Below are 72,089 nucleotides of genomic sequence, written 5' to 3'. Positions count from 1 at the left end.
GAGAAACAGTAAATACATAGCATGCAAGTGCATAACAGGTCAACAAGCAGAGCTAGACGTGTTCTAACGCGGTATGAGGTGATACCGGTGAAGGGGGGAAACATCCGGGAAAGTACCCCCAGCGTTTTGTGTTTTCGGACAGATGAACCGGAGGTGAAATGTTGCAGGTTCTCTATGCTAGGGACGCGTGGCGGACGAACGGGCTGCGTATCCGGATTCGTCTCGTTGTTCTGAGCAACTTTCATGTTGAAAATATTTTAATTCGAGTTACGGATTAAAAGATATGATTTTCTAAAGATTTTATGAATTTTCTGAAATTTATTTAATTATTTAATTAATTCGGAAAACAGATTAATGACATCGGCATGATGTCATGCTGACATCAGCAGTCAACAGAGTTGACTTGGTCAACCTGACATGTGGGTCCAGTGGGACCCACCTGTCATTCTCTGTTTAGTTTAATTACAGATTAGTTAATTTAATTAGTGGTACTCGGCCGGCAGGCAGCGGTGGTGGCCGGCCACGGGCGTCGACGGGCAAGGCCACGCGCAGGCCGGCCTGGCGGAGCGAGGCCAAGCACGGCAGGCGAGTCAGGGGGCGGTGGAGTGCGGGGGAAGAGCAGAGCGGGCAGCGGTAGGGCGCGAACGGGCGTCGGGAGCGCACGGGGGCATGGCCAGGGCGCGGTCCGGCCATGGTGAGTGCGGGGGCCGGAGCGCAAGATGCGGGCGCGGTCAGATCCAGCGACGGAAGCAGAGGGGGAGAGGAGAGGGGGATGCTCACGGTGGCCGTAGGGGGAATGGCAGCGGGCTCGACGGAGGTCGGGGAGGTCCGACGAGGAGGGGGTCGAGGTGGCGATCCGGCGATGATGGGTGAAGGCGCAGGTGGGCACCGGCGTCGGGGCGCGCTGGGGCGGCGCGGGACCTGGCCCCTCCCCGATCCAGTCGAGGGGGCGCCTGGGAGGAGGCAGGGGGCGGCGTTCGACGGGGTGGAGTCCGGCGGCGGCGGGCGTCGAGCGAGGGAGATGGGGATGGAGCGAGGCTCACGGCGGGGGCCGGCGTGCGCGGCCACGGCGGGGCTCGCGCGGTCGCGGGCGAGGGGGGTTCGAGCGTCGGGGGGGTGGGGGTTCGTCCCGATCCCGATCTGGATCGGGGAAGGGACGAGGGGTCGTGGGAAGGGGGAGAGAGGAGTGGGGGTCGGCTAGGGTTCGGTCGGGGAGTGGGGGGTTAAGGGAGTGAGGGGGCCGGATGGGCCGGTGGGCTGGCCGGATGGGCCGCTTGGCCCAGTTGGCCAGGGGGTTTTCCCCCCTCCCTTTATTTATTCGGTTTGTTTGTTTTTTTTTCTTTTTTTATTTTTCCTTTTCTGTTTTATTTCATTTTAAAATATTCAGACACTTTATAAAAATGTGTGCACTCCATCATAATTACCGATGTAATATTTGACAACCACCGAACTTTTTAGTTTTAATTTTTGAAAACTTTTATTGTTATCATTAATTTGAATTTTGAATTTTGGACCGGTTTTGAACTAACTCAAGATTAGCAACTATAATTGAGGTGACGTGGCATCACTAGCAGAGGATCACTGTAGCTTAATTTCCCGGGCGTCACATTAGTCCTTCTTGCGTTTAAAAGAAATGAAGAAGAAAACTGGATCACGGTCACGGATCCTAGTCAAGTTAGAAAGCTGATCATAGTAGACCACACATGATCACTGCTGTCTCGCACATCGATACCACCTTCAGCAACGGATCGAGCACCGGCAGTTGCTCTAGCACTGACAGCGGCAGCAGCTCAGTCTAATCTAGCTGAGGATTGGGCACCGACCGTGTCAGTGGATCAGTCTGATCTACCGGAGGATCGGGCATCGACATCGGGACCTGCTCCGACACCGGCACCTGCTCCGACACCGACACTATCTCTACAAGGAGCACCATCTCCGGCAGCAGCAGGGGCTTCGGCACCTGCACCAACACTTGCACTTGCATCTGCTCCGGCCCGTGCAGTTGCACCGGCAACAGACTGGGCTGCAGTTCGCACTTCATATACCAAAGTCCTTACAGAAACCAACATGTCCACCTTCTTGGTAAGCATTGGCTGCCCAAGTGCTTCGTTCTTTTTTCTTTCCATGTTGTTTCACATGATTCACTGTGTTGATCTAACTGTTTGGGTATGTCTTCTTGTTTGCAAACAGAGAATTCCTAGAGCAACAAGGGAGTCGTTCAACAATCCGGGCGACCACGGCTAGGTTTCTCTTACCATGCGCAACCTTGGTGTGAATGAACCTGCTCAATATACTGTAAGTACAAAGGATGGTCGCATGATGATTGATGCTAAAGGATGGTCAAGGTTCAAATATAAATCATATCTTGCGGTAGGGGATGAGTCAAAATTGAACTTTCTTGGCAAGGAGAGCTGGTCCAAATCAACTTTGAAATTCTTCAGTAGCAGCACGAAACTGCCGAACTGATCTATCCTCTGAGAGATTTTGATGTAATAATCTGGCATGGTGAAACAAGTGTCCTATGTGTATAAGTAGTACGACAGTATTATTTATCACATGGTATATCGTTGATAGAATTGCAACTCTGATTGCTGGTTAGGAACTGTCGTTCGATTTCATTCCAACAGCTGTCGTGCTTTATTCAATTTTGTGTATTCGCCTTGCGATGGCATCTAAAACCAGCGTTGTACCGATCGCTTGCAATATGAAAAGCACTAAGGTAGAACACATGGGCCCCCAAACATGCAGGGTTGGCCTGCGGCCCAAAGTCCAGAACCGTGAGCCTATCTGAGTATTATATTCTCAGCTGAACCCCCATAATGCCCGTGCGTTGCAGAGGGAGTATATTTCTTGCCAAGATGAGCCTGTCTGTGATATAAAAGATTTGTATATTTCTTTACAGAGGGAGTATCTCTCTGTCAAAAATATATTTATGTGTAACTAGTTACTCATGTCTTTCTACTTCCTTTCGCTGATATGTGGTTGAACCGGCAACGGGGTCCATGTGCCATATGCATAAATTAGAGTGCACAACTTCACGGTAGACACACCCCAGTCGTAGCGCCACAGTAATGCCCAATGAGCCGTCAAATCACAAACCCCCCTTTCCAGCTTTAGCAGTAAGCTGGACGGACGAAGCAGCAATATTTCACTGGGCCTGAATCTCCTTCTCCCTCGTCTGCTTGTTCAGAGAAAAACCCCTCTCGTCGATTGCATAGGGTTTGCTCATGGAGAACCAGTACGAATTCTTCATTCATCCCAGATAAATCCAAGTCCCTTGGTCGCAGGTAATCCTAGGATGGCAGTCGCCGTCGTTGATGCATTTTTCTTCCTACTGAATCTAGTGTGTTTCATTTGCAGTGCCCAAAGTGCGAGTACCCTATAGGTTTCTGCGCCCTCGGCGAGACGCCAGACTTGTTCCTTCTCATCATAACACAGTATTTTGAAACACGCACAGTATGTTCCTAGAATCCTCTTTTCTATCCGGGAGGGTGGGTTTTTTTTAAACATGATGTGTTCTCATATTATTTTTCCTGCAGTGTATTATTTGCTCTGCCAGAACACATGTACTCAAGATGCTCGGCCTTGCCATAACTGAATACACTAGTTTAATGGTCACAGTGAAGACAAGCCATGGATATAAGTTCCGGGTTGGGTTCATGAACCAAGAAGATCGCTGCTTTTTTTATGGCCGAACTTGGATAAACTTTCACAAGTGTTACGACTGAAAGTTGGCACACGAATGTTGATGGAAATATCAGAACTTGGTCTCATCTTCACTGCTATCTTCCACCCCGACGTTGTTCCAATTGTTCATCCATGTTAGTTTTGTATCTGGTTCTTGCTTGTTGCCTCGATTACTTCTTAATCCACCTATTCTATCTAACTAATCACAATTTAACTTTAGAAGTAGCAATGAATCTCTCACGAAGATGCTACTTCTAACTAATATTTTCTTATAATTGGTGTCACGTGTAGGTTTTTTTAGAGTTAAGCGGTCTGCTTGTTTGTTACTCTATAATAACTCGGCTATTACTGATGGCACTGATGTTGACTGGATCGACATCCACAAGTTCCTACACTTTATTGATCATCTTGAGGTCCTTGTGGGGCGTTTCAATGGTGGAAGGCCAAGTGGGATATGTGTGCCACTGCTGCACTCGTTGAACAGGTCTAACTGTGTCAAGAAACTTATGGTACGAGCTGTTTTCTGTTATATATGTTGTTCATAAACTATTGCTTACACACAGTTTTACAGCTGTGATCTTCTTGAAACAGGAACTGCCCAGTTCTATTGTTCCTATACAGATGCCTGACCATGGTCGGGTCATACTTGCGCTTGGTCACAACATGATGTTTATGTTGACCTACTCAATTCCCCTTGGAGGTGAAAAGATACTTATTCATGGGTGGTCTCAAGTAATGAAGGCCCGTCCATCTTGGAGAATAGGACAGAAGATTATGTTCATGCTTTTCCATACCTAGTTGCGAGATGAAGCCGCTTTCAGAAGGTTGTGGATGCGCGGGGTGGCGCCTGGGCCTTGTCCTGGGGCTTGGCCGCCTCACCCTTGGTTAACTGTAGGCAAAGTAGCACTGTTCGAGGCATGCTTTGTACGGTTGAACCTGTATAAGTACTCATACTGCTTTCAGCTTTGGTTGTTAAGTGCCCCTGTTGGTTTCAGTTAAGGTTGTTAAGTACTCCTGCTGCTTTTACAGTCTGTCATGTTTCTTCAGTCATGTCTTCCTACAGCCGCCAAAACCAAACCAGCACCGGCGGGGCCGCCTGCTTCCGCCTCCCACAGCTTGCTGCGCCTCAGCGCACGCATCGCCGCCCCACCGTCTCCTAAATCGTTAACGCCGACGTCCTCCGCGCGCTTTGGTGCGCTCGTCGCGGCGCCGCCCTCTCGTGTTGTCAACATGGTCAACAAACAACAGGAATCGGCAGAAGTACATGGAGAGGATGACAGTAGGGGCTCACCACGTCAGTGTATGGAAAAATAAAATGCTTCCTCCTAGTGTTTTCCTGACATCTGGGACCCACGACATTGTGAGCGTATATAGTCAATAGACAAGAGAACAACACAAGATCGGCTGACACCTGGGACGTAGCTACTCGAGCAGTATTTTTTGTTATTGTTGAGACGGAGCAGGGTTTGAACTGGGTTGTGGCCCGTCTAGCCCAGGCTTATATTTTATGTTCACCATGTGACCAGCCCAGCTATTTTTTCTTTGTGAAAATGAGCCCAGTTTATTTTTTTGAAGAATACCCAATCCAGGCCTACTTATTTTTCTACGCCCTGATGGGCTGCAACTCTTTCAAGACGCCTGCAAATCTTGAAAGTAATATGTAATGGGTTGTAAATATAAAAACAGATGACAAATTGGCAATTACTTCACTGGGCATTAACCTAATTTAGATTCCTATTTCACTGGGCATTAACCTAATTTAAATATATCTTCAAAGTACTTTAAATCTGGCTCAACATTTTGGTATTAAAAATAGTTTGGAACCCACAGAAATATGCGAAATTGGCCCTGGCCAACCAAAAAAAATGACTGCAATAAATTGCATAAGAAGTTGCCATGAGCTATATATGAATTATTAAAAGAAAGAGGGAGTGGTCTGACTTGTGGGCCTGTTTAGTTGACGCATATGCAAGATTTTTTAAGTTATTATATACATCAACAAACGATTCTAGCAGACGTAACCATTGGATGTCAATCCAACGGCAGTCTTGTTTCTTCAATCTCTGATCTTCTTACTCCAGCCGCCAAAGCAGCGCCGGTGGGACCGCCTGCTCCCGCCTCCCGTGGCCGGTTGTCCTGCTGTGCAGGCCTCAGCGCCCCCTACTACTCCCACCACTGGCCAGGGCATCCCTCTACTCACCCACACCCCCTGTTATTCTGCGGCGACGGCAGCCTCACACCGCAGCCGAACCGGTGAACCCTCGTACTCCTCTCCGCGCAGGCTTCCACTGCCGCGTCTTCCCCGGCTCCACGTCGTCCCCTTCCTAGGCCTCGCCGTCATCCACCGCCGTGGTGTTCTCGGCATGGCGTGGTCAATGTGGTCAACGACCGACTTCCATCGGAAGAGTGGTGTACGTGGAGTGGCTGACAGCTGGGTCCACGGCAGCTACAAGGAAGTGCCTCCTTTTTACGAGGAAAATAATTATTCCTCCACCTGACAGCAGGGACCCACCGGACCGGCCACCAGTATTTCGTGAAAAAAACGTTTCCCCCTGACTGCTGGGACCCACCGGACGGGCCACCGTATTTCGCGAAAAAAACGTTCCCCCCGCTGTCAGCTCGGACCCACCGGAAGTGCCTCCTTATTACGCACAAAAAATGAATACCCCCTTGCTAGCTGGGACCCACCTTGGTGGGAGGCTGAATTGTGGGCCTACTAAGTTCACTGGGACGGAGGCCTTTGTCAACTTTAGTCAATATATGAACGATTCTAGCTCCAGTGACCGTACGATGTCCATCCAACGGCCGTAGTGCTTCTTCAACCTCTGGTCTTCTTGCTCCAGCCGCCCAAAGCAGCACCGGTCGTGCCGCCTGCTCCTGCCGCCCATGGCCGGCTGTGATGCCGCGGAGGCCTCACCACCCCGTACTACTCCCACCACAGGCCAGGCCATCCCTCTATGCAACCACATCCCTGTTATTCTGCGGTGATGGCAGCCTCACACCGCAGCCAAACGAGTGAACCCTCATACTCCTCTACGCGTGGGCATCCACTGCCGCGTCTTCCCCGGCTCCGCGTCGTCCCCTTCCTAGGCCTCACCGTCGTCCATCGCCCTGGTGCTCTTGGCGCGGCGTGGTCAACGTGGTCAAGGAACAGCTTCCATCGGACGTGGACTGTACATGGAGAGGCTGACAGCTGGGTCCACGGCCGCAGCAAGGAAGTGCCTCCTTATTACGCGCAAAACAATTATTCCTCCACCTGACAGCGGGGACCCACCGGACGGGCCACCTTATTTCGCGAAAAAAATGTTTCTCCCTGACTGCTGGGACCCACCAGCTACATCTTCGCACGCAAGGAAGTGCGTCCGAGCAAAAAAAACGATTCGCCCCCCTGACTGCTGGGACCCACCAGCTACATCTTCGCATGCAAGGAAGTGCGTCCGAAAAAAAGATTCGCCCCCTGACTGCTGGGACCCACCAGCTACAACTTCGCACGCAAGGAAGTGTCTGACAGTCGGGACCCACCTGGTCGAAGCGTACGTAGCGTTGTCATTCTGGTCGCGAACGTGTACATACATACTGGTGGATGTAGAGGCGCGCACGTGTCGTAGTAGAGGCGCGCACGTGTCGTAGTAGAGGCGCGTACGTGTCGTAGCAGAGGCGCGCACGTAGCATGTACACGTACGTACAGCGGCCAGTGTGCAAGAAAGAAAATACGGCCACGTATCTGTACATACGGGCGGGGTCTCGAACGCCTACTCGCACATACGTACGGCCAGGGCTCGTGTACATGGCTGGGTCGGAACGGAAAAACAGCGTCGTCGTCGTGTTCGTGGGGAGCCAACTAGCTGGGTCGGAATGGAATGTGTGGTCATGTTCATCGGGAGGGCTTGGACGGAACAGGCGATGAAAACGAGGCCTGGCGTACCGCAAAACGGAGGAAACGACCTTGTGTTCGACCGGCCACGTTCGAAACTGGATCTTGTTCATTGGGAGGGGTGTGGTGTACCGCAAAACAGAGGAAACGGACCTCCTACGGTCGAAACGGGGGTCCTGTTGATCGGGAGGGGTGTGGCGTACCGCAAAACGGACGAAACGGACCTCCTACGGTCGAAACGGGGGTCCTGTTGATCGGCAGGGGTGTGGCGTACCGCAAAACGGACGAAATGGACTTGTGTTGGAGTGCTTTGGTCGAAACGGGGGTCCTGTTCATCGGGAGGGGTGTGGCGTACCGCAAAACAGGACTCCACGGGATACTGTTCATCTCCACCGTCGACCTCCTCCAGCCTCCACGGGCTACCGTCGACCTCCTCCAGCCTCCACGGGCTCCTGTTCATCCAGCCTCCACCGCGCGCTACTCCACCGGCTACTGTTCAACCACCCCTCCACGGACACCCCTCCATCGTCTACTGTTCATCCAGCCCTCCACACCACGGGGTCCTGTTCATCCAGAGGCAACGCCACGGGGTCCTGCATCCACCCCCACCGCTCACTGTTCATCCCCCCCCCCCGCAACGCTCATTGTTCATCCAATCGATTGGCTTCAGTTAGCAGCAGTAGCAAAGGAATCGCTCGATCGGGTTCAGTTAACAGCCATCGATTGATCGCTCGGATTCAGTAATGCGTAGCCTACAGTGCAATCGCTCAGGTTCAGTTAGAGCCCAACGCCTCGCTCGGGTTCAGTTAGAGCCAACGCCTCGCGCACACACGCGTATGTGTACGAGAGAAACGCGCATCGCTCGCCCCCGACCGCCCATCGTAACCAGGAACTCCCCAAAATTTTCCTCTCCCTCACTTCTACCGTGGTTTTTTTTGTCATGGACGGCCCAAAGAATGTCATGCAGCTGCGTCTCCGGCCCGCCCAGGACGAAAAGTCCATTTTCTGTCATGATTTTTTGTCATAGAAGTAGGAGCCCACCACATCTATGATGATACCGGGTTTTGTCACAATTATCGTCATAGAAGTGTCATATGTATGACAGAAAAAAAAAATTGTTCGGCCCAAAATGTCACGGATGTGTCTTTTTTTTGTAGTGCGTGGAGGGGAATATTTGAGTTGCGAGTTTGGCCTTCATTTCAAACAATGTGGAATAGTTTCACAGCTCACGCCACCTGGAACACCACAGTGTAATGGCGTGTCCGAACGTCGTAACTGCACTTTATTAGATATGGTGTGATCTATGATGTCTCTTATCTATTTACCACTATCATTTTGGGGTTATGCATTAGAGACAGCTGCATTCACTTTAAACAGGGCACCATCAAAATCCGTTGAGACGACACCGTATGAACTGTGGTTTGGCAACAATGCTAAGTTGTCGTTTCTTAAAGTTTGGGGATGCGATGTTTATGTCAAAAGGCTTCAGCCTGATAAGCTCGAACCCAAATCAGAGAAGTGTGTCTTCATAGGATACCCTAAGGAAACAATTGGGTACACCTTCTACCACAAGTCTGAAGGCAAAATCTTTGTTGCTAAGAGCGGAACCTTTCTAGAGAAGGAGTTTCTCTCGAAGGAAAGTGAGTGGGAGGAAAGTAGAACTTGATGAGGTAGTTGTGCCTGCTCTCAATTTGGAAAGTAGCTCATCCGAGAAATCTGTTCCCGTGATGCATACACCAACTGGAGAAGAAGCTAATGATAAAGATCATGAAACTACAGATCAAGTTGCTACAGAACCTTGTAGGTCAAACAGAGCACGATCCGCACTAGAGTGGTATGGTAATCCTGTTCTGGAGGTCATGTTACTTGACCATGATGAACCTACAAACTATGAAAAAGCGATGATGAGCCCAGATTCCGATAAATGGCTTGAGGCCATGAAATCTGAGATAGTATCCATGTATGAGAACAAAGTGTGGAGTTTAGCGGATCTGCCTGATGATCCGCGACCCAGAGAGAATAAATGGATCTTCAAGAAGAAGACTGACGCTGATGGTAATGTTACTGTCTATAAAGCTTTACTTGTCGCAAAAAAAATTCGACTAGTTCAAGGAGTTGACTACGATGAGACTATCTCACCCGTAGCAATGCTTCAGTCTATCCGAATAATGTTAGCAATTGCCACATTTTATGATTATGAAATCTGACAAATGGATGTCAAATTGCATTCCTTAATGGGTTTCTTAAAGAAGAGTTGTATATGATGCAACCAGAAGGTTTTGTTGATCCTAAAGGTGCTAACAAAGTATCCAAGCTCTAGCGATCCATTTATGGACTGGTGCAAGCATCTCAAAGTTGGAATATATGCTTTGATGAGGTGATCAAAGCATATGGTTTTATACAGACTTTTGGAGAAGCATGTATTTACAAGAAAGTGAGTGGGAGATCTATAGCATTTCTAGTATTATATGTGGATGACATATTGTTGATTGAAATGATGTAGAATTTCTGAATAGCATAAGAGGATACTTGAATAAGAGTTTTTCAATGAAAGACCTCGGTGAAACTGCTTATATATTGGGCATCAAGATCTATAGAGATAGATCAAGACACTTGATAGGAATTTCACAAAGCACATACCTTGATAAAGTTTTGAAGAAGTTCAAAATGGATCAATCAAAGAAAGGGTTCTTGCCTGTGTTACAAGGTGTGAAGTTGAGTCCGACTCAATGCCCGGCCACTGCAGAAGATAGAGAGAAAATGAAAGTAACCCCCTCTGCCTCAGCCATAGGTTCTATCATGTATGCTATGCTGTGTACCAGACCTGATGTGTGCCTTGCTATTAGTTTAGCAGGGAGGTACCAATGTAATCTAGGAGTGGATAACTCGACAGCGGTCAAGAACATCCTGAAGTACCTAAAAAGGACTAGGGATATGTTTCTCGTTTATGAGGTGACAAAGAGCTTGTCATAAGTGGTTATGTCGATGCTAGCTTTTACACTGATCCGGATGACTCTAAGTCGCAAACAAGATATGTATTTTTATTGAATGGTGGAGCTATCAGTTGGTGCAGTTCCAAGCAGAGCGTCGTGGTGGGATCTACGCATGAAGCGGAGTACATAGCTGCTTCGGAAGCAACAAATGAAGGAATCTGGATGAAGGAGTTCATATCCGATCTAGGTGTGATACCTAGTGCATCGGGTCCAATGAAAATCTTTTGTGACAATACTAGAGCAATTGCATTGGCGAAGGAATCTAGATTTCACAAAAAGACCAAATACATCACGAGACGCTTCAACTCCATCCGAGATTTGGTCAAGGAGGGACACATGGAGATTTGCAAAATACATACGGATCTGAATGTTGCAGACCCGTTGACTAAGCCTCTTCCATGAACAAAACATGATCAGCACCAAGACTCCATGGGTGTTAGATTCATTACTATGTAATCTAGATTATTGATTCTAATGAAAGTGGGACACTGAAGGAAATATGCCCTAGAGGCAATAATAAAGTTGTTATTTTATATTTCCTTATTCATGTTTATTATTCATGCTAGAATTGTATCAACCGGAAACTTGATACATGTGTGAATACATAGACAAAACAACGTGTCCCTAGTATGCCTCTACTAGACTAGCTCATTGATCAAAGATGGTTAAGTTTCCTAGCCATGGACATGAGTTGTCATTTGATGAATGGGATCACATCATTAGTGGAATGATGTGATGGACAAGACCCATCCGTTAGCTTAGCATAATGATCGTTCAGTTTTATTGCTATTGCTTTCTTCATGTCAAATATATATTCCTCCGACTATGAGATTATGCAACTCCCGGACACCGGAGGAATGCCTTTTGTGCTATCAAACGTCACAACGTAACTGGGTGATTATAAAGATGCTCTACAGGTATCTCCGAAGGTATTTTTTGGGTTGGCATAGATCGAGATTAGGATTTGTCACTCTGAGTATCGGAGAGGTATCTCTGGGCCATCTTGGTAATGCACATCATATGAAGCCTTGCAAGCAATGTGACTAATGAGTTAGTTGCGGGATGATGCACTACAGAACGAGTAAAGAGACTTGCCGGTAATGAGATTGAACTAGGTATGAAGATACCGACGATCGAATCTCGGGCAAGTAACACACCGATGACAAAGGGAATAACGTATGTTGACATTGCGGTTCGAACGATAAAGATCTTCGTAGAATATGTAGGAACCAATATAAGCATCCAGGTTCCGCTATTGGTTTTTGACCGGAGAAGTGTCTCGGTCATGTCTACATAGTTCTCGAATCCGTAGGGTCCGCACGCTTAACGTTCGACGACGATATGTATTATATGAGTTATGTGTTTTGGTGAACGAAGGTTGTTCGGAGTCCCGGATGAGATCACGGACATGACGAGGAGTCTCGAAATGGTCGAGAGGTACAAATTGATATACTAAAGGTTATATTCGAACACCGGAATGGTTCTGGAGTGTTTCGAGTATTTTTCGGAGTACCGAGGGGTTACTGGACCCCCCCCCCCGGGGGGGGGGGGTTAATGGGCCATAGGGGAGAGGAGAGGTAGGCCACGAGGAGGTGGCCCCCCATGGGGAGTCCGAATTGGACTAGGCGAGGGGGTGCGACCCCCCTTTACCTCTCCCTCTCCCTCTCTTTCCCTTTTCCCCCTCCGTTGGAAAGGAAGGGGCCGTCTAGGACTTGGAGTCCTAGTAGGACCCCCCCCCACTTAGGCGCGCCCTAGGGTTAACCTCCTCCCCTCTCCTCCTTTATATATGGGGGCAGGGGGCACCTCTAGACACATAAATTGTCTTAGCCGTGTGCAGTGCCCCCCTACACCATTTACTCCTCCAGTCATATCGTCGTAGTGCTTAGGCGAAGCCCTGCGCGGATCACATCACCATCACCGTCACCATGCTGTCGTGCTGACGAAACTCATCTACTCCTTCGTACCTCTATTGTATCAAGAGTTCGAGGGACGTCATCGAGCTGAACGTGTGCAGAACTCGGAGGTGTCGTACGTTCGGTGCTTGATTAGTTGAATCGAGAAGACGTTCGACTACATCAACCGTGTTAAGCTAACGCTTCCGCTTTTGGTCTACGAGGGTACGTGGACACACTCTTCCCCTCTCGTTGCTATGCATTGATGACCCACAAGTATAGGGGATCTATCTAGTCCTTTCGATAAGTACGAGTGTCAAACCCAACCAGGAGCAGAAGGAAATGATAAGCGGTTTTCAGTAAGGTTTTCTCTGCAAACACTAAAATTGTAGGTAATAGATAGTTTTGTGATAAGATAAATTGTAACGAGTAACAAGCAATGAAAGTAAATAAAGTGCAGCAAGGTGGTCCAATCCTTTTTGTAGCAAAGGACAAGCCTGGACAATTTCTTATAATGAGAAAAGAGCTCTCGAGGACACATGGGAATTATCGTCAAGCTAGTTTTCATCACACTCTATGATTCACGTTTGGTACTTTGATAATTTGATATGTGGGTGGACCGGTGCTTGGGTACTGCCCTTTCTTGAACAAGCATCCCACTTATGATTAACCCCTATTGCAAGCATTCGCAACTACAAAAGAAGTATTAAGGTAAACCTAACCACAGCATTAGACATATGGATCCAAATCAGCCCATTACGAAGCAACGCATAAACTAGGGTTTAAGCTTCTGTCACTCTAGCAACCCATCATCTACTTATTACTTCCCAATGCCTTCCTCTAGGCCCAAATAATGGTGAAGTGTCATGTAGTCGACGTTCACATGACACCACTAGAGGAAATACAACATACACCTCATCAAAATATCGAACGAATACCAAATTCACATGACTACTAATAGCAAGACTTCACCCATGTCCTCAGGAACAAACGTAACTACTCACAAAGCATATTCATGTTCATAATCAGAGGAGTAATAATATGCATTAAGGATTTGAACATATGATCTTCCACCAAGTAAACCAATTAGCATCAACTACAAGGAGTAATCAACACTACTAGAAACCCACAGGTACCAATTTGTGGTTTTGATACAAGATTGGATACAAGAGATGAACTAGGGTTTTGAGAGGAGATGGTGCTGGTGAAGATGTTGATGGAGATTGACCCCCTCCCGATGAGAGGATCGTTGGTGATGACGATGGTGATGATTTCACCCTCCCGAGTGAAGTTTCCCCGGCAGAACAGCTCCGCCAGAGCTCTAGATTGGTTCCGCCAAGGTTCCGCCTCGTGGCGGCGGAGTTTCATCTCGTAAGCTTGCCCATGATTTTTTTCCAGGGTAAAAGCCTTCATATAGCAGAAGATGGGCACCGGAGGGCCACCAGGGGGCCCAGGAGACAGGGGGCGCGCCCAGTAGGGGTGGGCGCGCCCCCCACCCTCCTGGCCAGGGTGTGGGCCCCCTCTGGTAGTTTCTGTGCTCAATAATTCTTATTAATTCCCAAAATAAGTTCCATGGAGTTTCAGGATTTTTGGAGCTGTGCAGAATAGGTTTCCAATGTTTGCTCCTTTTCCAGCCAAAATTCCAACTGCCGGCATTCCCCCTCTTCATGGTAAACCTTGTAAAATAAGAGAGAATAGCCATAAATATTGAGATATAATGTGTAATAACAGCCCATAATGCAATAAATATTGATATAAAAGCATGATGCAAAATGGACGTATCAACTCCCCCAAGCTTAGACCTCGCTTGTCCTCAAGCGGAAGCCGATATCAAAAAATATGTCCACATGTTTAGAGATAGAGGTGTCGATAAAAAAATAAAATACGGACATGAGGGCATCATGATCATTCTTATAACAGCAACATGTAAAGATTTTGTCATATGAATTCTTATGCTTAAGTGACAATCAATTCACAATGTCAAGTATGGTTCAGAAACTTCATTGTGAGCTAACAAACTATAATCTAAGTCATTGAAGCAATTGCAATTTATCATAACATCAGAAAGAGTCAAGAATAGAGCTTTTCAGCAAGTCCACATACTCAACTATCATGTAGTCTTCTACAATTGCTAACATTCACGCAATACTTGTGGTTATGGAGTTTCAGCCGGACACTAAGAAAGATAGGGGCTTATTGTGTTGCCTCCCAACGTATTCACCTTTGGGTGATGTCAACAATAATAATTCATGCTAACTTACATCCAATTGGATATATATATCAAGATCTTTCAAACACACGGAGCTTGCCAAAGGATAAAATGAAAAAGGGAAAGGTGAAGATCACCTTGACTCAAGCATAAAGTAAAAACATAAAGTAAAAGATAGGCCCTTCGCAGAGGGAAGCAGAGGTTGTCATGTGCTTTTAGGGTTGGATGCATAAAATCTTAATGCAAAAGAACGTCACTTTATATTGCCACTTGTATGTGGACCTTTATTATGCAGTCTGTCGCTTTTATTGCTTCCACAACAAGATCGTATAAAGCTTATTCTCTCTGCACTAATAAGTCTACATGTTTAGAGAGCAACTTTTATTGCCTGCAACATGATAACTTACTTGAAGGATCTTACTCAATCCATAGGTAGGTATGGTGGACTCTCATGGCAAAACTGGTTTAAGGGTATTTGGAAGCACAAGTAGTATCTCTACTTGGTGCAAGGAGTTTGGCTAGCATGAGGGGAAAGGCAAGCTCAACATGTTTGGAAGGTCAATGACAATATACTTTAACTGAGATGTGAGAAAACATAAACCATTACGTTGTCTTCCTTGTCCAACGTCAACTCTTTTAGCATGTCATACTTAATGAGTGCTCCCAATCATAAAAGATGTCCAAGATAATGTATTTGTATGTGAAAACCTATCTTTCCTTACTACTTCCTATTAATTGCAACGATGACCAAAACTACGTTTGTCAACTCTCAACAACTTTTATGCCTCATACTTTCTATGTGTGAAGTTATTACTATCCATAAGATTAATATGAACTCTTTCATTCTTTCTACTTCCTCAAGATCATAGCAAGAAAGCAAAGCCCTTGATTCAACACTTATATTTATTATAGATAGCTCACGGACTCGATTACATAAAGAGATCACAAAGCAAAACTCAAAACTACTTGATACTAAAACTTCAATCTACTAGATCAAGATACTACTAAAAGGATCGAACTAAATAAAACGGTAAAGATAGGAGTGTGATGGTGATACGATACCGGGGCACCTCCCCCAAGCTTGGCAATTGCCAAGGAGAATGCCCATACCCATGTCATTATGTCCTTGAAGGTGATGGAGTAGGAGTTGTTGATGATGTAGGCTTCTTCCTCAATTTACGCTTGAGTATAGTATTTTGCTCTTTTAGGTCCTCGATCTCCTGTTCAAGACTTAATACTCTTTTGCACAATTCCTGTTTATTTACCTGCAAGAGACGAAAAGGGATATACTCGATCTTTGGCTTCTTTGCTCTATCAGGGAGGCTTGACTTTTTAAACTCCACATGCATGTCCCCAGGTTGAGGTAATGGGGTTTCGTCTTCGTCTAAACTCGTCACCTCCTTTCCCTTAGGCGCATAGTCTTCCTCTTCTTCAGTGGTCCAGCCACCATGCTCCAAGTCCCCGTAGACCTTAGGGTCTGCAAGGTAATCAGCCACATAGCTCTCCCCTTCCGAATTCGGAGACGACATATTGCTCTAAATCTGTAACAGGAACAACTCGAAACAAAAACAGAGGATATTTGCGTGATACGGTGGTGAAAGCCTTCGGGAGATTATATAATGAATTTTTACCGACCAAAATACGTAACATGCAAGAAAACGGAGTCCGGGAGGTACACGAGATGGCCACGAGACAGGGGGCACCCAGGAAGGGTGGGCGCGTCCTCACCCTCGTGGGGGCCTCGTGTCCTTCCCGGACTACTTCTTTCTTTCTAAAATTCTTAAATATTCAAAAACTGATAAAAATTGCCATTAGAATTGTTTTGGAGTCGGTTTACTTACCGTACCACGTACCTATTCCTTTTCGAAGTCTAGAACGTTCTGGAAGGTGTCCCTTATGTATTCCTCCCGGGTTACGGTTTCAATAATATTAGTTTCAACATTGATAGGATTACCTGAGATATAATGTTTAACTCTTTGACCATTCACCACCCTCGGACTTGTGCCTTCGAAGTTGTTGATTTTTATGGCACCGGAACGATAGACCTCCTCGATAATGTAAGGACCTTCCCATTTAGAGAGAAGTTTTCCTGCAAAAAATCTTAAACGAGAGTTGAATAGTAACACATAATCACCTACGTTAAATTCTCGCTTTTGTATCCTTTTGTCATGGCAGCGTTTGACTTTTTCTTTGAATAGCTTGGCATTCTCATGGCTTGGGTTCTCCATTCATCAAGTGAGCTAATATCAAATAAACTCTTCTCACCGGCAAGTTTAAAGTCATAGTTGAGCTCTTTAATAGCCCAATATGCTTTATGTTCAAGTTCAAGAGGTAAGTGACATGCTTTTCCGTAAACCATCTTATATGGAGACATACCCATAGGATTTTTATATGCAGTTCTATAGGCCCATAATGCATCATCAAGTTTCTTGGACCAATTCTTTCTAGATCTATTCACAGCCTTTTGCAAAATTAATTTGAGCTCTCTATTGCTCAACTCTACTTGACCACTAGACTACGGGTGATAAGGAGATGCGATTCTATGATTAACATCATACTTAGCAAGCATCTTACAGAAAGCACCATGAATAAAATGTGAACCACCATCAGTCATAAGATATCTAGGGACTTCAAACCTCGGAAAAATAATTTCTTTAAGCATCTTAATAGAAGTGTTATGATCAGCACTACTAGTTGGAATAGCTTCTACCCACTTAGTAACGTAATCAACAACAACTAAAATATGAATGTAACCATTAGAGGTAGGAAAAGGTCCCATATAATCAAAGCCCCAAACATCAAACGGTTCAATAACAAGAGAATAATTCATAGGCATTTCTTGACGACTACTAATATTACCAATTTTTTGACATTCATCACAAGATAAGACAAACTTACGAGCATCTTTGAAGAGAGTAGGCCAATAAAAACCCAGATTGCAATACCTTATGTGCAGTTCTATCTCCAGTGTGGTGTCCTCCATATGATTCAGAGTGACACTTGCGTAGGATCTGTTCCTGTTCATGCTCAGGTACACAACGTCTAATAACACCATCTCCTCCTTCTTTATAAAGGTGTGGGTCATCCCAGAAGTAATGTCTTAAATCATAAAAGAACTTTTTCTTTTGCTGGTATGTGAAACTAGGTGGTATAAATTTTAGCAACAATGTAATTAGCATAATCAGCATACCAAGGAGCAGTACGAGAAGCATTAATGACCGCTAATTGTTCATCGGGAAAGCTATCATCAATAGGTAGTGGGTCATCAAGAACATTCTCTAACCTAGACAAGTTGTCTGCAACGGGGTTCTCAGCTCCCTTTCTATCAATAATATGCAAATCAAATTCTTGGAGCAAGAGAACCCATCTAATAAGTCTAGGCTTAGCATCTTTATTTTCCATAAGATATTTAATAGCAGCATGATCAGCGTGAATAGTAACTTTAGAATCAACAATATAAGGTCTAAACTTATCACATGCAAGCACAACTGCTAAGAATTCTTTTTCAGTAGTAGCATAATTTCTCTGGGCAGTATCAAGAGTCTTACTAGCATACTGGATAACATTCAATTTCTTATCGACTCTTTGCCCTAGAACAGCACCTACAACATAATCACTAGCATCACACATAATTTCAAAGGGTAAATTCCAATCAGGTGGTTGAACACTAGGTACAGTGATCAAAACTTTCTTAAGTATTTCAAATGCTTCTACACAATCATCATCAAAGACAAAAGGAATGTCTTTTTGCAATAAATTAGTCAGAGGCCTAGAGATTTTAGAAAAGTCCTTAATGAACCTCCTATAAAAACCGGCATGACTAAGGAAACTTCTTATACCTTTTATGTCCATGGGACATGGCATCTTTTCAATAGCATCAACTTTGGCTTTATCAACTTCAATACCTCTCTTGGAAATCTTATGCCCCAAGACAATGCCTTCATTAACCATAAAGTGGCACTTTTCCCAATTCAAGACGAGACTAGTGTCTTCGCATCTCTGCAAAACTCGATCAAGGTTGCTCAAGCAATCATCAAAAGAGGATCCATAAACAGAGAAATCATCCATGAATACCTCACAAATCTTTTCACAAAAGTCAGAGAATATAGCCATCATACATCTTTCAAAGGTAGCAGGTGCATTACATAAACCAAAAGGCATACGTCTATAAGCAAAAGTACCGAAAGGGCAAGTAAAAGTAGTTTTTGATTGATCCTTCGCTAATACAAGTATTTGAGAGAAACCAGAATAACCATCTAGAAAGCAGAAATGTGTGTGTTTGGATAGTCTTTCTACCATTTGATCAATAAAAGGTAAAGGGTAATGATCTTTCTTAGTAGTTTTATTTAATTTACGGAAATAAATTACCATCCTATAACCTGTAATAATTCTTTGCGGGATCAATTCATTTTTATCATTAGGAACGACAGTAATACCTCCCTTTTCAGGAACACAATGGACAGGGCTTACCCAATCACTATCAGCAATGGGATAGATTATACCTGCCTCAAGGAGCTTTAGTATCTCCTTTCTTACCACTTCTTTCATTTTAGGATTCAGTCGTCGTTGAGGATCTCTAACTGGTTTAGCATCGTCCTCCAAATTAATTTTGTGTTGGCATAACGTGGGACTAATGCCCTTGAGATCATCCAAAGTATATCCGATAGCAGCACAGTGCTTCTTCAGAGTTTTCAATAATCTTTCTTCTTCTTGCTCTGAAAGGCTAGCACTAATAATAACAGGATATATTTTCTTTTCATCAAGATAAGAATACTTAAGATTATCAGGTAATGGTTTGAGTTCAAACACGGGATCACCCATGGGTGGAGGGGGATCCCCTAGAATTTCAACGGGTAGGTTGTGTTTCAGCATAGGTTCCTGTTGAAGGAACACTTTATCTATTTCCCTTCTTTCCTTCATAAACATATCATTTTCATGGTCTAGCAAATATTGTTCTAACGGATCAGTAGGAGGCACGACAACAGAAGCAAGACCAATAATCTCATCCTTACTAGGTGATTCTCTGTCACGAGGTTGTCTATGAAACTTAGCAAAATTAAACTCATGATACATACCCTCTAAGCCAATTGTAACGGTATCCTTTTCACAATCAATACTAGCATTAACTGTATTTAAGAAGGGTCTACAAAAGTCATCTTGTGGGGAACTAAGAACAAGAAAATCGGTGGGATATTTAACCTTCCCACACAAGACTTCAACATCTCTAATGATCCCAACTGGTGAAATAGTATCTCTATTGGCAAGCTTGATAGTAACATCAATACCTTCCAACTCAACGGGTGCAATATCATGCATATTTCTTTATATAAGTCATAGGGTATTACACTAGCACTAGCACCCATATCACGTAAGCCATGATAACAATGATCGCCTATTTTGATAGAAATAACAGGCATGCCTACAACAAGTCTATGAATCTTATTATCTGGCCTAACAATATTAGCCGTCTCACCACAGAAATAAATAACATGCCCATCTAAATCATCATCCAAGAGATCTTTAACCATAGCAATACTAGGTTCAACTTTGATTTGCTCAGGAGGTGTATAAGTCCTAGTATTACTCTTATGAACAACAGTCAAAGTTTTAGCATGATCCTTTATCCTAACAGGAAAAGGAGGTTTCTCAACATAAGTAGTAAGAACAATAGGATCACTATAAGTGACAGTCTTTTCTTCAACTGTAATAGGTGCAACTACTTTTAGTTCAATGGGAGGATTATATTTAAACCACTTATCCTTAGGGAGATCAACGTGAGTAGCAAAAGATTCACAGAAAGAAGGTACTATCTCAGAGTCAAGTCCATATTTAGCGCTAAATCCACGGAAAGCATCGGTATCCATAAAAGATTTAACACAATCAAACTTAGGTGTCATACCTGACTCCTTACCATCGTCGGAACCCCAATCTTCAGAGTTGCATTTAATTCTTTCCAATAAGTCCCATTTGAATTCAATAGTCTTCAGCATATAAGAACCAGCACAGGAAGTATCGAGCATGTTGCGACCATTGAGAGAAAGTCGAGCATAAAAATTTTGAATAATCATTTCTCTGGAGAGCTCATGATTGGGGCATGAATATAACATTGACTTAAGCCTTCCCCAAGCTTGAGCGATGCTTTCTCCTTCGTGAGGCCAAAAATTATATATGTAATTACGATCACGATGAACAAGATGCATAGGATAGAACTTCTGGTGAAATTCCAACTTCAATCGTTTATAATTCCAAGATCCCGTATCATCACATAGCCTATACCATGTCAATGCATCTCCCTTCAAAGATAAAGGGAAGACCTTCCTTTTGACAATATCATCGGGAATACCTGCAAGCTTAAATAATCCACAAACTTCATCCACAAAGATAAGGTGTAAATCGGGATGCAATGTTCCATCTCCTGCAAATGGATTAGCTAGCAGTTTCTCTATCATACCCGAAGGTATATCAAAGTAAATATTTTCAATAGGTTCAGTAGGTTGAGGAGAAACTCTTTGCTCTTCTGGTCAGGGTGAAGATACCCCGAACAAGCCCCTCAAAGGATTAGTTTCCATAGTAACAAGTAACAAAAAATTTCAGCACACTATATAAATGTTTCCTTACCAAGTTCCACTCACCAAAAGCACTACGCTCCCCGGAAACGGCGCCAGAAAAGAGTCTTGATGACCCACAAGTGTAGGGGATCTATCGTAGTCCTTTCGATAAGTAAGAGTGTCAAACCCAACGAGGAGCAGAAGGAAATGATAAGCGGTTTTCAGTAAGGTTTTCTCTGCAAACACTGAAATTGTAGGTAATAGATAGTTTTGTGATAAGATAAATTGTAACGAGTAACAAGCAATGAAAGTAAATAAAGTGCAGCAAGGTGGCCCAATCCTTTTTGTAGCAAAGTACAAGCCTTAACAATTTCTTATAATGAGAAAAGAGCTCCCGAGGACACATGGGAATTATCGTCAAGCTAGTTTTCATCACGCTCATATGATTCGCGTTCGGTACTTTGATAATTTGATATGTGGGATGACGATGGTGATGATTTCCCCCTCCCGGAGGGAAGTTTTCCCAGCAGAACAGCTCCGGTTCCGCCAAGGTTCCGCCTCGTGGCGGCGGAGTTTCGTCCCGTAAGCTTGCCCATGATTTTTTTTCAGGGTAAAAGCCTTCATATAGCAGAAGATGGGCACCAGAGGGCCACCAGGGGGCCCAGGAGACAGGGGTGCGCCTAGTAGGGGTGGGCGCGCCCCCCACCCTCCTGGCCAGGGTGTGGGCCCCCTCTAGTAGTTTCTGCACTCAATAATTCTTATTAATTCCAAAAATAAGTTCCGTGGAGTTTCAGGATTTTTGGAGCTGTGCAGAATAGGTTTCCAATGTTTGCTCCTTTTCCAGCCAGAATTCCAGCTGTCGGCATTCCCCCTCTTCATGGTAAACCTTGTAAAATAAGAGAGAATAGCCATAAGTATTGAGATATAATGTGTAATAATAGCCCATAATGCAATAAATATTGATATAAAAGCATGATGAAAAATGGACGTATCATGCATCTCCAAGATAGATCTTGCGTGAGCGTAGGAATTTTTTTGAAATTGCATGCTACGTTTCCCAATAGTTATGTTGTGCTTGAGTCACCGTGGTTACTCTGTGGCCATCAGAGTTGCTAAGGCATCCAGGAGCTCAGATAAAACCTGAGTCGGCTGGTGCGCAGAGCCGCTCACCCCGGCTGTCACAGCAACCATTGAACCGAAATTCATAGCTGCTGCGGTTGATGACTGTAACACTGGTTGCATGCCGGCCATGAAGATTGCGACTCTGCTCGGCGGCTCATTGGAATCCGGAATACTATCGCCATCGGAGTAGCCCCCAAGCCCGTTGTCTTGCAGTTAATAGATTGACCCGGTTTCGCCGGTTGAGGACTCATCACCTGAGTAGATGGCTGTCTCTCCACCGGACATAGATCCTTCCTCAAGCTCCACCCCATGAATAAAACCAACGAAAGTGTGCTTCATGGTGGGTTGAACCTTGGCGGGTCGCACGCGCCGAGCCATCTCGATGGTGTTGGTGCAGACGTCCGGCTCAGGCCCAGAATCGCCAGTCTTGCCGATGAAAACGTGGATCCCGCCGAAGGGGACTCGGAACCCGTATTCAATTGAATCCGCCTCCGGACCCCATCCAGCGTCGTCGATGTAGATCTTGCCGCGGCGACTCTTGGTCATCCGGCCCACGGTGTATCCCTTGATCCCTGAGAAGCTCCCCTTCAAGAACTCAAAACCACTATGCTCTACACCCACGACGGGCGCCAACTGTCGTGGTTTTGTCACGGCAGATGCCCTACTGAAAGGACTTAGGTGTGGAGCCATCGCAACTAGGTTATCTTGAAGGGGTTGAACAGGACAAAGGACACAAGGAGGTTACCCATGTTCGGCCCCTCTCGATGAGGTAAAAGCCTACGTACTGCTTCTAGTTGTATTACTTGAGTTACGATTACAAGGGAGCGGATATACTTGACCTAGTTCTCGATTGTTTGTTTCTTGAGTTCACCCGCCGCCGGGTCTCACCTTTATATACATAGATAGAGACCCGGAGGCTTACAGAGTCCCGGTCGGCTAACACAACGTGACCGGCTCGGTTTCTAATTAGCCATACTCTACAGAGCAAGTTAACTTACCTACGGGTCTTGAATCACCTCCGGGTCTTGGGCCATCCTTATCTGCTTGGACCTCCTGGGCCTTCTTTACATTAAGTCGCCAATGGTATAACCCGGCCCCTCCTGGGCGGGTCATACCTCGGAGCTATATCCCCAATAGCTCCCCTACCCACGCCACCATGGTCGGCTTCGGCAGCGAGGACGACCTCATTGGCTGGGACATGCTTGCCACCATATCGGATTCGAGCTCCGCCCCAGACGACGAGGAGATCACCTCTGCTAGTCACAGATGGACATGGGAGGTAACTCGAGCTTCGCGCCCTTCCCGATGGCTCGAAGGGGCACTTCAAGCTCCACGCTTGCCCTTGTCGGTCTGTCGCTGTCCGCGCCCTCCCCTGTGGGACGGAGGGGTGAGCAGTGCCACCTGGCACCTCCAGCCCCTGCTCCTCTCAAATGGCGATGGGTGCTCATGCCCCACCACCGAGCATGCGGCTACGACTCCCCGAGTCGGAGGCGCGAGTCGCTCGCCGTGCGAGGCAGAGGGTGGTGCAAGCCGGTCTGGTTGCGGGTCATGCAAATCCGCGCCCGAGCTGCTATCGCTTGCTAACTTGGACGACAAGCTACTCTATGACGTCATCCATTGGTCCTTGACCTCGACGGAGACATGCCCACCGCCACCGCCGCAATAATGCAAATGCATTGCAGCTAGGCATGAAGGAGTCTGAGCAGCTTGCACGCCAGAGGGCGGCCAACGCGGCGAAGGCTCGTGCCGCCTAACCGACATCCCCTCCTTGTCCATCGACGACGGCACAACCACCGATGATGACGACGCCCCTTCATCCTCCAACGTTGACGTCAAGGAGTATCGTCGCCGCTCCGAAGACCTCGAGGGGAAGGAACCAAAGAGGAAGTGGTAAAGTTTGGCGCCTCGTCCGCTATCTTTCATCTATTGTAGTTTCGATAAACTTGCTATGTCAGATCTTTTGTGAACTGGCTATGCTATGTTCGGTTGCAATTAAACTTGCTATGTGTGATCTATAACCTATGGTAATTTTTATCTACACACTCCTTCCGTCCGGAAATACTTGTCCTAAAAATGATTGTATCTAGACTTATTTTAGTTATAGATACATCCATTTTTAGGACAAGTATTTCCGGGCGGAGGGAGTACTATTCTATCACCTTACATGGGGCTGCAAGGATTTACAGGTTCAGATATAAGAGAAACAAAGGATTACGAACACGGAGAAATAAGGCATGAGCCGGCATTGTCCATGGACGCTTCAACGGACATACAGAGGGCCAAATTTGTAACAGTCCGGTTGTAGCTGCAGAACGGAAGTCTTGCCGCCGGACGTCATCAGGCCGGCCGGTGGCCAACCGTTCTTCTTGCCGCCGAACCGGACTGACTCCGCGTTTACCGATCTCCAGGCGCTCTCCTTTTCTTAACAATGCCCCAGCTCGTCTACTGCGACCGCACCGTATCGCTGCTGTCCAGGACCGGACGGAGTATTTTGTCTTTGAGAAAACGTCTTCGCCGTGCATTTTGCGCACCAAAAAGGGAACAGATTAGGCCGGTCGTCCTGCCACTGTTGGGGACACCGACGCTCCACGTACTGCACGACAAGTACTTGGGCGTGCGTGCTCCTGTTTCGAGCCGTACGCCAATTGGACGGCCAGGCGGACGCTCCCAACTCCCAAGGTGCCAGATTTGTACTGGTACTCTGGCACGACTGTTTTAAAATGGAGACCTGGTCGCTGGCCCTTAGCTAGCGGACGGGGCGGGCACGCGCGAAACAACGCCGCCCCACGACCACGACCACGACCACGAGGCCACAACCCACGCACCGTCGCACGCGAAAGTCCACACGCGGATCCATCCCGGAACGCGCGTCACGTGGGATCAACTAACCATGCCCATGTGTTTTTTTAGGCCTCTCCTCCTCCGTACTGCCAAAGAAAAAGTCGACTTCTTTCCCTGTTGCGAAAAGTATGACGCGTAGCACGCGGTATCACACGTAGATAAAAAGTCCACGAATTTGAGAAAGTGATCGCAAAAACCAAGCTGCTCGTATATATTTGGGGAAATGATCAAAATTACCCGACTGATTACACTGGACAATCCCGGCTCATATACTTGCCACGTGCCTAGGATCCATAGTTTTAAAAACCGGGCCAGCGGCCGGACTGGAAAAACCCGGAACCGGCACCCTTACCGGTTTTTAAGCTAAAACATGGACATGTAATTGGACCTATAACAACTGTGTAAATCGAGCGTTTTTTGCATGAATCGGGGGCATAAAACCGGCGGTTGAATTAGTGTCACTCATAAGAATAAAATAAATAACTGCGTCAAAGGGGTTTCAAGTATAGGATGCTAGATATAGGTGCATAAGTTACAACTTTGGCTCTGTAACCACCTTGGCTAGCCAACTTTCTTGTTAAATTTAAGTAAATAATTATATTTTTACATCTATCTAGTTGACAGTAATACACAAAACAAATTAATTATGGTATAGAAAACGAGACATCAAACCGGTAAAACGGCGGTCCGCCCAGTAAAGGCCTGAACCGACGGCCTCGCCGTTTTGACCACCGGTTCGGTTTTTTAATCTATGCCATGATCCCTACATGTTGCTCATCCTGCATCCCATTATTTCAGCCGGTCTTTTCATTCAAACTGATCTGCGCTAAATCTCTTTGATGAGTTGCTCTTTTCCGCAAGCCTCCTCCTCTCTGTCATGCCTTTCCCTACCAGCAGCTCGCCATGGCGATGCCCATGGGCTGTTGTGAGCACCCTCACCCCTCGACGGCCGCCCAGTTGATGTTGTGATCGACGATGATGGATGATGCAAGCCGGGGAAGTGGCCCCACGACGAGCCCGTCGATGCTACAAGGATGATGGCCATCGTGGCTGCACAAGTCGTCTCATTGATGTCGCGAGTGATGTTGAGAATGGTGCAAGCCGATGAGTCTTTAGCCCACTAGAACCAGCGCCCTTTATGTACCGATCTTCACGTTCACAACAACACGTGTATTCATTGCCGCTCCTCGCAACAATACGAGTTGCTGCAAAAACAGTGGGGTTGAGTGCTTGTTGCTGCAAGTATGGACTCATCGGATTTTCTGTGCTGTGAGAGTGGGTTATGCCGGACAATGGTGCTTCAAGGATATCTTGGTGTTGTTGCAAGTGTCCCGCGAACAGTGTTGTCACGGTGGCCTACAATGCTGCAAGCGGCGGTGGCTTGCCGCGATGCTTGTGCGACTATTGCGAGCGGAGACTGAAATGATGCTGCAATGAGAGCGGCGGTGCCGCGAGACGGCGACGAATGTTGTGAACCGGGCGACAGGTGATGCGAGGAATGTTGCGAGCAGCGAGACGGGACAAACATCATTGCGTTATGCGAGGGGTGATGTGACGCTCTGCAACAAGATGCGGATAAGTAATAACATCCATCACATCCGACGGTTGGGGAGACGACTGATTTTTCCTCCCTGCAGCGGGAGCCACCCATATAATTTGTGAACAGAGCTTGAACCGCCAGTGGGCAACCGGGGTTCGATTCGGCGTGGCCACACGTGTGGGACGAACCATCTGCCGTACAAATGGGCGATGGGGACCCAAACGCCTTGGTTTTCAAAAAGGGGAGAAAGTAACAGAAGAGGCCGAAGTAATAAGGAAAGATATAAAGGCGGCGAGGCGATCGCCGCCCCCATGTTCGTCCCTCCATTTTCTTCTCCGTATAGAAATAGAAATAGCGACCCGCAGGTCAGGGCTCAACCCAAATAGCACCCCCTTCCTTCCTTCCTCCCTGAATCTGCGATCCCAGTGTGAATAAACAAGGGCAAGGGCGGCAACTTGCCGTTTCCTCCCTTGTTTTTTCTTTAGTAGTATTAGTAGTAGTAGTACCTGTGCATCGAAGCCATCGCGGCGGAGGCAGGGGTAAGTGGTGGTGCTCACGAACACCCGCCCCACATCCCCCAACCCCATCTCGCTCCGCTCCGCTCCGGCCGAGTGAGCGCGTGCAGGTGCAGCCATGGAGCAGTACCTGCTGGACAACTTCGACCTGCCGGCCAAGAACCCCTCCGAGGAGGCGCAGCGCCGGTGGCGCTCCGCCGTCGGGAGCCTCGTCGTCAAGAACCGCCGCCGCCGCTTCCGCCACGTGCCCGACCTCGACCAGCGCCACCAGGACCACGCCAAGCGCCGCTCCGTCCAGGTACCACGACTACTTGCTCCACTTTGTTCCATAACCTAGCCGCCATCATCCACCACACCACACCATGACTTGCTTGCTTGCGGCTTCAACCACGCATGATCTCTCCCCTGCATCTCACCATCTCTTTCTAGTACTCCTATTTCTTTCTACCGTTTCAAATCTCGGTGACCGATCGGTTGTTTTCTGCACAACAGTTTCTTCAATGTGTTTATTTATCTATGGAAATGGCCCAAGAATACTCATCGATTGCTGCTTGCGATCCATTCTTGCCATCAGATCGCTTTCCAAAATTACTATAGTTTAATCTGCATTTCCGTACTGCAACGCACCATTGACTCTGTCGCAAACGAAGACTTAGAGAGAGAGAGAGCCAGACTGTTCCTGCGGTTATGGCAATCCTGTTTAGTGGTGGCCTGGTGGGCACCATGCGTCCGTATCATGTTGACTTGACCGTCGGGCCATGGAGGACGGAGGGAGGGACCGCCCAATGATCTCACTTCCCTGGGCGGCCAAGCTGACGGCGACCGTCCCTCCCTCCCTCCACGAAGCTTCCGCTGGTGGAGTCCAAAAGCCAAGCCTTATCGCCATCTCCTGTCGATGAGGGCCCCCTCCCCTTCTTGTCACCATCTCGTGCAAGCACCGAATTGAAGAGCACATCCTATCTTATCCAGCATTTATCCCGGTTTTCTTCTTTTCTTTTCTTTTTTGCTTCGGAGAATCTAGCATCATGTCTAGTTCATACATCGGTCCATAATCAACCCCATGCAGTTAAACTGTAAAAAAAAATCAGTGTTAGATACATCCGTTTGAGCGACAGTTAATATGGGACTGAGGGAGTAGCATACTTGGATGGCCAACGAATAAAAATATTCAAGAGGGAAGCATGACAAGAGAAATGACTCCATGGAACCATGTATTAGGCCAAGACAGAACAAAACCAACGTAAAAAACAAAGACCCTCTAAAATGTTTAGACCACATTATCATGCACTATTTGAAATTAGCTACGTAGGATAGTTGATTAAGACATTTGAATGCAACGATGGTTGATTGATATAATTTAAACAAGTGCAATCGTAAAGGTGGAGGGCCTATGTGTCGTGCACTCCTATACTGGATCTGGACTGCCTTTTGACAATAGGCACATGCATTCTAAACCATGTAACTACAAAGTTGGGAATCTTTCTAGTCAATAGGCGGCTTAGTTTCCACTTCCCAGAGATGGAGAATAATTTAGGCAGAAATTACAGAATCTTTTGGCGGCTACTTTTTCTTAGAGACCATCAAGTCTTGAAAGATGTTCATTTCTTATGCCAATCAGCCTGCCAACTACTTCGGTTGTCTATTACTGAATTCTCCTTCGAGATGCTTGGCATTCTTTTTCAAACCCAGATGCTTCACGATTATTTGTCTCGGCAAATACTCCAGTCTTGATGTGGATGTAACTCCTTTATGTTTAACAGGTGAACTTAACCCTTTTTTCACAATGTTGACAGGAAAATTGCAGGCTCACATTCAGTCAATCAGTTTATCTGCTTTCTTCTACACTTTGTGATTGTATCTTGCCATTGCAAGAAAATAACCTAACTTTTGTATGTAAAAACGTTTGCCTTGTTCGTGTTCTCTTTTCCAGGAAAAAATTCGGGTTGCCCTCTATGTGCAGCAGGCTGCAATCACTTTCATTGGTGGTATAAATCTACCTGATAACCTTTTGTGTTATCGTTCCTTGTGTTGCACCAGTAACTCTATTTGACTTGTGTACCTTTCTATGCTCAAGGCGCCAAGAAGAATGAGTACCAGCTAACAGATGATATAATCAAAGCTGGGTTTTCCATCAATCCCGAAGAACTGGCATCAATAACAAGCAAGCATGACTTGAAAGCTTTAAAGATGCATGGTGGGGTAGATGGGATATCCAAAAAAGTTCGTACAACATTCGACCGTGGTGTATGTGCTACTGACTTGGATACAAGACAAAGCATATATGGTGTCAATCGCTACGCTGAAAAGCCTTCAAGAAGTTTCTGGATGTTTGTTTGGGATGCATTGCAGGACACGACTCTTATCATTCTGATGGTATGTGCTTTGTTATCTGTTGTAGTTGGCCTGGCATCTGAAGGTTGGCCCAAGGGCATGTATGATGGCTTGGGGATAATACTCAGCATTCTCTTAGTTGTGATGGTTACTGCTGCCAGTGACTATAAGCAATCGCTCCAGTTTAAGGAGCTAGATAATGAAAAGAAAAACATATTTATCCATGTAACCAGAGATGGCGGTCGACAGAAGATCTCGATATTTGACTTGGTAGTTGGTGATATTGTGCATTTATCAATTGGGGACCAAGTGCCTGCTGATGGACTGTTTATACATGGATACTCCCTTCTGATTGATGAATCCAGCTTATCAGGGGAGAGTGAGCCAGTGTATACTTCTCAAGATAAACCATTCATATTGGCAGGAACTAAAGTGCAAGATGGTTCTGCTAAGATGATAGTAACAGCTGTCGGTATGCGCACTGAATGGGGAAGGCTGATGAGCACTTTGAGTGAGGGAGGAGAGGACGAGACACCATTGCAGGTTAAGCTAAATGGAGTTGCGACCATCATAGGAAAGATTGGCCTGGTATTTGCCACATTAACATTTGTAGTCCTGATGACTAGATTCCTTATTGACAAAGGTTTGACAGTTGGTTTGTCCAACTGGTATTCAACTGATGCCTTGACTATAGTGAACTACTTTGCAACAGCGGTCACTATTATTGTTGTTGCTGTTCCCGAAGGGTTGCCGTTGGCTGTTACTTTGAGCCTTGCGTTTGCAATGAAGAAGCTAATGAATGACAAAGCTCTTGTTAGACACCTTGCAGCATGTGAAACAATGGGATCTGCTGGTACCATTTGCACAGATAAGACAGGAACTTTGACTACTAACCATATGGTGGTTGACAAGATCTGGATAGCCGAGGTTTCAAAGTCGGTTACAAGTAATAATAGTTCGGAAGAACTGAATTCTGCCATTTCTTCAAGCGCATGGAGCCTACTTTTGCAGGGCATTTTTGAGAACACTAGTGCAGAGGTTGTCAAGGGAAATGATGATAAACAAACTGTTTTGGGTACTCCAACAGAAATAGCGATATTTGAATATGGCTTGAGCTTGCAAGGATATCGTGATGCTGAGGATAGGAGCTGCACCAAGGTTAAGGTTGAGCCTTTCAATTCGGTCAAGAAGAAGATGGCAGTATTGGTTTCTTTACCTGGTGGGGGACACCGTTGGTTCTGCAAAGGTGCATCAGAAATTATTGTTGAGATGTGTGACAAAGTGATTGATCAAGATGGAGATGTTATCCCCTTATCAGACGATCGGAGAAAGAACATCACGGATACTATCAACTCATTTGCTTCAGATGCTTTAAGGACATTGTGCTTAGCATTTAAGGATGTGGATGAATTTGATGAGAATGCAGATAGCCCTCCTAATGGTTTTACTCTGATAATCATATTTGGCATTAAGGACCCTGTGCGCCCTGGAGTGAAGGAAGCTGTCCAGAGCTGCATAACTGCTGGCATCATTGTGAGAATGGTGACTGGTGATAATATCAATACAGCTAAAGCTATTGCCAAAGAATGTGGCATATTGACTGATGATGGCATAGCAATAGAAGGACCAGATTTTCGTAACAAAAGCCCAGAAGAAATGAGGGACTTGATACCTAAGATTCAGGTTTGTTTCGTCTTTCTTGTTCTATTAAGTGCACTAAAAACCTTGAAATAGTAACATTTTATCAACCTTTGGCAGGTCATGGCCCGTTCTTTACCATTGGACAAACATTTGCTTGTGACAAACTTGAGAGGCATGTTCCAAGAGGTGGTTGCTGTGACAGGTGATGGTACAAATGATGCTCCTGCATTACACGAGGCAGACATTGGGCTTGCTATGGGCATTGCAGGCACAGAGGTACTATTTTCTTATGCAGTTTTGACCCTATTGTAGCATCAGTAGAAAATTGCAAAGTTAGATGCTTAAGCTGAATATATTTTGATATTGATTCTGACATAAGTAAGATAACAGAATGGCTGTTGGCTATGACAACCTATTTATTTACCTAACCTATAATTCTCTTTCGTCTGTGGTTGGAGTAATCTTTTGCTGTCTCCCGACAGAAATAAACGTCTAACAAATCCATCATTATTTCATTTCTCCATACTATCTTTGATTTGCGCAGGTTGCTAAGGAGAGTGCCGATGTCATAGTGCTTGATGACAACTTCACAACTATAATAAACGTTGCAAGGTGGGGTCGTGCGGTTTACATAAACATCCAGAAGTTCGTGCAGTTTCAGTTGACTGTGAACATTGTTGCTTTGGTGATCAACTTTGTCTCAGCGTGCATCACAGGTGTGCCAAACATTATTGATGTATTCATTTGACAGCTAGGTATTTCGCCATCGAATGGCTCCTGGTATTCATGTTTACATTCTTACATCGCAGGGAGTGCTCCTCTCACTGCTGTGCAGCTGCTGTGGGTGAACATGATTATGGACACATTAGGGGCTTTAGCTCTGGCAACTGAGCCTCCAAATGATGAAATGATGAAGAGGCCGCCTACTGGACGAGGGGAAAGCTTCATCACCAAGGTCATGTGGAGAAACATCATTGGGCAAAGTATATACCAGCTGGTTGTGCTTGGCGTTCTCATGTTCGCCGGGGAAAATCTTCTGAACATCAAGGGTCCAGATTCCAAGACTGTTCTCAACACGCTCATCTTCAACTCCTTCGTGTTTTGCCAGGTGAGTGATGCATTGTGAGACACCTTCTACTAGTCAGTTACATGATTGTTCCAACTGGCGAACTAATGACAATGTACTTTCGACGACGTTGCACCAGGTATTCAACGAAGTGAACAGCAGGGAAATGGAGAAGATCAACATTTTCCGCGGTCTCATCGGCAATTGGGTCTTCCTCGGGGTAATAAGCGCGACGGTGGTATTCCAGGTGGTGATCATCGAGTTTCTCGGCACTTTTGCAAGTACTGTTCCACTCAGCTGGCAATTCTGGTTGGTGAGCGTGGGTCTAGGATCCATCAGCTTGATTATTGGAGCTATCTTGAAGTGCATTCCTGTTAAGTCAGGTGAAATCTCTGGAAGTCCAAATGGTTACAAGCCACTCGCCAACGGCCCTGATGACATATAGCTGGAGAAGGGTGATTTCAGGATGGATCCAGGCTGCATTTGCTATTTTGGTTCTGTTGCATCGCCAGCCGCTAATTTTCTTGAATTCATTTGTAGTGCAAGTGTGCGCTGCAGGATTGCTTTTTGGTGCTGCATTTGTTTGGGAAGTCAACTCCGGCTTGAGAATCCTATTGCTGGATTTGGATTTATTTGCATTTGAATGCAGTGTAAAGACTTTTTTTTGTCTACGATTTTAGCAGTGATATGCTAGCAAAAATAATAAAACAATTCCCAGTCGGGTTAATTTAGGTTTGATTGATGTAAACAAATTTTGAACTAAGCCGCCTCATCAAAGGGAAATAAAATATGATCAAAACCCAATCTCACTGACCGTCCACAGGCTCTACCATCATACACCAGTTTCCAATCTCCAGGGTATCACCTTATCAGGAACGCAGCAACATCACTCGAATCCAAACAAACTACACCTCCGTTGGAAAAACATTTCAACATAAGTTGGAACAACACACTCAAAGCTCAGTCTTTGTATTGAACTGTGGAGCCATCAAGCGATGATGAAAGGGAGCACAGTCAACATGAATGCCTCGTAACTGAAAGTTGCAGACCCGGAGTAAGACGTGTCCTTCTCCTTGAACTTCTCAGTCAGACCCTACAGACGTATGAAACCAATTAGCGCCGTGAACTACAGAACGTTAATGTGTTTGTTTGTGTAGTATAATGATGATGGGAAATACCTTGACCGTAAGGCAACACCTGCATATAGACAAAACAAAGAAAGAATTAGGAATGTTATAAACCAAACTGAAGGATCCAACTTATCGAACTGTATTTCACAAAACCAAGCAGAAAATAAGGAGTCCAATAGATTGGCAGCCATTTTTTTCATTTCTGAAACTTCAGAACAGTTGGGCACATCTTTAATTCACAAAACGGAAGAAGCCGACTCAACAATTTGAGTTCATGAGATAATAGAAGTACCAGCAAGTCACAGACAATTGACTAATGACTGCACCAAGTTGAAGTCCCTAGACATTATCAGGTTGAGCTAACAGAACATGAACATCATCATATTAACAAATAAAGCTAAAGTTCCTGAACAACATCAGACTATACTGAGCTTTGAACAGGAGTGCTTCACCAATTTCAATCTCAAACAAGAAAATAATGAGAAAAAACACATTTTTTTAACATAGAAACTTAAATCTAACAAGATTTTAACAGATTGGATATCAAAGCTTGAACTGTTTAGTTGGAATAATTAGCCAAATTAAATTGAAGGAGTAATCTTACTCAATAAAGTTGTCATATTCAACTGCTTTGCTCATGCCTCCAGTCTTGTCGAATTTAGACACGAGCAAGTCTAGCACAGTTGGAGAAACTGAATAACCCAGACTGAGAAGAGCATCGCGCAGCTCCGATGCATCAATTTTACCACTTCGGTCACGGTCAAACCTCTCAAATATAGACTGCACAAAAACAATAGGAAATGGACATGCATGGTTAGTAAGTATTTCATTAGATCAGCTGATTAGTCCCCACAAAAAAGTAAAGGAAACTTGAAGCCATAGCCACTCACCCTCCAGTTCTGAAGACTGTAAAAAACAGAAGTAAACTCCTTGGGCCCTGGAAGAATCAAAGGCACAAATTAAGAGGTCAACGAAAAAAGCTGAAATAGATATTAAGGGAAATGCTGAATTTCGAAATTTCACCAAAAAAAATTATTCAGATCAACTCTACTACCAGTATGTGAAAGATGGCACTGATTTTAGAGTTCAGATCAATCAAGTAGTCTGGAACTAATTGCTGAAGCTCCACACAGAGAAGGAAAACACCCAAAGAATGAAAGAAAAAATACGAGGTAAGGTTTTTTTAACTCAACAGGAATCTAAACAAACTTACTACCAAATTCAAGCATAAAAGGAAGCGCATCAGACCGTGCCCGAGTTAGGTCACTCCTAAACCCCAGTTGACTTAAATACCAAGTGAATCAATCCTGCAAATAAATCGCCGACACACCATAGTTTCATTGCAGACAGGAAAAAAAAAACTTGACGGGTAGGACAACCTTTGCAACAGGTCTAATTTGAAAGGCATCCCAAGATAAATTAAACTTTCAATGAGATGTTATACATAATATATAGTTTTGTCAGGTATTCCTACCGGTCCTTTTTTTAATCACCATCCATTCTTTTGCTGACACACCATAGCATCATCGCAAACAGGAAGAAAAAAAAAAGCTTGACGGGTAGGACAACCTTTGCACAGGTCTAACTTGAAAGGCATCCCAAGATAAATTAAACTTTCACTGAGATATTATACATAATATATATTTTTGTCAGGGATTCCTACCGCTCCTTTTTTTAATCACCATCCATCTTTTTTCCTACCGAAAGGCGGAAGCATAATATGCAATAGCTCGTACTATTTCAAGTGTCATCAGATATAAGTATCATCTGGTAATGATTCTGAATAGTATTTTATTCTTCATATGCATGCTGGTGAAGTCTAAACACCATGGCCACGGATAAAATATTTTCAAATCAAGTAGTCTATAAACTATTATGAATATATGTATAGGTTCAGTGTTTGGGTAAAGGCATAACCAGTGACCACAAACTTGTCAGTGTTACAATAAGAACATCATATTCAATATCTGAGCCAGAGGTGCTCAGTCTATCTTGCATACAAGACCAGTCTTTTGATGCCACATGATAGCTTGTTGCCTAGAGTGTAGTGTTGTGCCCTTATAACACCATTAAATAACATTCCCATAATAAACAAGGTTAAACTGGATGTAGAGAATTTACTGTCTCAAATACTAGGATGCAGAGAATTCACATTTCACAGGAACTTGTATTAGGAAATGCAGCTCTCTTTTTCTTAAGGGAAGGAAATGATTGTGGTTTTCCTTATAAGAAACTCAATCATTGATTTCCCAGAAGGAGCCTCATTATTTGATCAATCTGTATCAAACCGCAGGGCACATGCCCACAGACTGAAATACCAGACGAGCCCAAGTTGTGCACTGTTGTACTGAAACCTCTCTCCACAGGAAAAAACAATAATTGCTGCAAGATCGCAGCTACACGGAAAAGCGGAGGGGTGCTAGGAAGGAAGAAGGATGCGCGTAAGGGGAGTGTTATTACCGATCCTGCGGACGTTGGTGTTGGTGAAGAGGTACATGAGAAGGTGGACGGTGCGGAGGCTGAAGCTCTGGTTGTAGCCGGAGAGCGCGGACTGCAGCTCCTTGTCGTCGATGGTCCCGCTGCCGTCGCGGTCGGCGGCCTGGAAGCACGCCACGACGTTGGGGTCCGTCCCCGGCGGGAACGCCGACGGCACGAGCGCCGCGAACGGGCTCCCGTACCCGCCAGCGGCCCCATACGGCGCTGCCGCGGGGGGCGGGGCCCCGTAGGGCGCCGACGAGGGAGGCGGGGCGCCGTAGGACTGGCCCGCGGGCGGAGCACCGTAGCCTCCGCCGCCGCCGTAGGACTGGGGCTGGCCGGCGGGCGGGGCCCCGTAGCCGCCGCCGCCGTAGGACTGGGGCTGGGAGGAGGGCGGGGCCCCGTATCCGCCACCGTAGGACTGGGGCTGGGAGGAGGGCGGGGCCCCGTAGCCGCCGCTGGCGCCGTAGGTCTGGGGCGGGGAGGCGTAGTAGGGGGAGGAGGCCTTGCCTTCCTTGGGGGGCTTATCGCCGTAGGGCGGGGCCGAGGGGGCGGGGGAGGAGCCGTAGGGCGGAGGGGCCCCGTAGCCGCCGCCTCCTCCTCCTCCGGCGCCACCGTAGGGGTAGCCGGACATGGTGGGGCGATCGCGCGGCGGCGGTGCTCGGGGAATTGGGTGGGTGCGGGGAATAATCGCGGCGGGGTCGTCTGGCCTGGTCCTTTTGGGGGAAGCTCTCTCAACTTTTCGAACGGTGAATGAAGGCTGGCAGCGGGCCGCACCAGTTTTTATGAGACGAGGGAACGGGACAAGCGTGTGCGTGCCTTTGCTTTGATGACTCGACGACGCGCAGGGAATGCATATCTCCCTCGGCGGGACGGGGACGGTGTTGGCTTTGCGTGCGTAACCGCGGCGACCTCGCCCGGCGCGTCCCGGACACGTCCCCTGTGCAAGTAACGTATGGAGTACCACGGATGAACGTGCACGAAGCATCCCAGGTGGGCGGCCACGCGTTATACGAAGGGAGCCGTGAATTTTCCTCTCTTCTTTCCGAGTTATCTGCCGGTACCAGGGGCTTCGAATTCAGTCGGCCCACGGTCTCGTCTCACCATGCCGCCGCCGGAGACACAACACAAGGGCCTACTCGATACGTTTATCGGGATGTGGACCACACATCAACGCTGGAGTCTTCTTCAACACTGACTGCACTTCATATCCATCTCAACCCAGTCTGGTCGACAAAAAGCAGATGACAAATCAACATTTACATGTTTGGTTTCCTGCATTGCATCAATGAGCACTTTAGGGCCGTCTGTCGGGCTGCTTGCATATGTGCTTAAGGGGTGTGCAGATACACACCATAACTATTTGGCTGCATACACGTTTGTATTCTTCTCACACCATTTAAATGTGATGGCCTTACCACCACAGTAGCAGCACAACAGCGGACACAATTGATAGCAGATTAAGAGGTAAACAATGACAACAAACAATGCACATGAAGGTAAACAATATATTAAGAGGCCCAAGCCGGAGATCCGCATGACGACGAGGTCGCTGGGGACGATCTTGTGGCGGAGGCAGAAGTACTGGCAGCCCCGGCCAAGCACCATCTGGCCCTCGAACTCTGGACCTGAACTCAGAACTCGCACCACTTGTTGGTCGACAACCTGACGACGCGCGGGGGCTTGATCATCGACCACTGCTTCATAGCCTCCTTGAACTTGGGCGGGATGACGACCATGGTGAGATCCTCCTTGTCCTTGATCTGGACGTAGAAACGCAGCGGCTCTGGGGCCCCTCCTCGGAGATCGTCCCCTTGAACGCGGCTGGCTCATGAAAGCGACCCTGCCAGGCAGATCCACCCTCTTGAGCCAGCAGTTCGTGGGGATGAAGTCCACGGCGCCCTCGGCGCCAACCACGACCTGGGCTCCTCGACCGGCCCTATCCCACTCAGTCTTCATCACCTTATTAGGTAACATGACATGGGTTAGTAACAGTTCATTGGGATCAAATACCGATGAGTGGCACTTGCTGAAGAGCAAGTGCTAGTGATGAGTGGCACTTGCTCGTGGGTAACATCACTGATCAGTGCAGTTTCCAAAACATCTTGATCATGATCTAAAGCTAGCAGTGCAAGTTGTGACCACTTGCACATTTGGCAGCATGCTACATTGGTACTAGTACCTAAACGAGGAAACACAATGGCCCTACAACGTGTATGAGCATGCAAATTTGTCCTACCTACTATGAACACCATGCATATAATGAAATCATGCAACATAACCTGCATATGCCAGCACCAATCTAGGTTCAACATCAAACACAAACCCTACCTATGAACATCATGAACACGAAGCATATGCCCTGCCTACGCCGGCTCTAATCTACCACGATCTGCTGACTACAATGTAACTACCTATCATGCAAGATCCAATCTACCCTACCTATGAACAGCATGAACACGAAGCATGAACAACATGAACAATAGCAGGCAAGAAGGAATCGATTGGGTTCAAATCGATTCGATTGGAATCGAATCCAATCAAATCGCGTCGAATCTAATCGATTCCTTGTCATGCATGCAGAAAACCCTAATCTACATGTACGAGCAAAGGGAAATTTGTAAATTACCAAAGCGGGTGGGGTTCGAGCGTACGCCGGCCGGGGAGAAAACGTCAGCGGGAAGGAGATGGCGGGCGAAGAGAAGGAGGAGCCGGCAATGGCGACTGCCGTCGGCATTGCCTCGGTTTTCATGGCCACGCGGGAGGTCGAGGAAGCAGGCCCCATCGTCCATGGCCCTGTTGTGCTACCCAGAAAAAGCCCTCGAATGGGGGTAACCCCCCTCCCGCCACCCACAAGGGGTTCTGAGTAGGGACGCGGTGGCCGCCCCTCTGGCGGCGCCATCGAACCCAGGACCATGAGGTCCGGATACGACGGCCTGCACCACATTGGCCAGATGAGGGGGCCTGGTGCAGATCGGCGATGCGCGGAGGGTCACCCTCAGGTTGACGCCCGAGTTCACGAGGTCGGGAATCCATTGCTCGTGGACGGGGTTGCTGCCGGTGTCGATGGGCGTCAGGGGACGGTGCGACAGCGGGCGAGCCATCAGAGGAGAGGAGAGCAAGGAGCGGTGAGGAGAGTGGGAGGAGTGGTGTGAATGGAGGTGTGGGCGGTGACACAAGAGATGGGAGTTATTGAGCGTCCCGTTCGTCTCCCGCACTCCCCAAGGCGTGCAACCAAGAGCCACACGTGGCCGCGGCGAGCCTGGCTGCCGGCAAACTGCTGATTCGGCCGTCGCTCGCGGGCCTGGCCAGGGACTACTTTAAGTTCCGTGCAACCCGAGATGTAGATGTAGCCCGAGTAACCAAACAATAGTTTTTCTTCCTGCGCGGGCCTAATTGGGCCTAATGCAGGGAACCAAACACGTCCATCATGATGCCACATACGTTCATTGGACCATATTTGGTACGTTCCTCTCTTCTTTCCTGGTGATCTGTCGGTACCAGGCATTGCAAATTCAGACGGCCCACAGTCTCCCTCGCCATGCTAGCACTCCTACCCGTGGTACCCAACGACTAAGCTGTCACCGAGAGAACGCAAGGTGTTGTAGGGTGGAACCCTAAGTGAAGATCTTTTCACACTTGAAGGGGGAAAGGGATGAAAACAAGAATACAAAGAGGAAATTCACTCAAACAAAACCCAATCACACATCCACTAGAATAGCATAGTTGTGATCCACAAGAATATAAGAACAATCCAAGGAAACAAGCACAAAGGTAAGGTTCTTCCCACTCCTAAGAGGTGAGGTCTTGATGATAGTCTTCTCCAAAAGGTGGTCTTCATATCCACTTGGGATCCTCTCCTAAGAGATCTTGATCTCCAAGAGGAGTGGTAGAAGGAGCAAAGCTCTATCAATGTCTCACATATACTTTGCTAACCCTAACAAATGTCCTAGACCCAAAATATATAGCCAAATGGAGGTAGGGGACGACTTGGGAGGCAAGGCAGGGCATCCACAGCAAAAACCAGGGAGGCCCGTGCGTACGGGGGTCCCGCGTGCATGGTACACGCTCGTGCGCACGGGGTGCTACAGCGGCCAGGGCCCGTGCGCACGGGGTTCGGATGCCATGCGCATGGGAGTGCACGTCTCGGTTACAGAAGGTCTCTGGGTAGCCTGTGGGCATGGGGTCGGGGAGGCCCGTGCGCACGGGGTCGCTTGGGACCTGCTGCCTTCATCTTGATGGACTCCTCCTTCTTCCTTGAGGCCTTGGGGTCCTTCTCCTATGCCCATGGGATGCTCCTTGGATGCTAGGTGGTGTTCGTCCTCGTACCTAATGACACATAGTATGTTTTGGTGAGGTAGCATCCAAGTTCCATTCATATCCACATCTATCTCAAGTAGGAGTGAGTTCACATTGGTTTCAATGGATTGTTCTCGAGCTCTTGTCATAGGTCCACGTGGTGCTTGATGAGTTGTAGTAGAGTCCATAGGGATGATGGAATGATGCTCCGCATCATCCCCCCCTTGGGAACGATCCGTCCGCAGATTGTGATCTTCATCACCATGGTATGGGGCCAAGTCCTTGATGTTGAAGATGTCGCTTACGTTGTACTTGTCGCGTGGGATGTCAATCTTGTAAGCGTTGTCATTGTAACGGACAGGTACTTTGAAAGGTCCATCAGCTCGTGGTAGTAGCTTGGACTTGCGCTCGTTGGGGAAGCGGTCCTTGCAGAGGTGTAGCCATGCTAGATCGCCCGGTTTGAACACCATGGGGGTCTTGTTGATGTTGAGCTTGGTGGCGAGGCGGTGTACTTGACGCTCGATCGTGGACCTTGTATCTTCATGCACCTTCTTGAGATAACTTGCTCTTGTACTTGTGTCCATGTTCGCTCCTTCTTGGAGCGGTAGAGGGAGGATGTCCAAGGGAGATAACGAGTTGAAGCCATAGACGACCTCGAAGGGGGACTTGCCGGTAGTATAGTGTCTTGTGCAATTGTAGGCATACTTAGCGATGGGTAAACACTCCTCCCACTCCTTGATTTTCTTCTTGATCAACACACAGAGGAGAGTAGATAGTGTCTGGTTGGTAACTTCCGCTTGACCATCGGTTTGAGGATGATAGGCCGTCGAGAATAGTAGCTTGATGCCGAGCTTGGCGCATAGTGTCTTCCAAAAGTAGCTTAGGAACTTGACGTCGCGGTCCGACACAATTGTCCTTGGCACTCCATGTAACCTCAAAATTTCCCTACAAAAGAGATTTGCAACATGTGAAGCATTGTCTATCTTATTGCATGGGATGAAATGTGCCATTTTAGAGAATCAATCCACAACAACAAATACCGAATCCTTGCCATTTTGAGTCCTAGGTAGTCCAAGCACAAAATCCATGCTAATATCTTCCCATGGTTGATATGGAATAGGAAGTGGCATATGTAAACCATGAGATTGAGTGTGGGACTTAGCCTTGCGGCATGTAGAGCGCCGGTTGGTGAAGCGTGTGACGTGCAAAACATCTTGGGCCAATAATACTTGAAGGAGAGTGTGGGAAATGTCTTTTCGCGCCCGAAATGTCCCATGCGTCCTCCGCCGTGAGCCTCTTGCAAAAGTAACAAATGAAGAGACGACTCAGGTATACAAAGTTTGTTAGCGTGCATAAGATATCCATTATTGAGGTAATAGTTCTCCCAACAAGTGTTAGCAAGACATTTGGCATAAGGAATCGCAACGAAGGATCATGTGCATATAGATCTTTAACATGCTCAAAGCCAATACCATTCAATTCAAGTTGAGCAACCAACATACACTTGCGGGAAAGAGCATCCGCCACAACATTCTCTTTACCATTAATGTACTTGATCACATAAGGAAAAGATTCAATAAATTCACTCCATTTAGCATGGCGTTTGTTCAATTTAGTTTGACCTTTAAGGTATTTAAGCGTCTCATGATCGGTATGTATGAGAAATTCATGTGGGCGAAGATAATGCTCCCAAACATGCAATACTCGCACTAAAGCATATAATTCCTTGTCATAGATGCGATAGTTAAGTTGAGCGTCGGAAAGTTTTTCGCTAAAATATGCAATGGATCACTTTTCTTGCATCAAAACTCCACCAATACCATTACCACTAGCATCACAATGGACCTCAAAGGTTTTGTCAAAATTAGGCAATGCAAGAATTGGAGCATGTGTAAGCAAAGATTTGAGTTCATCAAATGCGGTAGATTGAGAGGGTCCCCAAACAAAGGGTGCATTCTTCTTGCTCAAGGCATGCAATGGTGATGCAATTGTGATGCAATGGTGATGCAATGGTGCTAAAATATTTCACAAAGCGACGGTAGAAACCGGCGAGACCAAGGAAACTATGCACTTGTTGCAAATTTGTGGATTGTGGCCAAGTTTTAGTTGCTTCAATTTTAGACTCATCAACCCTTAGAAGACACAACAAAGCCCAAGAAAACAAGCTTGTCAACACAAAAAATGCATTTCTCCATATTAGCATAAAGACACTCGTTTCTAAGAGTTTGAAAAATGGTTCTAAGATGGGTGACATGATCTTCTAAAGACTCGCTAAGCACAAGTATATCGTCAAAGTAGACCAGAACAAAAATACTAATGTAGGGTCGAAGAACATAATGCATCACACGCATGAAAGTATGGGGTGCTTCGATTAAGCCCATAGGCACAACTAGCCATTCATACAAGCCAAATTTGCTTTTGAAAGCGGTTTTCCGTTCATCACCTTCTTGAATGGGGATTTGGTAGTAGCCACTTTTAAGATCAATATTTGAGAAAATGGTGGTGCCGCTAAGCTCATCTAGCATATCGTCAAGGCGTGGAATGGGATACCTATAGCGAACGGTGATAGCATTTATGGGACGACAATCGGAACACGTGCGAAAGCTACCATCTTTCTTAGGCACAAGAATGACCGGAATGACACAAGGACTTAAGCTTTCACGTACATGTCCGTTATCAATGAGGTTTTGTAATTGCCTTTGTATCTCCTTAGTTTCTTCGGGGTTGACGCGGTATGGAGCCTTGTTTGGCAGAGGTGCGTCGGGGATGAGGTCAATCCGATGTTCGATGTCGTGTAGCGGAGGAAGGCCAGGCAGTAGCTCATCCGAGAAAACATCCGCAAACTCCTGCAACAAATTAGACAACACTAGAGGAAGATGGTTAGAAGTGTTAGTCCTTGCCGCTTCATCTTTGCACACGAGGACATAGTGTATGACACTAGATGGTGTCGATGCAACAAACCCTGGGTCTGTTTCCCTGACTGTTCACAAGCACATGATCAAGATCGAAGCAACAACCCAAGACAGAGTACAATAAACCAAGAGATTTGAAGGACCAACAAGCAGATCACAGGGACCAAGACCAAGCCAGAGAAGCAAGACATCATCAAGAGAGAGGCCTCCTTTGCCAAATAGGCGAGCTCGGCAAGGGGCGAGGCCACCCCCAGAAGAGGATGACCAACGCGTCCCGGCAGGGCATGCTAGGACACGGAGGCCAAACCACCTCACCAACCACTCCACCATGACTCACGTCGTCCATTAGTGTGGTGTCAAGCCGTAGAGTGATTAAGTGGCAGCCATTCGCCACATGGCAGCCACTTTCTACCAGAAAACCCATAGATGACACCCGTCCTATGACGTGTCAGACGAGCAGGCGTGGAGCTGGCAAGATATCCCGGCAAGCCTTGCCAGGCAACCAACGACATGATGTTAAGCGGTGCATTAAATGCGCCCTGTCAGCCTGCTGAGTTAGCTATGATAGCACTATTTGCTATCTGATACGTCCATTTTGCATCATGCTTTTATATCAATATTTAGTGCATTATGGGCTATTATTACACATTATATCTCAATACTCATGGCTATTCTCTCTTATTTTACAAGGTTTACCATGAAGAGGGGGAATGCCGGCAGCTGGAATTCTGGCTGGAAAAGGAGCAAACATTGGAAACATATTCTGCACTGCTCCCAAAATCCTGAAACTCCACAAAAAATGTTTTTGGAATTAATAAGAATTATTGAGCGAAAGAAATAAATCAGGGGGCCCACACCCTGGCCAGGAGGGTGGGGGGCGCGCCCACCCCTACTGGGTGTGCCCCCCTATCTCCTGGGCCCCCTGGTGGCCCCCCGGTGTCCATCTTCTGCTATATGAGGGCTTTTACCCTGGAAAAAATCATGGGCAAGCTTACGGGATGAAACTCCGCCGCCACAAGGCGAAACCTTGGCGGAACCAATCTAGGGCTCTGGTGGAGCTGTTCTGCCGGGGATACTTCCCTCCGGGAGGGGGAAATCATCACCATCGTCATCACCAACGATCCTCTCATCGGGAGGGGGTCAATCTCCATCAACATCTTCACCAGCACCATCTCCTCTCAAAACCCTAGTTCATCTCTTGTACCCAATCTTGTATCCAAACCACAAATTGGTACCTGTGGGTTGCTAGTAGTGTTTTTTGACAGAAAGACTGTAAGGGAACCCCTATAGTATAATTGGTGCAACAACCCCAAATTACAAGTACCATGCCTTGAACCTGGGTGGGTGGGAAGGCATCAGCCCCTTCCCACCACTAGGCTATGCCTTAGTCTGTGGGTTGCTAGTAGTGTTGATTACTCCTTGTAGTTGATGCTAATTGGTTTACTTGGTGGAAGATCATATGTTCAGATCCTTTATGCATATTATTACTCCTCTGATTATGAACATGAATATGCCTTGTGAGTAGTCACGTTTGTTCCTGAGGACATGGGTGAAGTCTTGCTATTAGTAGTCATGTGAATTTGGTATTCGTTCGATATTTTGATGAGATGTATGTTATCTTTTCCTCTAGTGGTGTTATGTGAACATCGACTACATGACACTTCACCATTATTTGGGCCTAGAGGAAGGCATAGGGAAGTAATAAGTAGATGATGGGTTGCTAGAGTGACAGAAGCTTAAACCCTAGTTTATGCGTTGCTTCGTTAGGGGCTGATTTGGATCCATATGTTTAATGTTGTGGTTAGGTTTACCTTAATACTTCTTTTGTAGTTGCGGGCGCTTGCAATAGGGGTTAATCATGAGTGGGATGCTTGTCCACATAAGGGGAATACCCAAGCACCGGTCCACCCACATATCAAATTATCAAAGTACCGAACGCGAATCATATGAGCGTGATGAAAACTAGCTTGACGATAATTCCCATGTGTCCTCGGGAGCTCCTTTCTCATTATAAGAAATTGTCCAGGCTTATCCTTTGCTACATAAAGGATTGGGCCACCTTGCTGCACTTTATTTACTTTATTTACTTGTTACTCGTTACAATTTATCTTATCACAAAACTATCTATCACCTACAATTTTAGTGCTTGCAGAGAAAACCTTACTGAAAACCGCTTATCATTTCCTTCTCCTCCTCGTTGGGTTCGACACTCTTACTTATCGAAAGGACTATGATAGATCCCCTACACTTGTGGGTCATCAAGACTCTTTTCTTGCGCCATTCCCGGGGAGTGTAGCGCTTTTGGTGAGTGGAACTTGGTAAGGAAACATTTATATAGTGTGCTAAAATTTTCTGTTACTTGTCACTATGGAAACTAATCCTTTGAGGGGCTTGTTCGGGGTATCTTCACCCGACCAGAAGAGAAAAGAGTTGCTCCTCAAGCTACTGGACTTTTTTGAAAATATCTACTTTGAGATTCCTTCGGGCATGATAGAGAAACTGCTAGCTAATCCATTTGCAGGAGATGGAACATTGCATCCTGATTTACACCTTATCTTTGTGGATGAAGTTCGTGGATTGTTTAAGCTTGCAGGTATTCCTGATGATGTTGTCAAAAGGAAGGTCTTCCCTTTATCTTTGAAGGGAGATGCATTGACATGGTATAGGCTATGTGATGATACGGGATCTTGGAATTATAAACGATTGAAGTTGGAATTTCACCAGAAGTTCTATCCTATGCATCTTGTTCATCGTGATCGTAATTACATATATAATTTCTGGCCTCGCGAAGGAGAAAGCATCGCTCAAGCTTGGGGGAGGCTTAAGTCAATGTTATATTCATGCCCCAATCACGAGCTCTCCCGGGAAATGATTATTCAAAAATTTTATGCTCGTCTTTCTCTCAATGATCGCAACCTGCTCGATACTTCCTGTGCTAGTTCTTATATGCTGAAGACTATTGATTTCAAATGGGACTTATTGGAAAGAATTAAACGCAACTCTGAAGATTGGGGTTCCGACGATGGTAAGGAGTCAGGTATGACACCTAAGTTTGATTGTGTTAAATCTTTTATGGATACCGATGCTTTTCGTGGATTTAGCGCTAAATATGGACTTGACTTTGAGATAGTAGCTTCTTTCCGTGAATCTTTTGCTACTCACGTTGATCTCCCTAAAGAAAAGTGGTTTAAATATAATCCTCCCGTTGAAGTAAAAGTAGTTGCACCTATTACAGTTGAAGAAAAGACTGTCACTTATAGTGATCCTATTATTCCTACTACTTATGTTGAGAAACCTCCTTTTCCTGTTAGGATAAGGGATCATGCTAAAACTTTGACTGTTGTTCGTAAGAGTAATACTAGGACTTATACACCTCCTGAGCAAATCAAAGTTGAACCTAGTATTGTTATGGTTAAAGATCTCTTGGATGATGATTTAGATGGGCATGTTATTTATTTCTATGGTGAGACTGCTAATATTATTAGACCAGATACTAAAATACATAGACCTTTGGTAGGCATGCCTGTTATTTCTGTTCAAATAGGATATCATTGTTATCATGGCTTATGTGATATGGGTGCTAGTGCTAGTGCAATACCCTATGACTTATATACAGAAATTATGCATGATATTGCACCTGTTGAGTTGGAAGGTATTGATGTTACTATCAAGCTTGCCAATAGGGATACTATTTCACCAGTTGGGATTGTTAGAGATGTTGAAGTCTTGTGTGGGAAGGTTAAATACCCTGCTTATTTTCTTGTTCTTAGTTCCCCACAAGATGACTTTTGTCCCATTATTTTTGGTAGACCCTTCTTAAATAATGTTAATGCTAAAATTGATTGTGAAAAGGATACTGTCACAAATGGCTTAGGCAGGATGTCTCATGAGTTTAATTTTTCTAAGTTTCGTAGACAACCTCGTGATAAAGAATCACCTAGTAAGGATGAGATTATTGGTCTTGCTTCTATTGTCGTTCCTCCTACTGATCCGTTAGAACAATATTTGCTTGACCATGAAAATGATATGTTTATGAAGGAAAGAAGGGAAATAGATGAAGTGTTCCTTAAACAGGAACCTATGCTCAAACATAACCTTCCCATTGAAATTTTTGGGGATCCCCCTCCACCCAAGGGTGATCCCGTGTTTGAACTCAAACCATTACCTGATAATCTTAAGTATGCTTATCTTGATGAAAAGAAAATATATCATGTTATTATTAGTGCTTACCTTTTAGAGCAAGAAGAAGAAAGATTATTGAAAACTCTGAAGAAGCACCGAGCAGCTATTGGATATACTCTAGATGATCTTAAGGGCATTAGTCCTATGTTATGCCAACACAAAATTAATTTGGAGGCTGATGCTAAACCGGTTAGAGATCCTCAACGACGATTGAATCCCAAGATGAAAGAAGTGGTAAGAAAGGAGATACTAAAGCTTCTTGAGGCAGGTATAATTTATCCCGTTGCTGATAGTGAGTGGGTAAGCCCTGTCCATTGTGTTACTAAAAAGGGAGGTATTACTGCCGTTCCTAATGATAAAGATGAATTGATCCCGCAAAGAATTATTACAGGTTATAGGATGGTAATTGATTTTCGGAAATTAAATAAAGCTACTAATGAAGATCATTACCCTTTACCTTTTATTGATCAAATGCTAGAAGGACTATCCAAACATACACATTTCTGCTTTCTAGATGGTTACTCTGGTTTTTCTCAAATACCTGTGTCAGCGGGGGATCAATCTAAAACTACTTTTACTTGCCCTTTTGGTACTTTTGCTTATAGACGTATGCCTTTTGGTTTATGTAATAAGCTTGCTACCTTTCAAAGATGCATGATGGCTATATTCTATAATTTTTGTGAAAAGATTTGTGAGGTATTCATGGATGATTTCTCCGTTTATGGATCCTCTTTTGATGATTGTTTGAGCAACCTTGATTGAGTTTTGCAGAGATGCGAAGACACTAGTCTTATCCTGAATTGGGAAAAGTGTCAATTTATGGTTAATGAAGGCATTGTCTTGGGGCATAAGATTTTCGAGAGAGGTATTGAAGTTGACAAAGCCAAAGTTGATGCTATTGAAAAGATGCCATGTCCTAAGGGCATAAAAGGTATAAGAAGTTTCCTTGGTCATGCCGGTTTTTATAGGAGGTTCATTAAGGACTTCTCTAAAATCTCTAGGCCTCTAACTAATTTATTGCAAAAAGATATTCCTTTTGTCTTTGATGATGATTGTGTAGAAGTATTTGAAATACTTAAGAAAGCTTTGATCACTGCACCTATTGTTCAGCCACCTGATTGGAATTTACCTTTCAAAATTATGTGTGATGCTAGTGATTATGCTGTAGGTGCTGTTCTAGGGCAAAGGGTTGATAAGAAATTGAATGTTATCCAGTATGCTAGTAAGACTCTTGATACTGCCCCAGAGAAATTATGCTACTACTGAAAAAGAGTTCTTAGCAGTTGTGTTTGCATGTGATAAGTTTAGACCTTATATTGTTGATTCCAAAGTTACTATTCACACTGATCATGCTGCTATTAATATCTTATGGAAAAGAAAGATGATAAGCCTAGGATCATTAGATGGGTTCTCCTGCTCCAAGAATTTGATTTAAATATTATTGATAGAAAGGGAGCTGAGAACCCCGTTGCAGACAACTTGTCTAGGTTAGAGAATGTTCTTGATGACCCACTGCCTATTGATGATAGCTTTCCTGATGAACAATTAGCGGTCATTAATGCTTCTCGTACTGCTCCTTGGTATGCTGATTATGCTAATTACATTGTTGCTAAGTTTATACCTCCTAGTTTCACATACCAGCAAAAGAAAAGGTTCTTTTATGATTTAAGACATTACTTCTGGGATGACCCACACCTTTATAAAGAAGGAGTAGATGGTGTTATTAGACGTTGTGTGCCTGAGCATGAACAGGAACAGATCCTACGCAAGTGTCACTCTGAATCCTATGGAGGATACCACGCTGGAGATAGAACTGCACACAAGGTACTACAATCTGGTTTTTATTGGCCTACTCTCTTCAAAGATGCTTGTAAGTTTGTCTTATCTTGTGATGAATGTCAAAGGATAGGTAATATTAGTAGACGTCAAGAAATGCCTATGAATTATTTTCTTGTTATTGAACCGTTTGATGTTTGGGGCTTTGATTATATGGGACCTTTTCCTGCCTCTGATGGTTATACACATATTTTAGTTGCTGTTGATTACGTTACTAAGTGGGTAGAAGCTATTCCAACTAGTAGTGCTGATCATAACACTTCTATTAAAATGCTTAAAGAAGTTATTTTTCCGAGGTTTGGAGTCCCTAGATATCTTATGACTGATGGTGGTTCACATTTTATTCATGGTACTTTCATAAGATGCTTGCTACGTATGATGTTAATCATAGAATCGCATCTCCTTATCATCCGCAATCTAGTGGTCAAGTAGAGTTGAGCAATAGAGAGCTCAAATTAATTTTGCAAAAGACTGTCAATAGATCTAGAAAGAATTGGTCCAAAAAACTTGATGATGCATTATGGGCCTATAGAACTGCATACAAAAATCCTATGGGAATGTCTCCTTATAATATGGTCTATGGAAAAGCTTGTCATTTACCTCTTGAACTTGAACATAAAGCATATTGGGCTATTAAAGAGCTCAACTATGACTTCAAACTTGCCGGTGAGAAGAAGTTGTTTGGTATTAGCTCACTTGATGAATGGAGAACCCAAGCCTATGAGAATGCCAAGTTATTCAAAGAAAAAGTCAAACGCTGGCATGATAAAAGGATACAAAAGCGTGAGTTTAACGTAGGTGATTATGTGTTATTATTCAACTCTTGTTTAAGATTTTTTGCAGGAAAACTTCTCTCTAAATGGGAAGGTCCTTATGTTATCGAGGAGGTCTATCGTTTTGGTGCCATAAAAATCAACAACTTCTTAGGCACAAGTCCGAGGGTGGTGAACGGTCAAAGAATTAAACATTATATTTCAGGTAATCCTATCAATGTTGAAACTAATATTATTGAAACCGTAACCTCGGTGGAATACATAAGGGACACTTTCCAGAACGTTCCAGACTCCATAAAGGAATAGGTATGTGGTACGGTAAGTAAACCGACTCCAAAACAACTCCAATGGCAATTTTTATCAGTTTTGGAATATTTAAGAATTTTAGGAAGAAAGAAGTAGTCCGAAAGGGGCACGAGGCCTTCACGAGAGTGGAGGGCGCGCCCACCCTTACTGGGCGCGCCCCCTGTCTCGTGGACACCTCGTGTGCCTCCGGACCCCGTTTTCTTGCACGTTACGTATTTTGGTCGGTAAAAATTCATTAAAAAAACTCCCGAAGGTTTTGACCACCGTATCACACAAATATCCTCTGTTTTCGTTTCGAGCTATTTCTATTCTAGATCTAGAGCATCATGGCGTCTCCAAGCGCTCCCAAGGACAAGTTTTTCGAGAGGGTTATCAACCCCTATCTTGTGGAGGTGCTGCAACACCCTCAAACCATTGATATGCGTGAGGGGGTGCTGCACATCCGCGATGTGAAGGGACCAAGGCATACCAGAAGCGTGGAGACAAAGCTCGAAGCCGTGGAGCAGCAAGTTTTCAAGTGCCAAGGGATGGTGGAGCGTGGACTCAACGCCAACCAGATGATGATCACGGAGTTCACCAACAAACACAAGCTAGATGCCAAAGTCATTGGGGAGACCATCTTCAAGCTTCAAGAGAAAATCGAGCATCTCCAAGCCCAGATCTATGACCTGCAAAACCAGAACTGTGAGTATGAATATAGATTCAAGAGGATGAGTTTGGCTGCAGATTTAAGGATCCCGGAGACTCGATCATCCTTCTATGATGGTGAGCCTATGCCTTGGAAGATGGATGACAAGCCTACATCATCAACAACTCCTACTTCACCACCTCCGAGAACATAATCACACGGGTATGGGCACTCCCCTTGGCAACTGCCAAGCTTGGGGGAGGTGCCCCAGTATCATATCACCATCACACTCCTATCTTTACCGTTTTATTTAGTTCGATCCCTTTAGTAATATCTTGATCTAGTAGATTAAAGTTTTGATATCAAGTAGTTTGGAGTTTTTTTGTGTGATCTCTTTTTGTAATTGAGTCCGTGAGCTATCTATAATAAAGATTAGTGTTGAGTCAAGGGCTTTGCTATGTTGCTATGATCCTAAGAAAGTGGAAAGAATAAAAGAGTTCATATTGATCTTATGGTGAGTGATGACTTCACACATAGAAAGTATGAGGCATAAAAGTTGTTGAGAGTTGATAAATGTAGTTTTGGTCATCGTTGCAATTAATGGGAAGTGATAAGGAAAGAGAGGTTCACATATAAATATATTATCTTGGACATCTTCTATGATTAGGAGCACTCATTAAGTATGACATGCTAAAAGAGTTGACGTTGGACAAGGAAGACAACATAATGGTTTATGTTTCCTCACATCTCAGTTAAAGTATATTGTCATTGACCTTCCAAACATGTTGAGCTTGCCTTTCCCCCTCATGCTAGCCAAATTCCTTGCACCAAGTAGAGATACTACTTGTGCTTCCAAATATCCTTAAACCCAGTTTTGCCATGAGAGTCCACCATACCTACCTATGGATTGAGTAAGATCCTTCAAGTAAGTTGTCATGTTACAGGCAATAAAAATTGCTATCTGAATATGTATGACTTATTAGTGCAAAGAAAATAAGCTTTATACGATCTTGTTGTGCAAGTAATAAAAGCGATGGACTGCATAATAAAGGTCCACATACAAGGGGCAATATAAAGTGACGTTCTTTTGCATTAAGATTTTGTGCATCCAACCCTAAACGCACATGACAACCTCTGCTTCCCTCTGCGAAGGGCCTATCTTTTACTTTATGTTTTTACTTTATGCTTGAGTCAAGGTGATCTTCACCTTTCCCTTTTTCATTTTATCCTTTGGCAAGTTCCTCGTGTTTGAAAGATCATGATATATATATATATATATATATATCCAATTGGATGTAAGTTAGCATGGGCTATTATTGTTGACATCACCTAAAGGTGAATACGTTGGGAGGCAACACAATAAGCCCCTATCTTTCTCAGTGTCCGGCTGAAACTCCATAACCACAAGTATTGCGTGAGTGTTAGCAATTATAGAAGACTACAACATAGTTGAGTATGTGGACTTGCTAAAAAGCTCTATTGTTGACTCTTTGGCTGAGATTATAGTTTGTTAGTTCTCAATGAAGTTTTTGAACCATACTTGACATTGTGAATTGATTGTCACTTGAGTATATGAAATCATATGATAAAATCTATATATGTTGCTATTACAAGAATGATCATGATGCCCTCATGTCCGTATTTTATTTTTATCGACACCTCTATCTCTAAACATGTGGACATATTTTTCGATATCGACTTCCGCTTGAGGACAAGCGGGGTCTAAGCTTGGGGGAGTTGATACGTCCATTTTGCATCATGCTTTTATATCAATATTTAGTGTATTATGGGTTGTTATTACACATTATATCTCAATACTTATGGCTATTCTCTCTTATTTTACAAGGTTTACCATGAAGAGGGGGAATGCCGGCAGCTGGAATTCTAGCTGGAAAAGGAGCAAACATTGGAAACCTATTCTGCACTGCTCCAAAAATCCTGAAACTCCACGAAACATGTTTTTGGAATTAATAAGAATTATTGAGCGAAAGAAATACATCAGGGGGCCCACACCCTGGCCAGGAGGGTGGGAGGCGCGCCCACACCTACTAGGCGCGTCCCCTATCTCCTGGGCCCCCTGGTGGCCCCCTGGTGTCCATCTTCTGCTATATGAGGGCTTTTACCCTGGAAAAAATCATGGGCAAGCTTACGGGACGAAACTCCGCCGCCATGAGGCGGAACCTAGGCGGAACCAATCTAGGGCTCTGGCAGAGCTGTTCTACCGGGGATACTTCCCTCCAGGAGGGGGAAATCATCACCATCGTCATCACCAACGATCCTCTCATCGGAAGGGGGTCAATCTCCATCAACATCTTCACCAGCAACATCTCCTCTCAAAACCCTAGTTCATCTCTTGTATCCAATCTTGTATCCAAACCACAAATTGGTACCTATGGGTTGCTAGTAGTGTTGATTACTCCTTGTAGTTGATGCTAATTGGTTTACTTGGTGGAAGATCATATGTTCAGATCCTTTATGCATATTATTAATCCTCTGATTATGAACATGAATATGCTTTGTGAGTAGTTACGTTTGTTCCTGAGGACATGGGTGAAGTCTTGCTATTAGTAGTCATGTGAATTTGGTATTCGTTCGATATTTTGATGAGATGTATGTTGTCTTTTCCTCTAGTGGTGTTATTGAAGGAAATATGCCCTAGAGACAATAATAAAGTTATTATTTATTTCCTTATTTCATGATAAATGTTTATTATTCATGCTAGAATTGTATTAACCAGAAACATAATACATGTGTGAATACATAGACAAACATAGTGTCACTAGTATGCCTCTACTTGACTAGCTCGTTAATCAAAGATGGTTAAGTTTCCTAACCATAGACATGAGTTGTCATTTGATTAACGGGATCACATCATTAGGAGAATGATGTGATTGACATGACCCATTCCGTTAGCCTAGCACTTGATCATTTAGTATGTTGCTATTGCTTTTCATGACTTATACATGTTCCTGTAACTATGAGATTATGCAACTCCCGTTTGCCGGAGAACACTTTGGGTGCTACCAAATGTCACAACATAACTGGGTGATTATAAAGGAGTACTACAGGTGTCTCAAAAGGTACATGTTGGGTTGGCGTATTTCGAGATTAGGTTTTGTCACTCCGATTGTCGGAGAGGTATCTCTGGGCCCTCTCGGTAATGCACATCACTATAAGCCTTGCAAGCAATGTAGCTAATAAGTTAGTTACGGAATGATGCATTACATAACGAGTAAAGAGACTTGTCGGTAACGAGATTGAACTAGGTATTGGATACCGACGATCGAATCTCGGGCAAGTAACATACCGATGACAAAGGGAACAAAGTATGTTGTTATGCGGTTTGACCAATAAAGATCTTCGTAGAATATGTAGGAGCCAATATGGGCATCTAGGTTCCGCTATTGGTTATTGACCAAGAATAGTTCTAGGTCATGTCTACATAGTTCTCGAACCTGTAGGGTCCGCACGCTTAAGGTTTCGATGACAGTTATATTATGAGTTTATGAGTTTTGATGTACCGAAGGAATTCGGAGTCCCGGATGAGATCGGGGACATGACGAGGAGTCTCGAAAGGTCGAGACATAAAGATCGATATATTTGACGACTATATTCGGAGTTCGGAAAGGTTCCGAGTGATTCGGGTATTTTTTGGAGTACCGGAGAGTTACGGGAATTCGCCGGGGAGTATATGGCCCTTATTGGGCCATACGGGAATAGAGGAGAGAGGCCAAAAGGAAGGAGGCCTGCGCCCCCCACCCCTCTGGTCCGAATTGGACAAGGGGCGCAACCCCCCTTTCCTTCTTCCTCTCCCCCTCTTTCCCCTTCTCCTACTCCAACAAGGGAGGTGGAATCCTACTAGGACTAGGGAGTCCTAGTGGGACTCCACACTTGGCGCGCCCCCTCCTAGGGCCGGCCTCCTCCCCCCTTGCTCCTTTATATACGGGGGCAGGGGGGCACCCCATGACACACAAGTTGATCTTCGGATCGTTCCTTAGCCGTGTGCGGTGCCCCCTCCACCATATTCCACCTCGATCATATCGTCGCGGAGTTTAGGCGAAACCCTGCGCCGGTGGAGCATCATCATCGTCACCACGCCGTCGAGCGGACGGAACTCATCCCCGACACTTTGCTGGATCGGAGTCCGGGGATTGTCATCGAGCTGAACGTGTGCTGAACTCGGAGGTGACGTACGTTCGGTACTTGGATCGGTCGGATCGTGAAGACATACAACTACATCAACCGCGTTGTCATAACGCTTCCGCTTACGGTCTACGAGGGTACGTGGACAACACTCTCCCCTCTCGTTGCTATGTTATCACCATGATCTTGCGTGTGCGTAGGATTTTTTTTGAAATTACTACATTCCCCAACAGTGGTATCAGAGCCAAGTTTTATACGTAGATGTCATATGCACGAGTAGAACACAAGTGAGTTGTGGGCGATACAAGTCATACTGCTTACCAGCATGTCATACTTTGGTTCGGCGGTATTGTGAGATGAAGCGGCCCGGACCGACATTACGCGTACGCTTACGCGAGACTGGTTTCACCATTACGAGCACTCGTGCTTAAAGGTGGCTGGCCGGTGTCTGTCTCTCTCACTTTAGCTGAATCGAGTGTGGCTACGTTCGGTCCTTGCGAAGGTTAAAACAACACTAACTTGACGAACTATCGTTGTGGTTTTGATGCGTAGGTAAGAACGGTTCTTGCTAAGCCCGTAGCAGCCACGTAAAATTTGCAACAACAAAGTAGAGGACGTCTAACTTGTTTTTGCAGGGCATGTTGTGATGTGATATGGTCAAGACGTGATGCTATATTTTATTGTATGAGATGATCATGTTTTGTAACCGAAGTTATCGGCAACTGGCAGGAGCCATATGGTTGTCGCTTTATTGTATGAAATTCAAACGCCCTGTAATTGCTTTACTTTATCACTAAGCGGTAGCGATAGTCGTAGAAGCAATAGATGGTGTAACGACAATGATGCTATGATGGAGATCAAGGTGTCGCGCCGGTGACAATGGTGATCACGACGGTGCATCGAAGATGGAGATCACAAGCACAAGATGATGATGGCCATATCATATCACTTATATTGATTACATGTGATGTTTATCCTTTATGCATCTTATCTTGCTTTGATTGACGGTAGCATTTTAAGATGATCTCTCACTAAAAATTATCAAGAAGTGTTCTCCCTAAGTATGCACTGTTGCGAAAGTTCTTCGTGCTGAGACACCACGTGATGATCGGGTGTGATAGGCTCTACGTTCAAATACAACGGGTGCAAAACAGTTGCACACGCGGAATACTCAGGTTAAACTTGACGAGCCTAGCACATAACAGATATGGCCTCGGAACACGGAGACCGAAAGGTCGAGCGTGAATCATATAGTAGATATGATCAACATATTGATGTTCACCGTTGAAACTACTCCATCTCACGTGACGATCGGACATGGTGTAGTTGATATGGATCACGTAATCACTTAGAGGATTAGAGGGATGTCTATCTAAGTGGGAGTTCTTAAGTAATATGATTAATCGAACTTAAATTTATCATGAACTTAGTCCTGGTAGTATTTTGCAAATTATGTTGTAGATCAATAGCTTGCATTGTTGCTTTCATATGTTTATTTTGATATGTTCCTAGAGAAAATTGTGTTGAAAAATGTTATGATGCGGATTGGATCTGTGATCTAAGGTTTATCCTCATTGCTGCACAGAAGAATTATGTCCTTGATGCACCGCTAGGTGAAAAACCTATTGCAGGAGCAGATGCAGACGTTATGAACGTTTGGCTAGCTCAATATGATGACTACTTGATAGTTTAGTGCACCATGCTTAACGTCTTAGAATTGGGAGTTCAAAGACGTTTTGAACGTCATGGACCATATGAGATGTTCCAGGAATTGAAGTTAATATTTCAAGCAAATACTCGAGTTGAGAGATATGAAGTCTCCAACAAGTTCTATAGCTAAAAGATGGAGGAGAATCACTCAACTAGTGAGCATGTGCTCAGATTGTCTGGGTACTTCAATCGCTTGAATCAAGTGGGAGTTAATCTTCCAGATAAGATAGTGATTGGCAGAGTTCTCTAGTCACCAACACAAAGTTAGTGGAACTTCGTGATGAACTATAATGCAAGGGATGACGAATACGATTCCCAAGCTCTTCGTGATGTTGAAATCAACGAAGGTAGAAATCAATAAAGAGCATCAAGTGTTGATGATTGACAAGACCACTAGTTTCAAGAAAAGGGCAAAGGGAAAGAAAGGGAAACTTCAAGTAGAATGGCAAACAAGTTGTCACTCCCGTGAAGAAGACCAAAGTTGGACCAAAGCCTGAAAATGAGTGCTTACACTGCAAAGGAAATGGTCACTGGAAGCGGAAATGCCCTAAATATTTGGTGGATAAGAAGGATGGCAAAGTTAACAAGGGTATATTTGATATACAGGTGTTTGATGTGTGCCTTACTAGTGTTTATAGTAACCCCTGAGTATTTAATACTTGTTCGGTTGCTAAGATTAGTAACTCGAAACAGGAGTTACATAATAAATAGAGACTAGTTGAGGGGAAGTGACGATGAGTGTTGGAAATAGTTCCAAGATTGATATGATCATCATCACACACTCCCTATATTTTCGAGATTAGTGTTAAACCTAAATAAATGTTATTTAGCGTTTGCGTTGAGCATGAATATGATTTGATCATGTTTATTGCGATACAATTATTCATTTGAAGTTAAAGAATAATTGTTATTCTGTTTACATGAATAAGACCTTCGATGGTTATACACCCAATGAAAATAGTTTGTTGGATCTCGATCGTAGTGATACACATATTCATAATATTGATGCCAAAAGATGAAAAGTTAATAATGATAGTGCAACTTATTTGTGGCACTACTGTTTGGGTCATATCGGTGTAAAGTGCATGAAGAAACTCCATAAAGATGGATTTTTGGAATCACTTGGTTATGAATCATTTGATGCTTGCGAACCGTGCCTTTTGGGCAAGATGACTAAAACTCCGTTCTCTAGAACAATGGAACAAGCTACTGACTTATTGGAAATAATACATACCGATGTATGCAATCCAATGAGTGTTGATGCTCGTGGCAAGTATCGTTATTTTCTGACCTTCACAAGATGATTTGAGCAGATATGGGTATATCTACTTGATGAAACATAAGTCTGAAATAGTTGAAAGGTTCAAAGAATTTCAGAGTGAAGTGGAAAAATCATTGTAACAAGAAAATAAAGTTTCTGCGATCTGATCGCGGAGACGAATATTTGAGTTACGAGTTTGGTCTTCAATTAAAACAATGTGGAATAGTTTCACAGCTCACGCCACCTGGAACACCACAACGTTATGGTGTGTCCGAACGTCGTAACCGCACTTTATTGGATATGGTGCGATCTATGATGTCTCTTACTGATTTACCACTACTGTTTTGGGGTTATGCATTAGACACAGTTGCATTCACGTTAAAAGGGCACCATCTAAATCCGTTGAGACAACAACATATGAACTGTGGTTTGGTAAGAAACCAAAGTTGTCGTTTCTTAAAGTTTGGGGCTATGATGCTTATGTGAAGAAACTTCAACCAGATAAGCTCGAACCCAAATCGGAGAAATGTGTCTTCATAGGATACCCAAAAGAAACTGTTGGGTACACCTTCTATCACAGATCTGAGAGCAAGATTTTCGTTGCTAAATTCGGATCCTTTCTAGAGAAGGAGTTTCTCTCGAAAGAAGTGAGTGGGAGGAAAGTAGAACTTGATGAGGTAACTGTACCTGCTCCCTTATTGGAAAGTAGTTCATCGCAAGAACCGGTTCCTGTGACAACTACACCAATTAGTGAGGAAGCTAATGATATTGACCATGAAACTTCAGATCAAGTTTCTACTGAACCTCCTAGGTCTACCAGAGTAAGATCCGCATCAGAGTGGTACAGTAATCCTATTCTGGAAGTCATGTTACTTGACCATGATGAACCTACGAACTATAAGGAAGCGATGATGAGCCAAGATTCCGCAAAATGGCTAGAGGCCATGAAATCTGAGATAGGATCCATGTATGAGAACAAAGTGTGGACTTTGGTGGACTTGCCCAATGATCGGCAAACCATAGAAAATAAATGGATCTTCAAGAGGAAGACGGACATTGATAGTAGTGTTACTATATACAAAGCTCGACTTGTCGCAAAAAGGTTTTTGACAAATTCAAGGTGTTGACTACAATGATATTTTCTCAACTGTAGCGATACTTAAGTCTGTCCGAATCATGTTAGCAATTGCCACATTTTATGAAATCTGGCAAATGGATGTCAAAACTGCATTCCTTAATGGTTTTCTTAAAGAAGAGTTGTATATGATGCAACCAGAAAGTTTTGTCAATCCTAAAGGTGCTAACAAAGTGTGCAAGCTCCAGCGATCCATTTGTGGACTGGTGCAAGCCTCTCGAAGTTGGAATATACACTTTGATAAGTTGATCAAAGCATATGGTTTTATACAGACTTTTTGAGAAGCCTGTATTTACAAGAAAGTGAGTGGGAGCTCTGTAGCATTTCTAATATTATATGTGGATGACATATTGTTGATTGGAAATGATATAGAAATTCTGGATAGCATGAAAGGATACTTGAATAAGAGTTTTTCAAAGAAAGACCTTGGTGAAGCTGCTTACACATTGAGCATCAAGATCTATATAGATAGATCAAGACGCTTGATAAGATTTTTCAATGAATACATACCTTGATAAATTTTTGAAATAGTTCAAAATGGAACAGTCAAAGAAGGAGTTCTTGCCTGCGTTGCAAGGTGTGAAGTTGAGTAAGACTCAAGACCCGACCATGGCAGAAAATAGAAAGAGAATGAAAAGTCATTCCCTATGCCTCAGGCATAGGTTCTATAAAGTATGCTATGCTGTGAACCAGACATATTGTATACCTTGCTCTGAGTTTGGCAAAGGAATACAATTTTGATCTAATAGTAGATCACTGGACAGCGGTCAAGAATATCCTTAGTAAGGACTAAGGAGATGTTTCTCGATTATGGAGGTGATAAAAGAGTTCGTTGTAAAAGTTACATCGGTGCAAGCTTTTACACCGATCCAGATGACTCTAAGTCTCAATCTGGATACATATTGAAAGTGGGAGCAATTAGCTAGAGTAGCTCCGTGCAGAGCATTGTAGACATAGAATATTTGCAAAAGACATACGGCTCTGAATGTGACAGACCCGTTGACTAAGCTTCTCTCACGAGCAAAACATGATCACACCTTAGTACTCTTTGGGTGTTAATCACATAGCGATATGAACTAGATTATTGACTCTAGTAAACCCTTTGGGTGTTGGTCACATGATGATGTGAACTATGGGTGTTAATCATATACAGATATGAATACAACAACAACAACAACAACAACAACAACAACAAAGCCTTTAGTCCCAAACAAGTTGGGGTAGGCTAGAGGTGAAACCCATAAGATCTCGCAACCAACTCATGGCTCTGGCACATGGATAGCAAGCTTCCACGCACCCCTGTCCATAGCTAGCTCTTTGTCGATACTCCAATCCTTCAGGTCTCTCTTAACGGACTCCTTCCATGTCAAAATCGGTCGACCCCGCCCTCTCTTGACATTCTCCGCACGCTTTAGCCGTCCTCTATGCACTGGAGCTTCTGGAGGCCTGCGCTGAATATGCCCAAACCATCTCAAACGATGTTGGACAAGCTTCTCCTCAATTGGTACTACCCCAACTCTATCTCGTATATCATCATTCCGGACTCGATCCTTCCTCGTGTGGCCACACATCCATCTCAACATATGCATCTCCGCCACACCTAACTGTTGAACATGTCGCCTTTTAGTCGGCCAACACTCTGCGCCATACAACATTGCGGGTCGAACCGCCATCCTGTAGAACTTGCCTTTTAGCTTTTGTGGCACTCTCTTGTCACAGAGAATGCCAGAAGCTTGGCGCCACTTCATCCATCCGGCTTTGATTCGATGGTTCACATCTTCATCAATACCCCCATCCTCCTGCAACATTGACCCCAAATACCGAAAGGTGTCCTTCCGAGGTACCACCTGGCCATCAAGGCTAACCTCCTCCTCCTCACAGCTAGTAGTACTGAAACCGCACATCATGTACTCGGTTTTAGTTCTACTAAGCCTAAACCCTTTCGATTCCAAGGTTTGTCTCCATAACTCTAACTTCCTATTTACCCCCGTCCGACTATCGTCAACTAGCACCACATCATCCGCAAAGAGCATACACCATGGGATATCTCCTTGTATACCCCTTGTGACCTCATCCATCACCAATGCAAAAAGATAAGGGCTCAAAGCTGACCCCTGATGCAGTCCTATCTTAATCGGGAAGTCATCGGTGTCGACATCACTTGTTCGAACACTTGTCACAACATTATTGTACATGTCCTTGATGAGGGTAATGTACTTTGCTGGGACTTTGTGTTTCTCCAAGGCCCACCACATGACATTCCGCGGTATCTTATCATAGGCCTTCTCCAAGTCAATGAACACCATATGCAAGTCCTTCTTATGCTCCCTATATCTCTCCATAAGTTGTCGTACCAAGAAAATGGCTTCCATGGTCGACCTCCCAGGCATGAAACCAAACTGATTTTTGGTCACGCTTGTCATTCTTCTTAAGCGGTGCTCAATGACTCTCTCCCATAGCTTCATTGTATGGCTCATCAGCTTAATTCCACGGTAATTAGTACAACTCTGAACATCCCCCTTGTTCTTGAAGATTGGTACTAATATACTCCGTCTCCATTCTTCTGGCATCTTGTTTGCCCGAAAAATGAGGTTGAAAAGCTTGGTTAGCCATACTATCGCTATGTCCCCGAGACCTTTCCACACCTCAATGGGGATACAATCAGGGCCCATCGCCTTGCCTCCTTTCATCCTTTTTAAAGCCTCCTTCACCTCAGACTCCTGGATGCGCCGCACAAAACGCATGCTGGTCTCATCAAAGGAGTCATTCAGTTCAATGGTAGAACTCTCATTCTCCCCATTGAACAGCTTGTCGAAGTACTCCCGCCATCTATGCTTAATCTCTTCGTCCTTCACCAAGAGTTGGCCTGCTCCGTCCTTGATGCATTTGACTTGGCCAATATCCCTCGTCTTCCTCTCCCGGATCTTAGCCATCTTATAGATGTCCCTTTCACCTTCCTTCGTGCCTAACCGTTGGTAGAGGTCCTCATATGCCCGACCCCTTGCTTCACCAACAGCTCGCTTTGCGGCCTTCTTCGCCATCTTGTACTTCTCTATGTTGTCTGCACTCCTATCCAGGTATAGGCGTCTGAAGCAATCTTTCTTCTCTTTAAGCGCCTTCTGGACATCATCATTCCACCACCAGGTATCCTTATCTTCGCTTCTCCTTCCCCTGGACACTCCAAACTCCTCCGAGGCCACCTTACGAATGCAAGTCGCCATCTTCATCCACACATTGTCCGCATCCCCTCCTTCCTCCCAAGGGCCCTCCTTAAATACCCTCTCCTTGAACACCTGAGCTACCTCCCCCTTGAGCTTCCACCACTTCGTTCTAGCGACCTTGGCACGCTTATCCCGCTGGACACGAATCCGAAAGCGGAAGTCAGCAACCACCAGCTTATGCTGGGGTACAACACTCTCCCCAGGTATCACCTTACAGTCTAGGCACGCACGCCTATCTTCTCTTCTCGAGAGGATGAAATCAATCTGGCTAGAGTGTTGGCCACTACTAAAAGTCACCAGATGTGATTCTCTCTTTCTAAAGAGGGTGTTAGCTACAATCATGTTGTAGGCTAGAGCAAAGCTTAAGACATCTTCTCCTTCTTGATTCCTGATGCCATAGCCAAAGCCCCCATGCGCCCCTTCAAAACCTGTGTTAGATGTACCCACGTGGCCATTGAGGTCTCCTCCTATGAAGAGCTTCTCACCAATCGGTACACTCCTAACCATGTCTTCCAAGCCTTCCCAGAACTCCCTCTTGGTGTTCTCATTGTGGCCTACTTGCGGGGCATATGCGCTGATAACATTGAGAACCAAGTCCTCAGCTACCAGCTTGACCAGGATAATCCGGTCCCCACGTCTCCTGACGTCTACCACTCCATACTTGAGGCTCTTGTTGATCAAGATGCCTACGCCATTTCTGTTTGCAGCCGTCCCCGTGTACCACAGCTTGAAGCCGGTATCCTCCACCTCCTTCGCCTTCTGTCCTCTCCATTTGGTTTCTTGGACGCAAAGGATATCAACACCTCTCCTCACTACTGCATCAACTAGCTCCCGAAGCTTCCGTGTCAGAGACCCTACGTTCCAGCTACCTAAGCGAATCCTCCTAGGCTCGGCTAGCTTCCTTACCCTTCGCACTCGTCGAGTCAAATGCGAAGACCCTTGCTCATTTTCCACTACATCCGGGCGCCGATGTAGCGCGCCACTAAGGATGCGACGACCCGATCCTCGCTCACTTGCCACCGTATCCAGATCAAGATATGGCGCGCCACTTGGGGGGTGACGGCCCGGCCCTTGCCCATTTTCCACCACACCCGGGTTCCGATGTGGCACGTCGCTGAGAGGGTTACGCCCCAACGAAAATCTTTTGGGTTTCATCTCCATAAGTGTGGCTGAGTTTTTACGTTGGCTCGCCAAGCCTATCACAACCCTCCTCCTTTACCCGGGCTTGGGACCGGCTATGTTGAGACAACATAGGCGGAGTTCATATACAGATATGAATATTGGTGTTAAATCACATGATGATGTAAACTAGATTATTGACTCTAGTGCAAGTGTGAGACTGAAGGAAATATGCCCTAGAGACAATAATAAAGTTATTATTTATTTCCTTATTTCATGATAAATGTTTATTATTCATGCTAGAATTGTATTAACCAGAAACATAATACATGTGTGAATACATAGACAAACATAGTGTCACTAGTATGCCTCTACTGGACTAGCTCGTTAATCAAAGATGGTTAAGTTTCCTAACCATAGACATGAGTTGTCATTTGATTAACGGGATCACATCATTAGGAGAATGATGTGATTGACATGACCCATTCCGTTAGCCTAGCACTTGATCGTTTAGTATGTTGCTATTGCTTTCTTCATGACTTATACATGTTCCTGTAACTATGAGATTATGCAACCCCCGTTTGCCGGAGAACACTTTGGGTGCTACCAAATGTCACAACGTAACTGGGTGATTATAAAGGAGTACTACAGGTGTCTCGAAAGGTACATGTTGGGTTGGCGTATTTCAAGATTAGGTTTTGTCACTCCGATTGTCGGAGAGGTATCTCTGGGCCCTCTCGGTAATGCACATCACTATAAGCCTTGCAAGCAATGTAGCTAATAAGTTAGTTACGGAATGATGCATTACGTAACGAGTAAAGAGACTTGTCGGTAACGAGATTGAACTAGGTATTGGATACCGACGATCAAATCTCGGGCAAGTAACATACTGATGACAAAGGGAACAAAGTATGTTGTTATGCGGTTTGACCGATAAAGATCTTCGTAGAATATGTAGGAGCCAATATGGGCATCCAGGTTCCACTATTGGTTATTGACCAAGAATAGTTCTAGGTCATGTATACATAGTTCTCGAACCTGTAGGGTCCGCACGCTTAAGGTTTCGATGACAGTTATATTATGAGTTTATGAGTTTTGATGTACCGAAGGAATTCGGAGTCCCGGATGAGATCAGGGACATGACGAGGAGTCTCGAAAGGCCGAGACGTAAAGATCGATATATTGGACGACTATATTCGGAGTTCGGAAAGGTTCCGAGTGATTCGGGTATTTTTTGGAGTACCGGAGAGTTACGGGAATTCGCCGGGGAGTATATGGCCCTTATTGGGCCATACGGGAATAGAGGAGAGAGGCCAAAAGGAAGGAGGCCTGCGCCCCCCCCCCTCTGGTCCGATTTGGACAAGGGGCGCAACCCCCCTTTCCTTCTTCCTCTCCCCCTCTTTCCCCTTCTCCTACTCCAACAAGGGAGGTGGAATCCTACTAGGACTAGGGAGTCCTAGTAGGACTCCACACTTGGCGCGCCCCCTCCTAGGGCCGGCCTCCTCCCCCCTTGCTCCTTTATATACGGGGGCAGGGGGGCACCCCATGACACACAAGTTGATCTTCGGATCGTTCCTTAGCCGTGTGCGATGCCCCCCTCCACCATATTCCACCTCAATCATATCGTCGTGGAGTTTAGGCGAAACCCTGCGCCGGTGGAGCATCATCATCGTCACCACGCCGTCGTGCTGACGGAACTCATCCCCGACACTTTGCTGGATCGGAGTCTGGGGATCGTCATCGAGCTGAACGTGTGCTGAACTCGGAGGTGCCGTACGTTCGGTACTTGGATCGGTCGGATCGTGAATACATACGTCTACATCAACCGTGTTGTCATAACGCTTCCGTTTACGGTCTACGAGGGTACGTGGACAACACTCTCCCCTCTCGTTGCTATGTCATCACCATGATCTTGTGTGTGCGTAGGAATTTTTTTGAAATTACTACGTTCCCCAACAGTTATGTGAACGTCGACTACATGACACTTCACCATTATTTGGGCCTAGAGGAAGGCATAGGGAAATAATAAGTAGATGATGGGTTGCTAGAGTGACAGAAGCTTAAACCCTAGTTTATGCGTTGCTTCGTTAGGGGCTGATTTGGATCCATATGTTTAATGTTGTGGTTAGGTTTACCTTAATACTTCTTTTGTAGTTGCAGATGCTTGCAATAGGGGTTAATCATGAGTGGGATGCTTGTCCAAGTAAGGGCAGTACCCAAGCACCGGTCCACCCACATATCAAATTATCAAAGTACCGAACGCGAATCGTATGAGCGTGATGAAAACTAGCTTGACGATAATTCCCATGTGTCCTCAGGAGCTCATTTCTCATTATAAGAAATTGTCCAGGCTTATCCTTTGCTACATAAAGGATTGGGCCACCTTGCTGCACTTTATTTACTTTATTTACTTGTTACTCGTTACAATTTATCTTATCACAAAACTATCTATCACCTACAATTTCAGTGCTTGCAGAGAAAACCTTACTGAAAACCGCTTATCATTTCCTTCTGCTCCTCGTTGGGTTCGACACTCTTACTTATCAAAAGGACTACGATAGATCCCCTACACTTGTGGGTCATCACTATCTTATCAGTGTCTAATGACTGATTTTCCACTGTGGTGACCCCTTAACTTATAAAAGGAGGCCCATGGCAACAATAGAAGGTGTTCGGGAGGTTAGAAGGTTGGATAACTCACACGCCCATACGTGCGTAGTCGCTACCGCCCTGAGGCAACCCTTGCCGGGCAAAGTGTACAACGCTCCACCACCACATTTCCACCATCAATCCACGAAAGCAGGAGTAGAGTTTTATGCCTCGCGGTGGCCTAAACCTGGGTAAAACTGCCCGTATGATCTATGTCATGCCGCCTCAGGTTCGTCTGCTCTTTGTGTAACGTGACACCCCCCTGCCGAACCAGCAAGGGGCCATCCTGGTCCCATAGGTGGCCATGGTTTCCCGCGACATCTTTGACGCGCCAGGTAGGGGGATCGCTTGTGCGAACTTGAAGGCGTGAGCAGCGCATCATCTTCATCGCCATTTGCATCTTCGACGACACCATCGACCATAGCACCCAAGAAGAAGCCAGCTTCTTTGGCTCATCCATCCACCTCGAAGGCTCCGCCACCCGCGGCCTCCAACGCTGCAGGGGCACGGAGACGTGCAAGGTGTTTGAAGCATCATGACCAGTTTGGCCTTCTCCAGTAATGGCCACTTCGGCATCAACCATCATCTGGTTAACATTTTCAGCCTCTTGATGAGGGTTAAGAGCATGAGTCGAGCTTGGCGGCTGAAGATGGTTAGCCGGATCATCTGGCTTGGACTTCTCATCAATAAGGCGTTCCTCTTCATCCGTTGGCGGCTTGTCAGTTATAACTGGCTCTTGAGTCTGCTCTGGGTTATCCAAGTTTCTTTGAGTAACCGGAATTTCCGGGTTACTGATGTCGCTTGAAGCTACGTCGGCATTTCCCTAAAGAGGAACGGATGATGCAGCACAACGGCGGTAGGTGTTTCCCTTAGATATGAAACCAAGGTTATCGAACCAGTAGAAGAACCAAGCAACACAACGTAAACAGCCCCTGCACACAAATAACAATACCTCGCAACCCGACGTGTTAAAGGGGTTGTGAATCCCTTTCGGGGTACGACGCCTCAAGATAGGCAAAGGACGTGAGGTAAATTTGTAGTAGATTGATAGATCGAACGCCGAATAAAATAAATAAGAATAAATTGCAGCAAGGTATTTTTGTATTTTTGGTTTAATAGATCTGAAAATAAACGCAAGGAAAAAGTAGATCGCAAGGCAAATATATGAGAAAGAAGACTCGGGGGCCGTAGGTTTCACTAGTGGATTCTCTCGAGAAAGATAGCAAACGACGGGTGAAGAAATTACTGTTGGGCAATTGATAGAACTTCAAAAAATTATGATGATATCCAGGCAATGATCATTACATAGGCATCGCGTCCAAGATTAGTAGACCGAATCCTGCCTGCATCTACTACTATTACTCCACACATCGACCGCTATCCAGCATGCATCTAGTGTATTAAGTTCATGGAAAAACGGAGTAATGCAATAGAACGATGACATGATGTAGACAAGATCCATTTATCTATTGCGGCTGAAAGTGCAATCATGCCCTTAATCGTATTTTGATGTTGATGACAACATGTATGTTGGGACTAATCATGTTTATCAAGTATATCTCAGGATTATGTCTCAAAGGCCGTGTGTGGATCATGACTAGGGACAAATGCATATAACTCAAGATTGGAGATACAAGACATTAGCCTTGTCTTTGTTTACGGTTTGTTCTTGAGTATAGGGATCCCGCACTATTAAGAGGGGATCGTTGGATCTAGTGAAAGACTTGCTCAAAGCCCACAACTCCTGTTTTTCTCTCCGGTCGTCCGGTACTCTACGGACGTCCGGTCCCTCTCAGCTGTCCGGATGTCTGGCTCTCTCCGGTCGTCTGGTGTTCCCCTTACAGAAAGTTATTTACGGATTACCGAAACACTCCGGACGTCCGACCTTCGGACGGCCGGTACGTCTCGTACTTCCGGTATTTACGGATTTACGGATTTCCGGGCCTCTCCGGTCATCCTGGCTCTAGACGACCGACACATCTCGGATGTACGTATCCTGTGTACAGATTCGTGGCTCATGTATTCCCAGCAGCCGGTCAACCGATACCTGTCGGACGTCCGGACCTATTTGTGCCACCGGACGTCCGGTGTTGTCCGGACGTCCGTCCCCTCCTGTGCACTTAAGTGGCCCAAATGGTCACTTTTCCACACCTACTGTATATATGCCTCTCCCCTCCACGGGATGGGTTTGACCATTCACTTTGAGCTTGCCAAGAACACTCTTCACTCTCTCTCTCTCAACCCTCTAGATCAAATCCTAGATCTCCAAGTGATTTAGGAACATTTGAGAGAAGTTCTCTGATCAAGTGATAGATCCACTCCTTCTCCTTCTTTGCACCAAAGGAATTCGTGATTTGAGCAAGTCTTGAGCTTTTCCCCATCGTTCTTGTTACTCTTGGAGGTTGGAGACTCCTAGGCGGTAGGAGTCTTTCGGAGAGGAATCGACCTTTGTGATTACCCCCGAAAAAGTTTGTGAGGGTTTGGAGACCACCCCAAGGTCTACCACTAGTGGTTGAGAAATGCCTTCGTGGTGTTGTCTCAAAGGGAGAATAGGGTGAGCCTTCGTGGCGTTGGTGTGCCTTCGTGGTAACATCCACCTCTCTAACGGTGACGTAGCTTCCCTCCAAGGAAGTGAACATCGGCATACATCCTCGTCTCCTGGAGTTGCGGTTATTCCTAACCCTAACTCTCTACTTGTGGTTACTTGTTTCTGAGCACTTACTTATCTCAAATTGTGCTTGTTTCCTTTCATACTCGTGTTACTTTTTCAGCACTTAGTACTACTCTTACAATTGTTAGGCTCACTCTCATATTCCGCATTATTGCCTAAAATTGTTTAGTAATAATTAAAATTTGTAATTCTACCTATTCACCCCCCTCTAGGTCCATCTCGATCCTTTCAATTGGTATCAGAGCCTCATGTTCTATTCTTGTGGCTTAACCGCCCTAGAGCGAGATGAACCCGGATGGGACTCCCCTGGTTGCAGATCCGAAGGATAAAGGCGAGGCTTCTTCTGAAGTCAAGTCCTTTACCTCCGAGGATCTGGAACGGGCCCTTGCTAAGCAAAAAGAGGAGCATGATGCTTTTCTTGAGGCCTTGGTACAAATGAGATTACCCACGTTGTCCACGGTGCTTGCACCACTCTCGGGTGGTGCGGCTTCGAGGCCAACTGTGCATGCTCCGTCACTTGGTCAACAACCTCCTAGAAATGAACACTCCAGTGTTCCTTGGCTTTACGCAAGACCTCAGGTTGAGAAACCGAGATATAATCCTCAAGTCAAACCTCCTTTACTTAGTGCCACTTCCGATTTTGCCTTGTGGAGAGTTGCTTTGCAGGATCATCTTCGACATGGAAAGGATGAGATGCTGGAGATCATGGAGTATGGTTATCATGTGGTTGATCCAAAGAACCCTACACCAAGAGAAATCTATGACAAGAATCTCAATGACACTGCAATCATGTGTATAAGGAGAGGTACGGATGACAAGCAAAGGAGACCATTCATACACATCACAAGTGCCAAGGAACTATGGGAAAGTATTATAAGATCCAAGATTGGCACCTCTACCCTCCGGAGTGCGCAATATGAAATTGCCAAGGGGCAATTGCAAAACTTTTGTATGGAGAAAGGTGAAACCCCCAATCAACTCCTTGAGCGTCTCATGACCCTCACTACCGACATTGAGTCGTGTGAGTGTGACAAGACACAAGATGGATTCAACATGACTAAGCGATTCCTTGTGGATAAGTTGCTTCATGCTCTTGCCCCATATCACCATCAAATGGTGTGGGACATAAGACAACACCATGCCTTCAAGGAAATGACTACATGTGACATCATATCCACCTTCCAACTATTTGAAGAGTTAAAGGCTAATGCCACAAAACATCTTGCCATGCATGGTACCCCATCATCGAAGATCAATCTTGCATTGAAGGCCAAGCATGTATATGAAGATGAGGAAAGTGAAGAGGAAGAAGAAGATGATGATGATGAAGATGGTGATGAGATTGAATCCGATGAGGGCCCTTCATATGAAGACATGGCTCTCTTTGTCAAGAAGTTAGCGCGGGAAAATTCAAGGGAAGATTTCAAAAGAAGAAAGTAAGAAAATGCTACAACTGTGAAGAAACCAACCACTTCTCCAACGAGTGTCCTTATGAGAAGAGAGAGGATAAACCAAGGTTTCCCAAGACCTTTCCCAATAAGAAGTTGCCAAATCCTTTGAACTACAAGCTCAAGAAGAGAGATGGGAAAGCAATGGTTGCTCAAGAAGAATCCGATCCGGATGATGTTAATGGTGTTGCCGGAGTTGCTCAAGACTCTCAAAACACTTTGAGGTTAGTAAACAAGAATGGTGATGTGGTCACCTACAACTACGTGAAAGACTACAAGGGAAACACTCACAAGTGCCTAATGGCAAAAGCCATGGTAGAAGATGGAGAGGACCAAAGTTCTCCTGACAAGGTCAAGGTAACTCCACGATCAAATCCCCCTCTTTTCACTCCTTCTACTCCTAGTGATGAGTATCTTGATGCGGAGGATAGTTATGAGGATGATGATCTAGATGATCCTATGCTTGCCAAACTTAATAAGTTCATGTGCTCCCTCAAAGGAAAGAAGCTCACTATGTTTCGTATGCTTATGGAGATGGTGAGTAAGCACACCATCACCATTAAGGAACTCGAAACCCTCGTCACCGAGGAAAAGGAAAAATGTGAAATCCTTGAGCGGAAAGTCCAATATGAGGAAGCACAAAATGATGAACTATGCTTAAAAATTGGTGCAAATATTGATGTTCATACTAAAGATCTTGCCTCCTTGAAAAAGGCTATTGACTCTTGTGAAGAGTTGATGAATGATAAAAGTAAGCTTGTGAAGTCTCATGCTTCTCTCTCTAAGGATTGTGAGCTTATATCCATGTCCCTCAAGACTAAGGAAGAAGAGCTCACCCTTCTTACAAAGAGTTTTGAGACGCTCAAACTTACTTATCTTGAAACTCTAGCTAAGGCTTACTCGTCTCCTGTTATCAATGTTGATGCTTGTTCTACTAACTCTAGTAGTGATGTAGCATCTATTCTTGAGGAGAATTGTTTTCTCAAGGCTCAAATCGAGAAAGGGCTCATGACATGTGCTCAAGGGCAAAAGAACCTTAATGAGGTGTTGAGCCAACACAATGAAGTGTTTGCCAAAGAGGGACTCGGGTTTAACCCAAGCACAAGCAAGAAGAAGACGTCCTCTCAAAAGTGCACAACCCCTCTAAAAGAAACATTTGTACGAGAAGGACACAAGGAGAAAGGTAAGGTTGTTAGTGGGAAGGCCACAAGGGGCATGCCCACTCTCAACAAGCCAAAAGAGTTCATGCCTTCCATCCTATGTACTTCGTAAGACTAAGGATGGAGAAGTTTATGCAAAATTTGTTGGTCCTCGAAATGCTTTCCGATTTTATGCTATTGGGGTCCCTAAGACCCTTGTGACTAACTTGAGAGGTCCCATTGCAAAATGGGTGCCTCTAACCAAGTAATAATTGTGTGTAGGTTGCCTTCTCTGGTGGAGTAAAATGGGTGATTGATAGTGGATGTACCAATCATATGACCGGAGATAGCAAATTGCTCTACGATTTCATGGAAGCTATTCAACCATTTATGAGCATTATGTTTGGTGGAGGATCAAAAGGACAAGTACTTGGGTTGGGGAAGGTGGCTATAACAAATGACATGTCTCTTGGAAATGTCATGCTTGTCCAATCCCTTAAATACCATTTGCTTTCGGTTCACCAATTGGCTTCTGTTGGTTATGATACATTTTTTGGACTAACGGATGTGAAAGTCTTTAAGAGAGATACTCTCGAAGTGGCCTTTGTTGGAGAGTTGGATGGCAACCTTTACACGGTTGATTTCTCGAAAGAGAGCACATTCCATGCAACTTGTCTAATGGCCAAGGCCGACAAGGGGTGGCTATGGCATCGCCGGCTAGCCCATGTCGGCATGAGAAATCTTCAAGATCTCTTAAAGGGGAATCACATCCTTGGACTAACCAATGTCTCTT

General features: G+C 45.2%; 2 protein-coding genes across 2 annotated transcripts; one reads left to right on the top strand and one right to left on the bottom strand.

Moving 5' to 3' along the window:
* The first annotated feature begins 26,992 nt into the window (after positions 1-26,992).
* LOC123111250 (probable calcium-transporting ATPase 9, plasma membrane-type) lies at positions 26,993-32,990 on the top strand. Its single transcript, XM_044532009.1, has 7 exons — positions 26,993-27,519; positions 29,152-29,206; positions 29,296-31,235; positions 31,311-31,469; positions 31,738-31,909; positions 32,003-32,301; positions 32,399-32,990. The coding sequence occupies exons 1-7, from the start codon at positions 27,340-27,342 to the stop codon at positions 32,702-32,704; spliced, it is 3,111 nt and encodes a 1,036-aa protein (XP_044387944.1). The 5' UTR covers positions 26,993-27,339; the 3' UTR covers positions 32,705-32,990.
* Positions 32,991-33,049: 59 nt separating this feature from the next.
* On the bottom strand, positions 33,050-36,650 carry LOC123111251 (calcium-binding protein CBP). Its single transcript, XM_044532010.1, has 5 exons — positions 35,850-36,650; positions 34,280-34,326; positions 33,994-34,169; positions 33,438-33,456; positions 33,050-33,352 (listed from the first exon to the last, which is right to left on the bottom strand). Exons 1-5 carry the CDS (start codon positions 36,496-36,498, stop codon positions 33,248-33,250), a joined length of 996 nt encoding a protein of 331 aa, XP_044387945.1. The 5' UTR covers positions 36,499-36,650; the 3' UTR covers positions 33,050-33,247.
* Between the last annotated feature and the right edge of the window lie 35,439 nt (positions 36,651-72,089).

Source organism: Triticum aestivum, chromosome 5B (genome assembly GCF_018294505.1).
Source record: "Triticum aestivum cultivar Chinese Spring chromosome 5B, IWGSC CS RefSeq v2.1, whole genome shotgun sequence".
In the NCBI taxonomy this organism is placed as follows: domain Eukaryota; kingdom Viridiplantae; phylum Streptophyta; class Magnoliopsida; order Poales; family Poaceae; genus Triticum; species Triticum aestivum.
This window is presented reverse-complemented; position numbering and strand designations above follow the sequence as displayed.

What these genes read in the sequence shown, in the direction of transcription:
- LOC123111250 (XM_044532009.1), top strand. Translation starts at nt 27,340, where the DNA reads ATGGAGCAGTACCTGCTGGACAACTTCGACCTGCCGGCCAAGAACCCC. An exon ending in CCAAGCGCCGCTCCGTCCAG is followed by an intron (nt 27,520 to 29,151) that starts GTACCACGACTA and finishes TCTCTTTTCCAG; the next exon opens with GAAAAAATTCGGGTTGCCCT. An exon ending in ACTCCTTCGTGTTTTGCCAG is followed by an intron (nt 32,302 to 32,398) that starts GTGAGTGATGCA and finishes ACGTTGCACCAG; the next exon opens with GTATTCAACGAAGTGAACAG.
- LOC123111251 (XM_044532010.1), bottom strand. Translation starts at nt 36,498, where the DNA reads ATGTCCGGCTACCCCTACGGTGGCGCCGGAGGAGGAGGAGGCGGCGGC. An exon ending in CACCAACGTCCGCAGGATCG is followed by an intron (nt 34,327 to 35,849) that starts GTAATAACACTC and finishes TGATTCTTCCAG; the next exon opens with GGCCCAAGGAGTTTACTTCT. An exon ending in ACAGTCTTCAGAACTGGAGG is followed by an intron (nt 34,170 to 34,279) that starts GTGAGTGGCTAT and finishes GTTTTTGTGCAG; the next exon opens with TCTATATTTGAGAGGTTTGA.